At 33.8% G+C, this 56,056-nt stretch overlaps 5 protein-coding genes across 9 annotated transcripts; 3 read left to right on the forward strand and 2 right to left on the reverse strand.

The window, feature by feature from the left end:
* The first annotated feature begins 462 nt into the window (after window positions 1-462).
* On the forward strand, window positions 463-19,319 carry LOC123714847 (probable glutamate receptor). The gene is made up of 11 exons (XM_045669448.1): window positions 463-532; window positions 9,114-9,262; window positions 9,627-9,779; window positions 10,938-10,975; window positions 11,792-11,964; window positions 12,729-12,955; window positions 14,626-14,725; window positions 15,733-15,911; window positions 17,885-17,992; window positions 18,599-18,765; window positions 19,118-19,319. Exons 2-11 carry the CDS (start codon window positions 9,140-9,142, stop codon window positions 19,317-19,319), a joined length of 1,470 nt encoding a protein of 489 aa, XP_045525404.1. The 5' UTR covers window positions 463-532; window positions 9,114-9,139.
* A 2,693-nt stretch (window positions 19,320-22,012) lies between these two features.
* On the forward strand, window positions 22,013-27,048 carry LOC123714848 (glutamate receptor-like). Its single transcript, XM_045669450.1, has 10 exons — window positions 22,013-22,111; window positions 22,366-22,540; window positions 22,674-22,866; window positions 23,213-23,382; window positions 23,788-24,017; window positions 24,674-24,773; window positions 25,017-25,195; window positions 25,600-25,704; window positions 25,960-26,126; window positions 26,838-27,048. The coding sequence occupies exons 1-10, from the start codon at window positions 22,028-22,030 to the stop codon at window positions 27,046-27,048; spliced, it is 1,614 nt and encodes a 537-aa protein (XP_045525406.1). The 5' UTR covers window positions 22,013-22,027.
* Window positions 27,049-27,062: 14 nt separating this feature from the next.
* On the reverse strand, window positions 27,063-27,773 carry LOC123714850. Its single transcript, XM_045669454.1, has one exon. It carries the CDS (start codon window positions 27,635-27,637, stop codon window positions 27,128-27,130), a length of 510 nt encoding a protein of 169 aa, XP_045525410.1. The 5' UTR covers window positions 27,638-27,773; the 3' UTR covers window positions 27,063-27,127.
* Window positions 27,774-28,155: 382 nt separating this feature from the next.
* On the forward strand, window positions 28,156-37,168 carry LOC123714846 (threonine--tRNA ligase 1, cytoplasmic). 3 transcript variants are annotated; one of them, XM_045669446.1, is made up of 14 exons: window positions 28,156-28,230; window positions 28,684-28,928; window positions 29,672-29,843; window positions 30,061-30,138; window positions 30,411-30,668; window positions 31,034-31,180; window positions 31,454-31,563; window positions 31,971-32,126; window positions 33,068-33,245; window positions 34,097-34,219; window positions 34,556-34,734; window positions 35,454-35,628; window positions 36,233-36,347; window positions 36,700-37,168. In XM_045669446.1, exons 1-14 carry the CDS (start codon window positions 28,180-28,182, stop codon window positions 36,852-36,854), a joined length of 2,142 nt encoding a protein of 713 aa, XP_045525402.1. In that variant the 5' UTR covers window positions 28,156-28,179; the 3' UTR covers window positions 36,855-37,168. The 3 variants fall into 3 exon arrangements, with proteins under 3 accessions (XP_045525402.1, XP_045525401.1, XP_045525403.1); XM_045669445.1 differs by having other exon boundaries at window positions 28,225-28,365; XM_045669447.1 differs by lacking the exon at window positions 28,156-28,230 and adding an exon at window positions 28,470-28,559.
* Window positions 37,169-37,275: 107 nt separating this feature from the next.
* Window positions 37,276-40,085, reverse strand: LOC123714849 (phospholipid phosphatase homolog 1.2 homolog). Of its 3 annotated transcripts, none has more exons than XM_045669452.1 (6): window positions 39,709-40,006; window positions 39,465-39,598; window positions 39,131-39,321; window positions 38,631-38,745; window positions 38,293-38,466; window positions 37,276-37,921 (listed from the first exon to the last, which is right to left on the reverse strand). In XM_045669452.1, exons 1-6 carry the CDS (start codon window positions 39,773-39,775, stop codon window positions 37,826-37,828), a joined length of 777 nt encoding a protein of 258 aa, XP_045525408.1. In that variant the 5' UTR covers window positions 39,776-40,006; the 3' UTR covers window positions 37,276-37,825. The 3 variants fall into 3 exon arrangements, with proteins under 3 accessions (XP_045525408.1, XP_045525407.1, XP_045525409.1); XM_045669451.1 differs by having other exon boundaries at window positions 39,465-39,619; window positions 39,709-40,003; XM_045669453.1 differs by lacking the exon at window positions 38,293-38,466 and having other exon boundaries at window positions 39,465-39,619; window positions 39,709-40,085.
* Window positions 40,086-56,056: the final 15,971 nt, after the last annotated feature.

Raw genomic sequence — 56,056 nt, forward strand, 5'->3', positions numbered from 1 at the left:
CGTATTCTTACTAAAAAAATGTGAAATCATATTATTCACGTTATAACAATAATAATAAACATTTTTTTGCTTGGAAATCTTGTGTTCGCTATTTGGACCAAAAGAGACATTTACTAATATGATTTTTACGTAAATACGTCACGGAACTAAAACAAATTGGTTAGTTATTAATTTTTAATAGATAGGCAGTGGATTCACTGTATATTCTCTATATTAGAATGTCTGTTTTGTGGCGGATAAGGTATGTCGCGTATTTTTAAGATATTCTCTTAGCCAGGCCGAATATTAATGATCCATTCTAGATATGGTGTCTGCATAAGAAATATCTAGCTTGTAAGCCGTAATTTCTTATTTTACCGTCATACCAATATGTTTCGTCACTGATCGATGATTCAGCCTTTGAACATGCATTACATATCAATGGCATATATAGTGACCTGTTACCACAAGAATCCTTTAGCCCTGGTACCTGACACGAAGATAAATGTCAGCTAGTGAAGATGTAGTAAACTTTATTATTATTATGTAAATGGTAAGCTTACTATTGTTTAATGTTCCTTATTAACTGTTGCAGTTCATTATAATTTCATACCACCGCGAACGTTTCGCCTTAGTATTATATTGTTATGTAGCCTACCTTTTTAGTACATATGGAACATAATTCTTAATTTTTTTTCTATTATCGCAATTTTTATCAACTTTAAAATCTTACTGAGAGCTGTAGGAATAAATTAAAAACATTCGAATTAAACCAACCGTCTTTGAGTATTGCGCTTAGCAACATATTTCGGTTTAATTTTTATTTATATACATGTGTATAGATATTACAGCATGGGAAAGGGGCAGCCCTTTTAGTGAGTTATACGATTATGACTTTAAATATATCCGAATAGTTCAGCATTCACACATTGAACAGTAGGTCAAAGCAGAAATAATTATAAGACAGTAATCAAATGATGTCTATAAAGTTATAATTATCATTCATCAATCGGCTCTATGCATGCATAATGAATTAATTATCAAATAATTATAGTAATGCTTGTTTAAACGCGGATATTCCAGATATTCCGGAACGTGACAAAGATACTAAATTGAAATCAAATCTATTAAAGTCATATATTTTAATGATTTTTTTACATTAAATGAAGCATGAATGCTGATTTTATGAATTGTAATGGTGCTTTAATTAACATCGTTATGGCAATGATTTAGCTTTTCATAGATAATAATATAAATAATACAACACATACTTATATTTAGGATAATTGGATCCTGCATAAGTTTTCAGTTATATCATTTACTAACCAATAATAACGTGATAATACGTAATTAATACACTGCAATTATTTTTAATAAAGTAACATTTTTATGTTTTTTAAATCTGGTCACGCAGTGCTAAGTCGAGCAAAAAAGCATTTCCGTACCATCCTTTTAACGAAATAGTTCCGGCGATTTTCGACCCCCTATAACTTTGTTGTGCATAAAACTAGGATGAATTTAACGCTTAATTTACCAAAAAGTATAGTCAACACGGTATATTTCAAATTTCATTTAATTTGAACCATATAACATAACAAAGTTTATTAATTTTGTCACTCACTCACTGACCGATCAACAAAATTCTAAGGAATTTCAAGCTCTAAGCTTCAAATTTAAAATACAATTATGTTTAATGTACAAATAAATAAAAAAATAGTTTTCTAGATTACATAAAATGGAATGCTGATTTTTTGAGAAAGTAGAAGATACCGGAAAGAAACACAAGTTCTATTTAAGAAATGATGATATCAAAAACATATCTTGTAAAAAAATTGAGTGCGTACAAAGTGGACATGTCAGTGAAACTTCTTTGTAAATTAATTATTACTAAGGTAAAAGTCAAAATAGGTGATCATGTACCAGTATATGATCACTCCATGTATTTGTATATCTATATTCTCACTGTATACACACTGTATGCGTGCTAATAATAATATAAATAAATAAAAAATCTGCGTTTATTGCACAAGACGTTATGCGACAGAATTGCAATCTAAAGTTTTACTACTACTACTACTAAACGAATACATCAACCAATAGCGTGTAGTTTTTCTCGATCTCCCTTAATCTCTCTCTCTCTCTCTCTCGATCTTTCTCACATGCTTGTTCCCTACTCTCGCCCCATGGCTATTTGCTTCATACTACGTTCGCCCTTTCTCACTCTCTCTCAATCGGTCTCAATCGCCCTCTTCTTTTCGACAAAAACTTTCGCTAATATTAGTATTATTGGGTTTAAAATCCCTATTTTTGGGTTTCGTAAAATCCTTATGCTCCTAAAGAAGTTTAACTTTAAAAAAATCACAATTCCGTTCTTCTACCATGAGATCCATGTAATACCAAGTCCGTTAATTTATTCACGCCCCACTTAAATAACTTTCTGCCTCAACTTATTACGTAATAGAACTAAAAACATATTTTTAAAAAAATATTTTAAATAAATAGCTAGACGACTTGGCGACCGCATAGAAACACAATGTATCTCACAATTAAAACATAGTTGGTATATAAAATTAAAATGTTATAAAGTTATGTTTTTGATGAAAAAAATTACCTGTTAAAAACATTTATCAAAAAATTTACTACAATATATAAAAATTACGCGGTCATTTTGATAATTCTATTGTTAAAGTCTAGACAGTGTAAATGACTAATAATTTTAAAATCGTGACTCGTGAACGCGTTCATTTCTTAGACATTTAAAAGATAAAATTGCTCAATTTATGAATAACATAAGGAAACTGGCTTCGTAGTAGGAATTCGTAACCCTTTCGCAAGAATTAGATATTGTTTTCTTTCTTTTAGTAATGTAAAGCTTACGGCTAACTTAGAAAACGTGGCGTAGTTGGAGGTTGGATCTGAATCTTGGCGATTTTGCCGGAAATAGATGTACTTCATTTAGGCACTGGATACATCTTTTACTAAGGGTCATTAAGAACCTCTTATCATAAATGTAGTCTTGCTTCGGATGTAAAATATATTCAAAGGATGTTATTCATAATCCATACATTAAGTTTAAAAAAAAAAGCGAATCTTATAAGAGACCTTTCATCAATTACCAGTTTGTTGAATATTTTTATCGAACTCCAGTCCTTGTACCAATTAACAACGTGTTTCATAAAATTACGTAGCGATTTACGCGTCATTTCGAAGAAAACGATAATGTGACCTAAATTCACTTTCCTCATACACTTCCATTGAACAATGGTTCTTGTGATTTCATTAATGGTTGTAATTGCAAAATATAGTAACAAATGATTTAAATTTTCTATTAGTAGTGGAGGTACTACAAAAGAAATGATAACTATATTCTGTATTTAGTTAGCTGTGGGATCTTTGTTATTCTTATAACAATAAACTAAAAAAAGACTGGTAATCCGTGATTCTCTTTTGCATGTTTCTTTAGAGGGACGGAATCCTTAACAATGTAGCTGTAGGATACTAAAAGTGGTTCTGTTTTTGTTTATAGAATAGTGACTAACGGGCAGAAGGTACACCTGATCTTAAATGCCACCTATCACACATATTTATATATCATAAGCATATTTCCAACCTCGCGAGTTTATTGCCCTTTAAGGATTGGAACATAGTACAGATACCGGCAAACTTCTTGAGCATTAAACAAGGGAGTGAGGGAAAGTTCAACACAAACGTCAACTGATTTACTAATCAAGCGATTGACACGTCACTCTCCCGCCACCTGCCGACCCCCCACCCCCAGCGCAGGCAAGGACGTTTGTTCAAGATGTTTGCCGGTACCTGTAACGGTGCGCGTAAAAATTGTGAGAAAAATGCTCGTATTCTCTATGGTAACAATAAGATACCATTTTAGAATAATTTAATACTCATATTAGTTACCAACTCTTTTTTATTTGGAATGCGATTTTCTCAGGGTTAATAATTAAATTAATGTTTGCCAATTATTTATTCAAGCCTTCTGTGACCGACAAGATATTTTCGCGTTGTGCTTTACCACATTACATAAATAATAAACAATGTTTATTATCTGTAATACAACTTGACTTGATAGGCTAATTGTTCATGTCAAAGATAATTGTAGTGGTGATAAATATCGGTTCAATGATTAATAGATATGTATTGGGACCGTGATATATAACTTAATATATACATATCTCCTCCGCTTAGTTGCTCACGCGTTAAGTGTTATCGGAATAATTTCACCCATTTCTGTAATATTTTGTATTGTTTCTTTTGTTCTAATAGTTCAGTGTTCTTCATACGCTAATAGATGGGCTTGCTGAACCCTCCAATGAAAAATTACTTTGATGGAGGTAATAAATAACACAAGGGCTCAAGTTTTTGGTCATTTTTATAAAATATTAATAATAAATATTAAATAAAATAATGGGCAAAAGGACAATAATAACTTGCCGCGGACCACTCGATCTTAATGCTACAGTTACTATTTAGTATAGTGTCCAAATTTAAAGAAGTTAGGCTTCAAACGTGTCCCAATTACCGGTACCTTTCTACGGCAGGTTAATTTCATTACAGCCGTTTAGAATTCTAAATAACAATCCGTATTTGATTCGATATAATGATATATTGAATCAAATGATTTATATGAATAAAATGTTTATATAATAATAATATTTATTTTAATAAATAATGTGTAGGTCTTATGTAGTAGATTCTTATGTAGCCAAAAACTGCAGTCGTTACAAGGAACAATTCCCAGATTAATCGGTTTCTGTATATTTCATTTTTTTTCAATTAATCGTAATTTCATAAAATTTAAATTAATTGTCAGAGGTCCCTAGTTATTAGAGAACAAATCTGTAAAGTTTCATAATTATAAATTTAATAAAAAGTGTGAAACCAATAAAGATTTTTAAATTGGATTACCTAAAAATTTTGTTTTTCGAATTATGCCTCTCTAATCGAAATCGAAATGCCTTTAATTAACTAAGCCCTATTTATAAACTGGAAATATCGTTAAGAAAAAGTATTACAAATTAATTAACTGTTAAAATGTGTTAATATCAAAATGAATATTATCTATGACACATCGAAGTGCGAAATAATTTTTAAATTTTGTCAACTTGTGATTAGCATTTTTTAATTAATGTTACCACAGAGTCAATCCATGAATCATTTTTATTACAGAAGTCTTTTTATACACTAATACAATTAGATAAATAATGTTTTTCTCGTTATTATAACTAACGATGTGGCAATAAAAAAATGGGTGATTGAGACCTATATTTTTTTAAAGAATGAGGTAACACTGTCACAATGTAAAACAACACTATTTGGTGTATAACGGTATATTAAATAAATCTTTTCAGATATGATTGATATTTATTCATTTATTGACTTTAGTTTTATTTCTTAGTTATATCATAGGATCATACTAGTTTAAAAAACTGTGTTACGGTCTGAAGGCCTTTAGCTGTACAAATAAAACTAACATAAGTATGTGTTCCATACACATAATACGATTCACTTAATTCAATAAAATAAATCAATGTATCAACAACCTTTTTAGGTCTGGGCCTCAGATTTCTGTATATGTTTCATGATCATTTGTTAATCGAATAGACAATAAGATGATCAGCCTGCTGTGCCTGACGCACGCCCTCGACTTTTTAGGTCTAAGGAAAGCCGGTTTCTTCACGATGTTTTCCTTCACCATTCGAGCTAATGTTAAATGCGCACATAGAAAGAAAATCCTTTGGTGCACGGCCGGGGCTCGAACCTACGACCTCTGACGATATATTGATTTATTCACATGATAAAACATGCCACATAGATTATATTATTTTATTCACAGTAGCGTTTGTGAATAAAATTTAGATGAGCTTATGAGGTAAACAATAATGTTACACAGAAGGATAAAGACGCAAGAAAGAAGTAACTATTTGGTACCATATTCCTTCCTTGCATATTTGTGGCTTGTTACATGAACAAAAGTTCTTAAATTGTTACAGTAAAACTTAATTGTTATAAATTATATAAAGCAAATGATAACATTAATTTAACAAATGTTTGATGCTAAAACTATTAGGCAATGGCCTTATCGATAACAAGGCAAGCCTAGTATAGAAAATAATATAAGAATACCAACTGAGGGTACAAGAAGTGCTTAAATAAATTAACAAAAGCGACATAAAAGTAACACTAGAGTTATACAATTCTAAATTGAAAAAAAGTAATAATAAAAAACGAAATGATAATCTTAGGGTTAATGAATCAATTAATATATCATTAGCTTATTACGTAGAAGATATATATACTCAAAAAGAAGATTCTTAAATGAATTTAAACACTGACCTCATCTGATTTCAAGAGATATGGATTTCCAAAGCAGGATTGCACAGTATAGGAGGAGTGATAGAACTTAGTTTTAAGAATTATATTGTCAAGGGAACGCAAATCAAAACTACCTCCAGAAAGCAACATAAAATTTAGCTTTAAGTAATTAGGAGTTACTAAATATTGGCTATACGAATACAACACCGGTCTGTATATGGGCAAAGTGCCGCCATGACCCACAAAGATTCATAATTCTGAGAAGAGTTATGACATCCATGAGTGCAATATTCAATAATTTTTCACATTGGAATTCCTGTTAGGCCCTTTAATTAAAAGACAGATGTTTTTAACAGTTTGTTTGTTTTATTTTGAATTTTAAAACTTAGGTTACATGGTACGTATGAAATTGTAAAGCTGTGTCTTTTATTGAATAACATGGAATAATATTGAAGTAAAATGTATATGTATCTTTATATATAATTCTTATGTACGCGTGTACGCCTATGAACAAGTGTTTAGATGGAGTCTAGAATTTACATAGTTTTTTATTTAGATAACGTCTGTCGGATCCGCTAGTTTTTTTTATATAATTATTCTAAACTTATTGTCACGGATTAGTGCCGTATTATTACGGTGACGATATTATTTCATTACTCGTTTTGGAAATACAAATTTAACCAATTAATAGATAATACCACCGTACCCCTTCCTAACGTCACTGTCACTAATCCAGGTCATTTTTTATAGATTTTTAATGTCACTGCCCTTTAGCCTGCTGTTTGTACGAAGCGTATATCAACTGACCCATGGTAATTCCATGATGACGATGTTGCCACCAGTGATATAATAATAATACTTTCGCAGGCATAGGATACTAACTGATACCTTTACAGCTACGGGGTATGAGGGACTCGACTAACCACCAAGCATCTGGAGATCCGGGTATGCTATTCCCACATACACATGCCTTCGATGTATCTCATCCAACCGCTAATGGAGAATCCCGGGATCGCTTTCGCATTCCACCGGGGCACTGATTTAAATAAAATATTTAAAAGTATGTCTGCCATCATACCCTAATATTTTACTTATATGCGTTTTTTTTATTGTGTAATATGCTAACATAATATATGCTACGTTTCATTGTGTCATACAAATTATAGTAATATGTATATTTAAGGTAAACATCAAAGCCATGAACCGGGTATTTCTAAAATATTGTAAGTAATTTGTCTCAGTAAATCGTAATGACATGTTAAGTGCTCGTAATGCTTTGGACAACCCTATCATTAGGCTGCGCCCAAACGGAATGCTCTATGTTAAGTACAGTCGTATGCACAAATCATTTTTAAACTATTTATTCATTCATGTTAACATGGAAAAATATATTTAGATATTAAAATATGAATAATACTCCCAACAACAATTTTATCTATCTATTCTAAGGTTACACTACTATATCGTTATTATGAGATATAGATACAGATTCAACTTTATCTGTATTTTTTTATACTATAACAACATTTTCTTGAAGTATAGTTCTGTTTAAATAAATTGAGGTCCGTTAAATCGTATTGAGTAAATGTTAATTATTACACGCGATTCCGGGCTCCGAGGTCGTTGTATTGTTAACAATAAAAGACAATTAAAACGATAAACATGAAATATGATAGCGATGGGTTTGTAATTATATAAATTAGCATACATATGATTTTATACTGGTTATTCTCAAGACGTAAACAATAGATCGTAATCACGAACATCGAATTCATCGTCATTATGATTAATTATCATAATTTTGTAATTTCGCATTAAAGTGCGATAAACGTGTTTTAATACGTTGGTAGTAGTTTTGAAGGAGAAAAAGCTAGAGGTGAAAAAAACAAAAGAAACCAAATAAGTAACTGCTGAACTTCGTCAAGAAGGCCATATCACACTCTGGGTCGCGGCACCGTTGTTTGTTGAAGTGTTTAACAAAATACTTCTTCGAATTTTGTCAATATCAATGAAACGTTTTAAGTAGTTATAAGCTTTAAAATGAGATGACAGTATAAAAATAAAACAATTCACTTTGCCTCATAACTATACCTTCACAATGAAAAATGTATCAAGTTTTTACTCGACAATTTATGCAACAAACAAAAATTACCAACAGTATTTTTATTTCAAAATCAGTTCTAAGCGTTTGTCTCAAACATGAATTTAATGAATATTCTTTTCTTAACCGGGTTTAATTTTATTTATGGCCTAGACCGTAGTGTATTTGATATTATTGGCTCATTTGTGGTTACTGAAGAAAAACCAACATCTGTTCTGATTCCAAGATCGTGTTGGAAGAATTGTATGTTATATTTGTTTCGACGTAGTTAAATTTTAAAGGGAAGTTTTCGGGTTTACGTGGGCTATTATTTCGACTTTTGTATATAACAGGAGTTACAGCAGTGTGAAGAGCCATTGGCAGCCGATATATTATATAGGGCTAGCGAATGCTTGGGTGGACTTTAATAATTAATAATAAATAGCATACAAATTATTCCTTATAAAAGTCCAAGCGAATTAGGTGTTGAACACACTACCATGGGCTAATTATATATTATAAAAAATACATTTACATAAAGAACAACCTAAAAGTAGTCTATCTATATATAACCTGTACCCTACCTTGCTCACCCTACCCTAACTTTGATAACACAATAAACGAGAATTTCGTTACTATATACCGTATACACATAGATATACATACGTTTTACAATTTTTTATTATAATAATAATTCATTGAAAATAAACCGTCAATTTTTCAGCCGAAATCAAGGTGCTTAGTAAAATTATGTTCGAGGTTAACATCAACGTTGGCTATTCGTTACAACCAAATAGAAGCGAATATTTTGCACACAATATTCTAATATTAGTCGACCTATCGTGTCAGGAAACAAATTTGTTTTTAATAAAGGTATTTCATACTTAATTAAAAGCTGTGTAACAACTTATTAAATATCGATATTTAGATGTTTCTCTGAGTCTTTATTATTTAATAATTTTAGTTTTATTATTAATATTGTAAGTAGTTCTTTCCATCTTTGGTTTCGTTATTACCGTTGTTAAAAAGGATTCCTAATTCATTATATATGTATATATATAAATGTTTGTAATATTTCTGTTACAAAGGCACCCACTAATATCTAGTTTACATGTTCGAAATCGAACTCACATTCGTAAATTAACTAGTGTTAATAAACACGATATACGGTGATAGACTATTATAGTTACAAGTCATCTTTTAATAATAGACTTGTTTGAATATTTCTACTTAATAGGCCAGCGCACAAGGATACTTCAAATCACCATACAGATGGCTTCTTTTAAACACAGAAGGAAACAACTTTGATGTATTGGATCAGCTGGATATGCCACTCAACAGTGACGTAGTAATTGCTAATATTGGCTTTGATTCAACTGTTTTCATTGAAGGTACACATTATGATTAGTTTTCTTTAGCACAAGCGTTTTTCGTACCAAACAGCTTCTTTTTATAATTGAATTCCGAAAAAATAAACCTCCTTATTAAAGATTTAGAAAGGTTATTGAATATTGAACTAACTTACATTTATAAGCTAGTCTCTTAAATGTAATTATTCGTAAAAAGTTTAAATTAATCTAAGATTATAATTTATTTATTAACAATATAATTATAATTAATAAAATAATTATTCAATACAAAAATGATGTATATCAACTTAACACAAATGTCACTATGTCTATTGTTAGAAGTAGCTTAAATTATTCTACAAGGTGACGTGAACATATTAAGAATTTTATGTCACATACATTTTACTCAAAACTTCGCTGCAACTGCGCAGTTTTGCAATACTGGCATGCGCATAATTGTTTATCTATTCTCACCTGTATTATATATTTACACTTCGTTACTTTATACAAGAACATACATATAAAAAAGCAGGTAACATAAGTTATTAGGCAATGGGCAGACTTATCGCTAACATGCGACTTTTTCCAGGCAACCCTAGTAAGTAGTAGTACCCTAGTAGATGTAATACTAAGTGTAAATAATAATAATAACAAAAATGTAAAAGCTTATTCAAGGTTTAATGAGTCACAATTAATATAAGTAGCTAATTACGAGGCAGAAGATAAATTATTAAAAAGATTTTTTTTAAATAAATTAACAGATTGAGCTTGTCTGATATCAAGAGGTAAGGAGTTCCAAAGCAGGCTATCTTCCTTTGCTTCTATAATTTATGCCAAATATACAACAATGTATCATTTGGAATCAATCTAAATATACAAAATATCTCTACACCAGCGAAGTTTCGCATAAAAACTGTTTATTTCAGGAACTATAAATATTTATGATTTCAAACGTTACAGCTTACAAAATACGAGATAATTCGGAAGTAATTTTTTCTACTAGAGGCGAATGGCGGACTGCCAGAACAGAATTAAATTTTAATAAACCTTTAACTATTTACGAAAATGACAAAGATGAAAATAGAATACGGAAAGATTTGGCGTTTGGAATTATAAAAAATCATAGAGACTTTAAAATATTATCAAGAAGACGAAGTAATTTACGACGATACCCTCTTACAATGGCGAATGTTATTACCGACAGTAATAATACTAAACAGCATTTGGATGACAGACTGTAAGTAAAAAAAGTACGTTTTTTTTTTTTATAAAATAGGAGGCAAACGGGCAGGAGGCTCACCTGATGTTAAGTGATACCGCCGCCCATGGACACTCTCAATGCCAGAGGGCTCGCGAGTGCGTTGCCGGCCTTTTAAGAATTTGTACGCTCTTTACGATTGTTTATTAACAGTAATATCTCTGTTCTGCATTAAATAAACATAGTCCCATAATTCCTAAAAAAACACAATTACACATTTACATATATTATTTGGTTTCAATCGAGCTAGGCTACAAAGCCGGGAATTTCGTTGAGTCCATACCAGCTTGTAGCGTATTCATCAAAAATTACTAAACTAAAAAACATAGTTGCGGGGTAACAAACCCTCCGAGTTACAACTAACTGGAACACTAAATGGAAGTGATCTGAATATTATTATTACAAAAAATAAATACTTTCGTCCCGTTGGCGGAGTAGCTATAAAGCTGGCAGTTTTTCCTCGCTGTATGTAATACTTATTCGTTAAGCGCCGAACACGCCAGCTCTGATGTCACCGGTAACGGTAGACCAGAACTACCAGACTACTACTAGAACCAGGCGCTAAAAATCTGGCTTAAATCTTTAATAAAGCCTCTGCATTTGAACCCTACGGCCTAAGAATTTCTACTCCGAAAAGAACAGAAGCCAAAAAAAAAAAAACTAAAATAGTTTAAAAAAAAATTGGTTATGTAGTTATTTATTTGATTATTTATGTTAATTATAAAATACATCATATATAAAACTGCTCTCGTAGAATGCTTTCATTTGCTATAAATACATTTATTAATTCGGCAGATACTTACACCAAGATTCTATAACAAAAATGAGTTACATGGTGGTCAAGATTTGCTTTGAGATGCTGAATGCAACCGAACGCTTGCTATTCACACCCACCTGGGGATACAAGGATAAGAATGGAAACTGGCAAGGAATAGTAGATCACCTCCTTAAAAGGGAAGCAGATCTCGGTAACTTTTATGACTAAACTACTAACAATAAAAGCACGGAATACAACAATTTAACTTCTATGCGTTTTTAATAAAATGTTTGGACCTCTGTTAGTGCCGATGGATTTTCATATTAATGCATATGTCGCAGCCAACTAGTTTAATTATCCGTTCAATTAACAGCCTAGTCTCTTTAATAAACAGCCCCGTTAAACTAGCGGCCTTATTCAGCCAAAGGATATTCATCCATTTGATCAAACAGCTAGACTTGAATCAATGACATTACATTACTTGTCTATTCTGCAAAAACCCTTCATCTTTTAGTCGATACCAACTCCGGGGAAATAAATACAGATAATACAACTTTCTCTACAGCTGTGATACTTTATTCAACACCTTTTGTCTTCAGTCACCGTGACCACGCACGCTGTAAAGCACGCGAAACGTCGGAAAAATTTAAATTTAAAATTATGTAAATAATTATAAGTTTATAATAATACAAACAGCTTTAATCCGGTTAAAAAATTGTTTTCTTTATTTCAGATATTTATTTCTGTCATATGATCATACGAATGGCCTAAGCCAGTTAGTTTATTAAATGTTGTAACCAATGATTCGACTGAAAATAATTCAGGCCGCTTAAACGGCGCTGTTCAGCAAATTACAAAAGGTCAAATTCTTGGAAAGAAAACCAGTCTTTGTTCACTATTTTTAAGCCATTGATTCGCAGATTGATTGGACATATTCGACACTACTTCGAACGTCAATATGAATATGTTTTTTAGGTACATTAACAATATTTACTCAAGAGCGTATGAAAGTGGTTGACTACATCGCTATGGTGGGTTCAACGGCAGTTCGCTTCGTGTTTCGGGAACCTCCTCTATCATTACTTCAGAATATCTTTACACTTCCTTTCACGGGTGGTGTATGGATGGCAATAGTAGTATGTGTGCTGAGCTGTGCACTCTTCTTATATATAGCCTCGAAATGGGAGGCTACTGTGGCTATGGTAAGTTACTTCCTTTTACTTTTACTTAACTTTTCATCTGCATCACTTTGATGGCGGGAAGTCTTACACGGTCTGCTCCACAAGCTATTTTCATTTGCAAACTGTGAAATCGACTCCTGATGGCCGATACGAACTGTAATCGTTTTAACAAAGAGCATACTCCTCCCTCAAAGGCCGACAACGCATCCACTAAAATGGGTATCGATAAGCTCGTTGGTCATTGCTATTAAAAAATGTCTGGCTTCTTCTAATTCAATCGAAAAGGATTTTTGTTATGCATCTGACGTATCATTTTGCATAAGGCTTAATAAGAACCTGGCACCTGATAAGTGTAATACAAATCAAGAAACTAAATGCAATAACTATAATTAAAAACACTGAGGTACAAAGAAATTGTTCTTGAAAATGTATTTTAAAGGCTGGTGATTGTGATTTACGTCTTTTCTTATTTTTAGATAAAAAAAAAGAAAATGCTAAATCATTTATTCATATGGGTAACACAATGTACACTTATAAACGTCAAAAACAGAAATGTATATAAAATGCTTCTAATTTTAAATTTACTGCCAGTTCTCAAATCAACGGTAGAGGAGAGCTGGCAATAACCTCTCCGCCACTATTATTAATCACCAAATTTATTATTGCTTAGTATATTTTAATAAACTACAAGTACAGCAAACCTAAAAAATACCTCTTAAGAAGGTACTTTGCAATTTTCGGGTGTTAAATTATGATTTGAGGGTAAACAATTAACGAAGCGCGGAAGGTATATGAGGTTGTCTGTGATTATCATGATTTAATATGATATCTTTATATATAACTGTACGATCGGAGATCTCTAGCCATTGTTACTTTCTTATATATGTGCACAATTGCTAAATGGTCAAATACAGAGCAGAGATTTCTTACAGGACATCAACATTGTCGTCTCCAGGGTTTAAAATCAGCAGAATCTTCCAAATTCCGTCTGCAACAACCCAACCTAGAAGTTTAGGCACCTCTCTTTCTAATTCTTCGCAATTATAACAGATTAAAGAGTACTTATTCGGACCTGGATATATTCGGTAGTGGGCTGATCAATTGCAAATAAGCATTGTTAAGTTTCTATACCGTACCTAATCCGCTGTTTTGCTGGTAATTTTTTTATGTTTAACGAACATTTATGGCATTTTTATTTTATCTTGTATTTCTATTTTTTTATGTTTTGATCATTTATGTTTACCAAAATTGTATTTTTTTTAGATAATTCAGTTTGTAACATACCGTAGATATAGTATAACGTATGATTTGGTAAACTTGAATAAACGTACGAGACTGCTTCTCAGGGCAGAGTCGTAACAGTTTTTCTTGAGAAGCGTATATAGAAGTTGTTCATAGATTGCTGTTATTCCACAATGTTTAATAATCTTAGATATACTGACGAGTATAGGGAGATTGTATTACCATCAATTTGGTCTTGCTAGCGTTGATTACCAATCCATGGCACAATTAAATAAAGCATCAAAGGTAAGGGGATCTTGCAGATTTTTTGGCAAATAACAAGGCAAGTATTGTCGGGAAACTGGAAAGTAGGTCCTAATGTGTGTTAGAATATAAATATTGTATTAAATAAATTTACAATGTCTATACACATGTTATGACAACCAAAATTAACGTTACGATAATTACAGCATCCAATGCAGTTAAATGGATCCTGGGCTGATGTTCTGATATTAATCATTGGCGCTGTGCTGCAGCAAGGATGTACCCTTGAACCCAGATACGCTGCAGGTAAGTAAACTTATACATACACTTATAACTTAAATTTTCTTACTGATTCTAAGTTTTTGGTCATAACATAGGCCAATCTAATTTATTCTGGTATAAACGGTCAAATTAAAAGACATCAAATTCATAAACTTTTTTTTTTTTCATAGAACGAGGCAAACGGGCAGGAGGCTCACCTGATGTTAAGTGATACCGCCGCCCATGAACTCTCTCATATTAAACCAACATTTGGGTGTCAACGCAGTAGTAATCCTTTTTTAACGTATGTAATGCTAAACACTAACGATTTATCACGTTAATTAAACAATGGCTTATGGCTTAGATCGTTAAAAAACAGTTTTACGTTTAGGGTAGCTAGTAAGCAAAATTAATAACCTATGATTTGAAATCTTGGTGTACTGTATCATGTACCATCAAATAGAATAATAACGTCTGTAAGTACTGTGTACCTGGATAACAGCCAAAAGAACTCGGGATGCCGACGACGCTCATGCAAACCTGCAAACAGATGGAATTTGGAAAATTATAATGAATAAGGGACGACAATGTTGATGTCCTGTAAGAGATCACTGCTCTGTATTTGACCGTACAACGTTACAATTCAACCTATACAAAGACTATAAGCTACCTATAACTTCGGACAGTCTGCACAAATAATGTATACGAAGAACAGACAATCTCATATATTGTTTCGCGCTTTGTTAATTGTTTACCCTTAAACCTTAAAATATAACCCAAAATTGAAAGAGTATTTTTTGAGGTATTTTTCAGATAACCAGGGATGTAATTGCTTGGCTCCATAAAATTAACATGGATGTAATATTATGTATAAGGTATAAAAAGTATCTCCAAAATCTAAACATAACTTCAAGGAATCAATTGTTGTCATAATAAATGATCACTCTCGTCTATCCCTTAACACGTAATATGTATTATCCCTATATAGATAATTCTACAATAACAAACCATGACCTGCTCAAATTACAAAGAAACAAATGGTCTTGTTCCAGGCCGTTGTGTCACGTTACTTTTATTCATCGCATTAACAATTCTCTACTCAGCATACTGTGCCAATATAGTCGTGCTACTACGAGCTCCAAGTTCATCTGTCAGGAGTCTACCTGACCTCCTAAACTCGCCTTTGAAGCTGGGAGCAAGTGACTTCGAATATAATCGTTATTTCTTTAAGGTATGTGTTATTTTATGTTCGTTTAAATAAAGGAAATTCTCATAAAATATTGGAAATACTCCATGTTTCATTAGTTTGAATTGATATATAATAAAATATATAGCTTTATATAACCTGGTTCCTACGTTACGTTATAAGAAGGTTGTATATGTAAACCCCTCATTTATAATCTATATCTAATTCTACTAAATAATTAAACTAATTCTGCTTCACCAAAATACGCATTTATCTCTTTTAAGCCTGCAGTGATATAAATGTTTTATTTGTAACTTCTTAAACAACTTAAAGAAAATTGTATTTCGATAAAATAGTTCCACGTCAAACATAGTGATTAAATGCTGCTATGGAAGAGCTGGGAAAACTGACACAGACATAATTTATTTAAAATCCCAAAATCAATTGCTTGTATGAATAAAGACATTTTTATTTAAACTGATTTATATTTCGTTTCAGGTGTGCAAACTTTTGTTGCATGACACTACAAAATACAAATACAAATTGCGTTCTAGGCCAACCTATAAAGGCATATTTAAGACATAATATTAATTTTTAGAAGTCAATATATAACTATGATAATAATTTGAAAAATCTTTTCCACAATTATAACAGACTTATTTATAAAAGCGTAGTAACGTTTTAAGACAAACATCATTTGAATAAACATGTAATACGTGACATCGTTAAAACTACGATTCTTCGTGAATCAAGATGCTTAAAGATTATTTTCCTCATTATGAATAACCAACTTTAACTACAGAATATTGCACATTTCCCTATATCCCTTCTTATCTATACATATACTAGCGAACCCGATAGACGTTGTCCTGTCTTAACTATGAACATTGATTTCGAATTGGTATAATTAACTAAAAATGCTTTATGATTCACAAAATTCTTTGTTTGTTTATCTGGAGTATATAAATAGTTGTGTTGTAACACGGTAACACGCGGCATATAACTGACCATGTGAAAAACATGGATTTTCAAGAATAATGCCACAAACAATTAACGACTGTAATTATTTTATATGTATTTTATTAATATGAAAACTCCGATCGAAGCATTACTTTTAATGATAACTTAATATGGTGGTTAAGAATTCTTAAATTTTCTAATGTCCGCGCTATTTTTTATATTTTCACAACATCAAAAAATTACTGAAACCGGTCCAGCCGTTCACGCGTGATGCCGTAACCAAGGGAAATAGGGATATATATAGTTATATCCACGTAATTATGTTTTGCTAAATCAGTAATTTCTTCGCCGAAATGTAATAGTTTGTTAACACAAGTAATTCCTTTTTATAAATTTCCTTCCTTTTCTCAAAACACTATGTCTCACTATTAGTACGACAGTTGTCAAATTTATACACGTGTCTTTTATATATATTTATTTATATGTTCTACAACAATGTGTATGCCTAAAAAAATACAACACAATATGACATCACAAATTTACCACACATACACATCAATTATATTAGATTTTAGAACATAAGTAGTCTATCAAAGGAGAAAATTTAAACAATAACATAAAAAATTATAATAAATAAAACTAAAAAAAAAACAACAATAACCTAAACTAAATGAAAACATAAACCTCATTAAGAGCATGATAAACAAGGTTATGGTAACTTGACAGACTGTTGTAAAACACATCAATATTTTCATCGATGTTAGTAATCAAGTTGTAAGAGCGAGATAGCCTATTTGAATCTAACTAAAACTCATATTAATTTAATACTAGTAGCGCCAACTACGTAAACAGACCATCATATTTACTCCATGAAGGCTGCTACATTATGACTTTTAGTATTCGCAAATTGCATTCCAAAATGTTTAAGTAGGTCTCATTAGACTTGAATAAAATAATCAATTGTAAATGTCTTTCGTCGGGATAATTCTATTGCAAATTTTTCATAATGCAAACGTATTTGTTAATCAAAAGCAATACCAATAACTATTATTTCACAGAAACTGAACGATCCTATCAGAAAAGCAATCTACGACAAGAAAATCGCACCCAAGGGAAAGAAACCAAACTTTTACAGCATGAAAGATGGTGTAGAAAGAATACGGAAGGTTGGAAAATAATATTGATTAAAAATGGCCTTTATTACCTTCAGTTTAGAAATGATTGTGCCTGGTTATTTTAATAAAGAAGTTTTATATATTTTCGAATGTTATACAGAAGGTAGTCTAATTCAATAAAAGTTATTAATCTATTACTATTGCTTAAAGCGTACAGAATGTTTTTATTAGAAATGAAACTGTTTTTCTTCAATAGCACCTCTATTGAAGAAAAACAGTTTCATTTCCACCCACGTAACATCTGTTTAATTTTGTGTCTATACATTGGACTTATAAGGTAAATATTTGTTAATATTTTTCAGTAATTAGGAAGTTATTTTACTCTTCACATTAACACTCTCACATTTATTGAGCGGTTTCATTCTCTACTTTCAATTATTGCGTAAATAAACACCGTGACCCATCAGGCGCCTATGTGCCTCAAGGGTCACATTTCAGTTCATTGAATTCTCAAATCGAATAGAATTTCTATTTAAAAATAGAATGAACGACTGTCTCGAACTTCATGTTACGAAGACTGCAACCTGTGATGTTTCATACAATTTCTCGTAAATGTTTAGGTTCGAGTTAAAGAAAATTTTCTTTCTCTATTTTCAGGGTCTTTTTGCATTCCACATGGAGCTGAATCCTGGATATAGATTAATTCAAGAAACATATAAGGAGGACGAGAAATGTGATCTTGTTGAAATCGATTATATTAATGAAATCGATCCTTGGGTTCCCGGCCAGAAGCGATCGCCATACAAGGACTTGTTTAAAATCAAGTAAGTTCGAATTAATGTAATTAAAAAAAGCTACTGATCAGTGAAATATTATTAATTTACCCTTATAAAGAGCAGTGTTGGCCTAGGGGCTTGTGCGTGCGATTCAAATCCCTGAGGTCGTAGGTTCGATCCCCGGCTACGCACCAATGGACTTTCTATGTGCGCATTTAACAATCCCTTGAAGTATATAATATTCTGAGAAAGTACAGGCTCGAGATTAATCCTATTTCAAAGTACACTCGTCGACGGTGACAAAATAATATGGCGCTATGGCGGAAATAACACGGCTGAAACCTATTAACACAAAAACCAAGGGCCTCCTTTTCTATAAGAATAAAGTACAAATCTTTAGCTTCATCAAAATCCGAGAGACCGGTGTACAAGCTGCCATACACCATCGCCTGCATGTTGGAAAGCCACATTGTTCGGGGACCATTTCGGCATTTAGCAGCGTCGGCTTCAGTGACATGTATCCAGCTATTATAACCACACTATACGGAATGTTGCTGGCACCAGCTGTGCTCGTGCTGGAAATAATGTATAAGAGATTGTAAGTATTTGTTTATGTTTAACGCATGGGTTCTATGTTTGTCATCTGTACTAAGTTTTACTGAACCTAATATCAATGACAGGCAGTAGAGCTTTACTAAACTATTTCTCAACCGACTTAGGGTCCTTCAAGTAAAGAGCGTATAAATTCTTAAATGCCTGTTCTATACGAGCAACGAGCTGTTCTATAGAAAAAACTAAGATACGCATCGAATATATGCACAGGGAGATATAATTTATAAATAATTAACAGCCATGAGGTGTATATTATTGTGTAAATGAACGAACAAAATGACAACTGATAATATGATTAACAGAAAATTCGTGCATTATTTTTTAGACGTTTTTTAAAGAGTTTCCTAAAGGCCAAGTTAAAAAGGATGCATCCCGGAATGTATAAACAATTATCATTATTAAATATAACTCCAATATTATTAATATTCCATTATAAAAGTTTTGCGTAAAACCGCCTACCTATAATCATATGCATGAATTAAATATATAATAAAAATATAATAATTCCTAATCGTATGTCTAATACCAATCAATAGTTTTAGTTCACTAGGCTATTTTATAACCCACAATAAACTTTTTTCAGAATGGACGCTAGAAAACAAAGGGTAATAAAGCAAAAATAGTTAAACTCATTTAATATAAAAAGTGTGTTTAAGGTTATTATGCAAAACTATATTTTAATAATATTTTATCCTATTAATGTTTGGTTTTCAGAAATAAATTATAGGCTATTAATTTCATGTTTACAGAACGATTTCCTGGGTTTCGTGCTGTTTTATTATTCTGTAATTTCAATAAACCTATGTGTATAAGAAATAGAGGTAATATAAATACGTTTTGAATGATGAAGTTTCATTTTAAATCATTTCTCAGATCTGAATCTCCTTAGTCAAAGTAAAAAATCATTTATATGTATAGGTAACACAATGTACACATATGAACGTCAAAAAAAGAAATATACATTAAATGCTTCTAATTTTACATTTACTGCCAGTTCTCAAATCAAGGGCGTAGAACGGAAGAGAAGAACTGGCAATTACATCTCCACCACACTTTTTAATCGCCAAGTTGATTGTGTTACACAATGTTTGTAACGAGCTGCAAACATTACACCACATGTTCCACATGACTTCTTAAGTAATAAATAATAATAAAATAAATTAAAAACAAAGATTTGTCTCAGATTGTCAAAGATCCTCTATCAGCAGGACGCATGGTGTAATAGGAGCGCGCACTTACATTCTCGTGGGAACAACACTCAAATACGTAGTCGAAATAACTAACATCACCGCATACACGAACTCAAGTCACCACAAGTAGCACCCGTTCACGAGTATCAAGCATAGCCATATCCATTAAGATTAACATAATTCTTATTAAAACAGAAGAAATCAAATTTTACAAAAAATAATATAGATGAAAAATAGATTTCACCACATTAATTTTGTACTCTATTGTGGGTTTTCATTATTCTTGATTAATAAAAGAGTTTTGTAACACAAGAGAAATTTTCGTAGGAAGCAAATCAAGAATAAAGGGAGTATTCAATTAATAAGAAAATAAAAACTAAAACTACAATTTCGTATTTGTTTGTGCTGCAGTATAATAAATTTATTTTACATGTCATTGCAATCCTTTGCGTAGACAATGAATGAACGATGATGATGAATGTTTATCTTATAAAGAGTATTTTAAGCATTTTAACACCATTATAAAACATCCTTATATTCCATAGAGTCATCAATTAATGAAACCTTTGCACACAGAACTTTAGTATAATTCGGTTTAATGAAGGACCTACGATATAATTAAGTTTGCTAACTTGACTCATTTCTGTGAGTTTGGAATAGCCACTATGATGAATTGTAGGTTTGTCATATCTTTTATATTATTACAAAATTCCATTGTTTATGGCAAGGATACAAATACAATTGATATGATTCGAAGCTACGTTGCTAACGAGTGGACACCGACGATTGTCCACTGTAATTTATGTTGGGCGAAAGGTAATACGTACTTAAAATCGTGTACTAATTTTAATAAATGGTCTAAATGATGGGTTATGACCAGCTACGCCTCAGAAGAGAGCTTGCGTTGTCATTGTATTTATGTAGGATACCTACAGGTCGGGTTCATAATCTAGATATAATGGAGTGACTGGTTCTACGAGTACCAAGCAAAAACCTAAGGCGGAAATCAACTTGACCGCGCGCACACTACAACTTAGCAAGCAAAGCGCCACGCCAGTTCTTGGGTTGCTTGTTATGATTGAGTATATTATTAGTTACAACTTTTAAGGCTTTTTTATTGTAATTATCGGTGTGAATATTATTATGTAGGTCTATTGCCTTAGTAGTAACTGTTAGATAAAACATTAATAATCCTACAATCAAATGAACTAAAATAAAAGTAAAATTATTGGATGTTCTTTCACTCTCTTGTTACTGAAAATAACTATGCAAACAAAACGGCCGTAAAATATTTTATTTAGTCTTCTTCTTTTTAATTTATTCAATATATATAGTTTATATTAAATAAGGTAGAAGCCTAATAGTGCCTAGACCTTGCATAATTATATGTATGCGTATTTGAAATAAAAATTGTATTATGTAAAAATCTATATATATACTTGTCTACAGCGGCACAAATTCGTTTACATAAAGAGCTTGGTAACGTGGGTTGTCGAGTTTCTTCAACAATGGAACCGTGTAGTACACGTCAAGACCATAATTTGCTGTTTTTAAATGATTTGAACTGTCCTGATGCAGAACAGGCGTTTCAAGTAAGATGACTTTCATGTATTTTAATACTTATAAACAAATAGCAAATACATTTTGCATATGTTTAAATTATTACGCAGAAGTTAAATAATAATTTTCCTAGTTTCGAATTGTTCAGTAGGTTTATTCCTTAAAAAATAACAATAATATTGCCACTGTCTATAGAGATTCATTTAGTGGTGGGTTGTAATAGTTCATAGTTCAAAGACACACAGGTACTTTAGTACAAATAAAATTATCACTATTTAACATATAGATAACCAGTCTTCTAAGATTTCCGTACCGGTGGTTTGTCCTTTATGATGATATGAATAATAGGACAAACGAAAATAGAGAATCGATCAAGAAGCGTCTTCTAGATTTGCCGCTACTAGCTGATAGTGACTTTGTATTGGCCGAAAGAAAAGGAAATATATTTTTGCTTACTGAATGTAAGTATACGTTTATTACTATAGACCCTATTTGAATTCCTGTCCGAGGCGGTTTGACACATATGAAATTATTATTTTTTAAACACCCTACTTGCTAACCTAACCAAACATTTATAATATGGATTTAAAATAGGGCACAAGCCATCCCCGAATGGATCTACATACTCCCATCCTCGTGGTTTTTACAACGGCAGTCTGCAGGACTTAAGACCTCGAAGAGAGTTGTATTGGAGAAGAAAGGATATAATGGGTCATCCTTTGACGATGTCAAATGTAATACAGGATAGCAACACTACTATTTATCATTTGCCAAGAGAGGATAGATTGTAAGTTTTAATACTTTTGACGACCAAATTTGGAATCCTCTTAAATGTATAAATTAAAATACCTTTTTAGTTTTATAGAAATTTGATAAACACATAATTAATATAATGTGATTATCCGATCTTATTATTTACGAGTATATTTTTAATATTTAATCATTATGCACATGCATAGGAGTCAATTTCAATATCACAAACATTACGTAGACGACAACATAAAAATAAAAGTGTGTGGTAAAAGAGTTAAAATTGATGTAAAGTTCTATAGAAAAACTCTCATTCCAAGAAAAAAATGACCAATCATTGCTGTTACTATTGTTACACTTTATAGTTAATATTTATTTTTTAGGCTCCTTCACTATGACCCTTTTGCAAAATTATGTTGGAGCCACGTTCGAATGGCATTTGAAATGTTAAATGCGACGCCTCGGTACATCTTCAGCTACAGATGGGGCTATATCAAAGACGGTCAATGGTCAGGAATGATCAATGATCTTCGGATTGGCAGAGCTGATTTAGGTACATCTCTGAATAGGGACCAGTTGAATCTTATTCATTATTATTATCCTTAACTATTTCATTTTCTATCATTGGTTTGTATAAGTAATACTGCCAAGATTCTGCGGTCATCGGTAGAAACCCATCGACCGGAAGTGAACTAAAAATGATAGTAAAGATTTTGTATAAAGTTTCTTGAATGCAGATTGGCTTTACATGGTGGCAATGCCAATTTGATTTATTTATTAATACTTCGTTGCATTACATTATAAACTGGCAGCTTTATCGCTTTCGAGTGATCTCTTCCAGGCAACCACTGTGAGAAGAGAAAACAAAATGTATTAAATTTGATATGGTAGGTTTTAGGTAATTTTAGGTTAAGTTAGAATAGATTAGTCATTAACATTATTATAATATTGGTTGCAGGTACCAATTGCGTCGCTAACTCCAAACGCTTGGAAGTCGTAGTTTTCACAGATTCAATTGGGCAGTTCAAAGTGAAATTTATATTCCGTCAGCCCCCACTCTCGTATCTAGCTAATGTCTTCGCCTTACCATTTTCGATGACGGTTTGGGTGGCTATAGCACTTTCCACGGTATTGGCTACAGTTTCTGTGTATTTCGCTAGTAAATGGGAGGTGAAGAGGATCGCTTTGGTATGTTTTTACTAGAGAAAATTACATCATTCTTTCAAACGTACTTAAAAGTTTCGAACAAGGTATTTGAAAGTCATTCGAGCTAAAAGGATAATTATGAGAAAGTATTTCACGCTACATAGGCAAATCTATTCTAATAATTTAAAGTACCTTATTTGGTTGAGTGCGGCAAGCTCTGAAACAACTGGTTCGAATTGAAAAAGATTTTTGTTTTAGTACTTTTATCGAGGAAACTTTAGGCTATATAATATAGTATTTATAAAATATAATCCAAGTACAAATAAATTAAAACTAAGTTATAAATAAAACAACTTTACTTGGTAATACTAAATATATTGTTATAGTATTTTTTTTTCAGTGGAAATATTTTATGCATATTTAATAGGACCTATAAATAAATGAAGTTTTACAACTAACTAGCGGAGACACCTGCCCGTTTGCTTCTTTTCTTGAAAAGTCCTATATTTCTTTCCTAACACTTGAATAAATAACATATCAAAATTTATACAACGTCTTTAGTGAATTGAAAATGGTTGAAGAACACAAAATAAATTCAAGAAGACATAAAATGTTTACATAGTTTAAATGAAGTTAATAATTAGATTTTGTTATTAATTGTTTAAGAGACTCTTTAAGAGGATATTTATTACTTACAGAATTCAAATCAACTTGATGGCAGTGTGGGTGATGCGTTACTCTTAACAATGAGTGCTTTAAGCCAACAAGGATGCTCAAAGGAACCAAAAGGTTTATCAGGTATATATACTCGTTAGACAAGATACATTTTTGTTCCTTGCTAACATCAACGTAACGGTGTACCGCGACTACACTCGCGATCATTCGGCCGAATGCCGATAAATAAAAATATTTTTACATTGAATATGTAAAACTATTTTTATTTGGATAAGTAGTTATCGAGTTAAAAAGTGTTTACAGAATAACTTTATAATGTATAATTAAGTTTTATTTTTATTGTTAATGTTGACTTTATATTTCCAGGTCGCATAATGCTATGGGTAATTTTCACCGCCCTCATGGCGTTATACGCTGCGTATTGCGCAAACATCGTAGTACTTTTACAGGCACCTTCCACTGGCATTAGAACTGTGGAACAGCTGGCACAGTCCGGCATAACTCTTGGTGCTATCGACACAGACTACAACCGATTTGTCTTTAGAGTGAGCTTTTTTCTTGTTACGTGATCATAAGAATAAAAAATTGAACTCATTAAGGAAACATTTTTTTTAATTCAGTCATCATACAAAAAAAAATGTTTTATCTTAAATCAATCATAATTTTGTAAGCCGGCGGGGGGTACCTACAAAACTATTCGCTGTTACAAAACGTACCCTCAGCGAAAATCACCTCTCGAAAGGGTCATACATGACACAATGAATAATTAAGGAACTGCATAGATTAACAGACTCTTTCAATTGTCACTCATGCATTGTTTTTTTATGTGATATAAATAAATAGTTGCTTGCCATTTTGGAGTAATCTGTAAAGTTATTTTGTTAAAAAATAAATATTTTAAGAACTTTTAATTTCATTATAAATTAATACTTTTTCGATTTAATTTCAGATGTTCAACGACCCTGTAAGAGCATCCTTTTTACAAAAAATTGAGCCCCCAAAAGGTAATCCGCATTACTATGACCTATATGAAGGCGTTGCGAAAATAAGACAAGTAATTATATTCACTATTGTTCTATTTTATTTTTCAACACTATTAAGTATGAGCAACATGCAACAGGCTTTATAATTATTATAAATGGAGCCGCATACTCGAAAATTGTGATTGACTCCTGATAAAACAATGATTTTAAGTTTTTGCCAAAAAAAGAAATTCATAACGTTAATTATTGCTTATTAAACATACATTTTACTCCAAGGGAATATGATAATTTTAGATGCTGATGTAGCGTCCTTAATTTTTTTTCAGGGTTTCTTCGCCTTCCACTCCACAGTAGATTCAATCTACAGACGCGCTGAGGAAACATTTCTTGAGATGGAAAAATGCGACCTTAAGGAAGTTGACTTTATGAATGCACGATATCCTTTGGTCCCAATAAACAAACATTCTCCATATTTGGAACTGCTTAGAGTAGCGTTAGTCATTCGTTAAACTTATTTTTGCACAATATTCTTAATGATAGATAGCCCATATTTTTCGTTAATTTCTTTAAGAAACTCTCCCCCGTACGCGACAAGATATTTACAATTGTTCCTCGTACGAACACGAACTATCTGCGTAATTCGTTAATGTTTCGGATTTTAGTTAACTATAGTATATAACACAAATATTAAAGATGTTGACATTTGCCACCTTACTAAAGAGGATGTGGTAAGGAAATATTTTAAGAAGCGGGACGTCTTGGACTGTAGTTAGCAGTAGCTATATTAATGTACTTATGTTTTCTGCTTCATATATATTGTTTATCAATGTACCTAATCCGTTTTGGCTTTTTTAATTGTTTAAGTGCTTTTATAATATGGATATGGGTACCTGTAAGATTACTTATAAATAAATAAAAAACAATTCAAGCCCATTATCACTCGTAACTTAGGTTTAAATTAAAGGCGCAAAAGAGGTCCACTTCCTAAAACAAATGTACCTACAGGTTTATCCGAAAGCGTACCTAAAAACATGTTTAATTTCAATGACACACCAGGGTACAAACAATTAAATTTTAACTGTTTTAAAAACCGGATTGTGTGGTATCTATTTAACAGACAGAACTCAGAGAGTAAACTTAAACAAAAAGTGTTCATCAGATAAAGTGTAAATATAACCTTTACAAGCTTCCATATTTTTTTCAGAATGAAACGCATTCGTGAATCTGGGATTCAGTCTGCACTCCACGGCCGCATAATTATTCCAAAGCCCAAATGTACCCATAGAATGACAGCGTTTTCGAGTGTTGGCCTCCTAAATATGCGACCAGTATTGTATTTTATTTTGTATGGTATCATAGTGTCAGTTTTTATACTCTTGCTTGAAATAATTGTGAATAAAATTATAAATAAATGATGAATGAAAACGTTTTTGCAAAATAAGTTATTATATTTCATATTAGTTACAGCACTTTCTTTTTCTGATTATAAAAAAATTACATCAAAACACGTGGTGGTAACTTGCTGCGCTTGTGGACAATTTCCTTCTGACCTCGCAAAGTAGTGGTTTTGCGTGGAGAATCGCCTTTTCTTTGCCTTGATGGTCTTTTTCCGGTTTTAGGACTAGACGGCAATTTATTTATAAAAGGCACATCTTTAGAAGCTTTCGATCCATACTTCGGTCCGTGGTAACTTTTGGTTTGAATTTTGGAAACAAATGGTTGTAGAGCATTCTTTCTTTTGGTTTTTAATAACTTATCACTGTTTATAATATCTGGCTGGACGGCAGTTGTTTTGACTGCAGAATGTTTAGTGTTTTCCGTTGGCTTACCTTCGCCGTTTAATAGGCCGCCGGAAAGATTTGCAACCATGACACGAAGTTCAGTTAATGTATGACCTTGAAAATTTACATCATCTTGTAGTTTATCCAATTTCTTTTCGAAATGCTTGAATGACGACATAATTCTTTGAAGAGTGTCCATTGGACGAGATCTTTGAAGTGACATGATATCCTACATTATTTTTTAACATTTAATTTGAACAATAATATGGTAATCTATCTATGTAAAATATTCACATTTTATATTGTTTGCAGATTGTAAAAAATTGACGTACTTTTTACTTTTAATTTTTTATATTCAAACTTCAAAGGTTATTATAAGTACCTACACCTTAAATTTATTTGACAGGACGTGTTTTTCTGGTATATTTACAGTGTTTTAAGCAAGTATTATCAGGAACGCATACACCACAGTACTTTTAATCAAATCGTATACTAAATATAAATCTCACTAAAATTGCAAGGTTTGATTTTTGCTGTATACGTTTACAAAACTAAACAAATATAAATGTATAATAATATTTTCAAAATTTTGATTTATGATTAAAGTTTTAAGTTACTGAGTAAGTAATTCTAGCAGGAGATCTTTAATATTTGTTTTTATAAAGTATTCAATGACAATGTCTAGCTTCAAAGAATCAAGTAAGCAAGTGTCAACGCCAGTAGTAGACAGTACGAATCCGTCACTGTCAGTTAACAACGAACAATATGGGTGATGCGGTAGTTGCTGGTGTAGAAAATATAAATCTAAAGGAAAAGGCAGGAATTTAATATAATATTTTAATGTATTTAGAGTGATAAATGTACTACACAAAAGTGTGAATTGTGATGCTTAAGTTGGTCAATATACGTAAGGCTTGCGTGGTGCGCTTCAAAGAGAGCTACGCCACATGGGTCTGTAATCCTATAAACTCCAAAAATTAAAGAAAGCTGAACGAAATGTTGAGAGAAAATATATTAATTACCTACAACGTACCTAACACAATTATTTATTTAAATATATTATTTCTTACTTTAACTTCTCATTTCATTACTTGATGACGACATGACTCGTCATCTTAGAGAAATAACCAATAACGTGCAATAAGGTATCGCTGCTATATTTCCGACCGTGCCATGTAAAATATTTGAAACAATTTAGAAAATTTGATCTTATTGCTGTTATTTTTATGCTTAATAAATGTATGAAATAAGCATAATCCTTTTTTTTAGTCTAAAGCAAAAGCCATGAAAGAAAAGAAAAAGAAAGAAGAAACGCCAGGCGGAGTTTCTGAAATGAATCCATGGCCAGAGTACATACAGAAGCGGCTAGATTTATGGGACAAATTTAAAGCTGACTATGAACAAAATCTTGCTTCAAAGCCGGATTTGAGTGTTGTGGTTACTCTACCTGATGGTAAAACTGTGGAAGCAAAGGCTTGGAAGACAACACCTTATGATGTAGCTAAAGGGATCAGGTAAGTGTTTTATGATTTAGAGAATGTAAGTAGATCAGAATAACATAATATTTTCTTTAATTTATTTATTATTTAGTTGTGTTGATAGTGGATTAAACAGAACAAGAACTGAAGTAGTTTTATAAACTTCAATAAAAATAAATTAAAAATCATTCTTTATTTTAAGAAATAATCTTTGCTAACATATTCTTATTATTTTACATACTCTTACCACACTCTAAATTTAATATCTAAGCTTCATAAGAATGCTGTTGTGGTGGCTGTTGATATTCTATTAAAAATAACATATTTTATTTTTTCATTATTAAAATGTAAACATGACCTATACTTATTGCATATGCATGTTATGCTTTTTATTTGCTATAAAAGTTGATAGCAACTGATGAAATTGCTATTTTGCTTTACACAATAATATTGTAACCATTGGCAACTTAAATAATTTTTCACCTTGTTTGCTCACAAAGCGAGTTTTGGAATAAATAGTAAGTATTTATGATATGCATCAGTGTGAGTAACCAGAAAATTTATAAACATTCAATCAATTTGATTAAAGTGTTAGCTCTACTAGGGCCTCATAATATTTCTGGTGTTCTTAAGTATTTGACTTGAAGCAGTCTTAAAATCTAAAAATGATCATATTTGTAAATAATAAAAATTAAAGCTGTATGCCAGGATAAGTTCTGGGTGTTTCAACAACACACTCAATAAAAATAATAATTTTAATAAACACATAATTTTTTCAGCCAAGGACTAGCAGATTCCACAATAATAGCCAGAGTGAATGGTGTGTTATGGGACTTAGATAGACCTCTAGAAGGTGACTGCAAACTAGAGCTCCTTAGATGGGATAACACTGATGCCCAGGCTGTCTTCTGGCATTCATCAGCACATATGCTTGGTGAAGCCATGGAAAGGGTATGTATAGTAACTATAACATAAAGCTAGAGAATCCTTGCTTCTCCTGACTGTAACAATAATATTTTACATTTTAAGGTATTTTAAAATGCAAATTTAACTTTATAGTGAATAAATATTTTTTTCTTTTACATAATCATAATCATTGGTTTGAGTTCATTACAAGAATTTACAAATTAATTATGTTTACTCACTCACATTCCTCTTACTTTTTTAGATATATGGAGGTTGCCTATGCTATGGACCACCAATTGAAGAAGGATTTTATTATGATATGTTCTATCCAGAGAAAGGGGTAAGTTTTTCAACTGAAAACAATGTATGCCCTAGAATAGGATACATATAGCATAAGGTATTAGAACACTCTCACTCAAAACTCATAATCGTAAAGGTTTGTTTAATATCTTCCATGCAAAAATGGTTCATATATACATAGAAGAAAGAAAGAAACAATGTTATGGTTTTCTTAACTCCCATTCCAATAGAAATTTAACAGTTTTGATTTTTATTATTAAGTTATTTAGTCTTTATATGGGGGTATTATGACCACATTTTATTATATTCCAGATATCCTCTACTGACTATCAATGTGTAGAAGGCCTCGTAAAAAAGATAGCAAAGGAAAAGCAGCCTTTTGAACGATTAGAACTAACAAAGGATCAATTACTGGAGATGTTTGACTATAATCCTTTCAAAGTTAGAATTTTAAAAGAAAAAGTGAATACTCCAACAACTACTGTGTACAGATGTGGCCCACTTATTGATCTGTGCAGAGGACCTCATGTTCGACACACTGGAAAAGTTAAAGCCTTTAAAGTTACTAAGGTATGTATTATTGGTGAATGAAGAACCGTAAGTCCCTGTTGTAGGACATATGCATATTTGCAATGCAAACCTGTTTCTGTATTATTTTTGTTGGCCTACAGTACATGACCCACGTCATTAATTCTTTGACAAAAATTAAAGTATTTTCCGATCGAGTTTGATAGTCCAAGCACAACTTTGATTAGTTAGATAAATTTTTTTCGAAATCACATTCTTTGTATTTTGCAATAAACAGCTGTGCAAATAAAGCAAGACTTCCCGAGCCACTTGATGTTTTATTGTTCTCAAATACTTTTAAATTAATTTTAAAATTTACAGTGAAGCAGTCTTATTGGTATTTAAATAATGATACTGAACTTTGACAGAACTCATCAACCTACTGGGAGGGTAAATCAGATGCAGAATCACTTCAGCGAATGTATGGAGTTTCCTTCCCAGAGCCAAAACAGCTTAAGGAATGGGAAGTCATACAGGAGGAAGCTGCTAAGAGGGACCACCGTAAAATTGGGAGGGTGAGCATTTTGAGTAGAATTCAAGCCAGAAACTTTTACAATTATCTTCAACGTACCTTAATGCCATAAGAAAATATAATTTGCATTTTTATATAATATGTAGCATGTAATGAAGTGATAAACCCTGTGTGATTTGGTGTCCGTTTATTTTTAGGAAATAATCAACTAAATAAATAAAATTAATATTAGATGAATATTATACTTTACTTACTTTTAAGATTTAAATGTTAGCAAAGTTGAGGTTGAAATATTTAATTTAATTGTATTTTTCAGGAACAAGAATTGTACTTCTTCCATGAGCTGTCTCCAGGCTCCTGTTTCTTCCAACCGCGTGGAGCTCACATTTATAACATTCTGGTTAACTTTATAAGAGAACAATATAGGTATTTTCTTATTTAAATTATTTTAATACCGGCAAACTTCTAGAGCATTAAACCAGGGAGTGGGGGAAACTTTGCGCATCATAAACAGCGCGGGACACAAACTTCAGCTGATTTACCAATCACACGATCGACACGTCACTATTGTGATGTGAGGGTAGATCATTTTTGTAAATAAAATGTTACACTTAATAATTATTTATAATTTTAATGTAAAAAAAATTTAAAAAGCGTCTTAATTTATTCATAAAAATTGCATTTACTGACTTTTCTTAGCTATAATAACTATCAATTTAAATTTCGCGCCTTTTTAATGTCACTCTCACTTATAATTATATTCGTATTGTATTTTTCGTTTTTTCGTGTACATTTCGTATATGTACACACTGATTGGATTTAATTGTTTTTAGGGTACGCGGTTTCCAAGAAGTGGTAACCCCGAATATGTACAATGCCAAATTGTGGCAGACTTCTGGTCATTGGGCCCATTACGCCGAGAACATGTTTTCATTTGATGTTGAAAAGGAAACATTTGCACTGAAACCCATGAACTGTCCAGGACATTGGTATGTTGTAAAAATAATTATATCTAGATTTAAATATTTAATACTGTATTACATAAATAATATTGTTTTTTTTTATGAAACTGGTTCTAATTTGTTCTGTGCACTTTTTCTCTATGTAATAATGTTCCTTGGAGTTCCTCTTTGAGTTTTGTGTTTAATTTTAATTTTTATATATATTTCTTTGAGGTGTTTATATCAAAACAAAATGAATACAGAACAGGTCTAAATAATATAAAAATTTACATATAATAGTTGATTTAGCTACTAGAAATACATCAGATTTTTTTTATTACCTAGAGTCTATGCGAAACGTGTACCATAGCGAGATTTGAGGTTTCCACAGTGCTAAAATTTCTTTGATTAGGTGACAACATGGTTACGTCATTTAAGTTAGAGAGTCTTAATACTTATCTGAATACAATTTAAAGAATTTAACTTTAGTGAGTAAATTAACAGGGGGCAAACAGGGAAGAGGTTCACCTGATGTTAAATAAAATCACCGCCCATAGACACTTACTTTGCCAGAGGGCTCGGCCTTTTATGAATTGATACGTCTTGAAGGATCCGAAGTCGAATTGGTTTGGAAATATTTCAGTGGACAGCTGGTGGTGTCATAGTGGTGGTGCACGGCAAAAACTGCCTTAGCTCGAATTATTACAACGACTGTTCTCTTTTGTCACAGACAAAGTTATATAAATAGATTATAATAATACTATAAAAGTCTGCGATTCTGATATAAAACCGGCGATGAAAAATAAATTTTGCTTGATTTTCGATGTCTACGTGAAATAATGAGATTTAGGTTTAATCTATGGTTTACATATTTCTTCAACTTGATTAGAAATTTTCATTTAGGAATCTAATTAAAAATACGGAAAACGTCTAGTTGTGTAAATTATCCTATAAATAGTGTTATCTAAAGAAATATTATTAATTTACAGTCTTATATTCGACAACCGGGTCCGTTCCTGGCGTGAACTGCCATTGCGGCTCGCAGACTTTGGCGTGCTTCACAGAAATGAGCTCAGTGGCGCCCTCACGGGGCTGACTCGAGTCAGACGTTTCCAACAAGACGATGCTCATATATTCTGTACTTCACAGCATATCGAACAAGAGATGGTAAGTGATGCCCCGACGGGGATTGGGGATGATATAATCTGCCAATATTGTAAGTTCCAACTTAGCAGCAATAGATTCGGCTTATTAGTGTCTCGTTAAATTTTTCATATAGGTCTTTGATAGCATCTCTATAGCTGTATATATTTTCAACTTTGTGGAAGTTTCTTTCCTCTACGACTACTCAAAATATCGAGTTAAATAATGTTACGAATTCGCGATTATATCCGTTAATGAATTTTTACTGTCTTTATTGATGATGTAAGGCTCATTCTATGCACTTTTTGCCAATTCAAACCCAGGTCTCCGTGTTATTCGCTGCGCCGTACCACGAAAATACTGCAAGTATAAGGATATTAAAAAAATAGTTAAAAATTCGTTTAACAATGCATAGTAGGTACTCGACATGAACGTACGTAACGAATTTGGGGGGGGGGAGGGGTATTAATTACGCGTTATTGTTAATATTATTTTCCACGTTCCAGTACTTTACACCACATAATGGTAAGTTTTAAGTATAAAGAGTCACTGGGGTTGGTCACGTAACGTTTTACTATTGGATACAGAAACGTTACGGCGCGTTTCATGGGGGAGGTGGTCAAGAATCTCCAAAAATTGCGTGACGTAATACTTGAACACTCCCTAAGAACGTTGTTTTTTAATTGATAACCTCACTTTCAAATTTATCAAGCTCTGAATAATTATCGTTTGTTCTGTTGTATTCGTGAAGAATTCGAATGAAAGGTGCCTGAAAAAGGTTGTAACGGATTTTGAACCTTGGTAATGTATAAGGGACGACAATGTATTAGAAATAGATGTGTTTGTTATAATGCGGAGATTATGTTATTTTTCAGATGGGATGTCTAAATTTCTTGGAGCATGTTTACACTAACTTTGGTTTTACATTCCAATTGAAACTATCAACTAGACCTGAGAAGTATTTGGGAGATCTTGAGGCCTGGAACCAAGCTGAAAAGGTATGTACCCGAGGTTTCTGAAACACGCGTTGGCTGTGTGTTATAAGTTCGCTAGCTTGACTTATATATAAAATATAATAGACCAAATAACTTAATATAAGTGTACAATGTGTACTTTTAAATTTCGAAATTATCTAATTTAAAACTGATACAAAGGTAATAATGACAGATAACTGTAAACTATATAATAGTAATAAATCATAATTCTTACCAAAATCTATCTTAAAACATTGCAACACTGCAGTTTTATTTATATGTAAATTTCTTCCCAGGTAGTATTTTAACTAAAACAATGTATGTTAATGTATATGTATTGTTTCTAATCTTCCTTTCCAGGCTCTAGAGGATTCTTTGAACAAATTCGGCAAGCCCTGGCAATTAAACCCGGGAGATGGCGCGTTTTACGGTCCCAAAATTGATATAACAATACAAGATGCACTAAGACGGTCACACCAATGCGCTACCATACAACTTGACTTCCAACTACCAGAGAGATTCAACTTGACATATGTCAGGTATGTTAATACTGCATATATTTTTTTGTGTTTACTTTTACCAGACTTAAACGTATTTATTTATATTTTTATTTAAATAATATATCATCATTATCATTATAAATTAAAATAAATAACTTAATTAATACTTTTATTCCTTGAAAGAAAACACTTTTTTACTGGATTGAAGCTATGTATTATTATAAACTTACTAGCTGACCCGGCAAACGTCGTTTGACATGTACCTACCTACATTATTTCCAGGAAACATTTTTATAGTTCAATAAAAATAACCGTTCTACCATAATAAAAATTTAAGTTGATCGTTGAGCGGTGACAATTAATGGTTGTATGTTGTATAATAAAAAAAATTGTCTTATTGTATGAAAAATACTTTATTTTGTTTGGTGTGGACACCTCTCTTAGGGGTTTGAAAAATAGATAGTAGCCGATACTCAGACTTACTGAAAATGCATTAAAAAAATCATAAACATCGGTCGAGCCGTTTCGGAGGAGTATGGGAACGAACATTGTGACACGAGAATTTTATATATATATAGAGATAATTACTTTACATAATTTTAAATGGATATTATGTAAGTTTATAATAATACATAGCTTCAATCCGTTAAAAAAGTGTTTTCTTTAAATGTGTACAAGCTATGTTAACAAAAGACAATACTTTTATTCCTGTTATATTACAAATTTAAACAAAATTGTATTTTTTCATTTATTTATAGTGAAACTGGTGAAAAGAAGCGACCGGTAATAATCCATCGAGCCATTCTCGGCTCTGTCGAGAGAATGATAGCGATCCTGAGCGAGTCGTACGCTGGCAAGTGGCCCTTCTGGCTCAGTCCTAGACAAGTGTGTGTCGTGCCGATCGGTCCTGCGTACGATGATTATGCGATACAGGTGATACTTATTTTTATAATAATAAATACTTATTTTGTATGAACTTTAGAAAAAAAATTTTAATGTCTTGTAACAATGTATTTTTTATTTTATTAATGCTTATTTTAACTCTATATTAACCACTCGCGTATAACATATCAGCGATATAATGACGTGCTAATTGCTATGTACCGAATGAATGCAATTTTGACAGTCAAAGACAGTGCCTACGGCTGGCTATGCTCTCGGTGTGTAACTCCTATGATTTAGGAAATCGTCACGCTTATAAGTGATGGAAATGTACAGCTCGTACAATTATTATGCTATTAATAGACAAAATTATCACCCAATATAAGGTGAAAATTATTTACCCGAATTAATGAATAATTTTATTAATTCCACATACAATATAGATAGGCATATAAATAAGTTTATATTTTTTTAATAGTCCATAAAAATACTGAGTTACCTGAACACAAAATAACGCATTTAGTCTATAACTCAGTCTCCAATGTGCCGAGTTTGATTCATGATTTTTTTTCTAATCATGTAGAGAAAAATGTTAAATGTTTAAAAAAATACAGTTTAGTGTTTTTTGAATCTAATAAAATTTTATTATTTGCAGGTGAAAGACAAATTATTCGCAGCTGGATTCATGTCTGAAGCAGATATTGATCACGGTGATACACTCAACAAGAAAGTTAGGAATGCACAGTTGGCCCAGTTTAACTATATATTGGGTAAGAATTATATTAACGTAACAAAATAAATTAACGCAATAAATGGGTATGTAGTTTCATAGGTTGATTGATCTATATGACTGCAACTGCATACGAAAGCTATTTTTGATATAGGCTTGGCTTGGCTTAGCGACAAGGCTGTCCGTGGCATCCCTAATAATTTATCTTAATGTAAAGTGTAACTAAATAAAAAATATATTTTATATAGTTTTCAGAGGCATTTTTTTGTCTATCACTTAATTTTTGGTAACAATAGGGTTATTTGGGATCATTTTTTACAATTGTATTTTTTTTATATGGTTAAACACAACTGCAGTAGTAGTGGTGGTCTAAAATTAATATATTTTTTTAGTGGTGGGTGAACGCGAAAAGTCGTCTGGTACGGTTAACGTGCGCACACGTGACAATAAAGTGCACGGAGAAATGTCTGTGGAAGACCTTATCCAACACTTCAACAAACTTGTGGATGACAAAACGCTGTCTGAAGATACTCAGCCCTTAAAATAATTTTTATTTAAAATTCCTATGTTTAGGTTCTTCTCTTCTATCCGTTTTGGGTGTTAATTAAGATTGTATTCAAAAAGTTGATTTTGTACACCATATTCATTGATAAACTGATAACTATGGTAAGTCCATGTTTTGTAATAAGTTTGTCTAGCAGACATTTGACAGAATAATCTTGGCCTATACAATATTAAACATTATCAGTAATAGTAATACTTCTACCGTAAAGTTGTTAAAATCTATATTTTTTTTAATCTAAGCATATTTGTCACCCTAGAATTAAAATATATTTTAAGGGCGATAATTGTTCAATTTGTATATTTGTCCCATTTAAACTAAGGCATTAATTTTATTTATTTTTTCACTTGCATTTAAGTATTTACTTAATTTGAACTTATGTTGAGAAGGAAAATAAAAGTTTTTATTGGTAAGTGTGATTTAATGTGTATAAAAATACATAATCCTTATATTCTAATTATAGCTGACACGGAATGGACATGTCTATAATTTCTCATTATATGTATTTTCTAGAAAGACCTATAACCACATAATGTTTGTAGCTTCATCTAGCTCAATATCAAATAGCTAATCACAATAAGTTTATGTAAAAACCAATGAAATTATGTAAGGCTGATTCCTATTTGTAACTGCCATTGTAGCACTTTAAATTATTATTTTTTTAATTTGTTTCTTGACTCCAAATATAAAATTATTGGAATTAGCTAATATGTAGATATAATCTAGTATAAATTCTACCTAGGTGCATATTCCTGTATACATGTATATTTTAGTAATATTAATGACAAGAGTAAGAACTAAGATTAAAAAAAAAACTTGAGAAGTAGTAAATAAATAAAGGGACATAAAAAATTAACGATAGTCACAGCTCAGAGTAAATACATTTCACTTATATCCTACTAAAATCAAGCTAAGGATTTTGGGTTTTATACTAAAATTAAATAATATGTTCTATATTATGTATCCGTTTCATTCTTTACAGGCATGTCCTGTTCCTTATTTACTTGACTCTTTGGACTTGAACAGTAAAAGTCATTGCACAGCGTAGATATCTGAAAAAGGAATTAAAATTGTATGGTTTGTAACAATTACTTGTTTACAAGGTAATGTGGGACTTGAATACCAACGGTTCTATTTTTAAAACTATGGTATGGCTGTTTTTTCTTTATTAAAATAATATTTCTTAGAGTTTAATTTAAAACAATTTTTCATAGTAAATAAATATTAATTACTATTTTCAGACAACACTTCTATTTGAATCTTTTATTTGGTGACTAGGTATTTTCAGTCTTGGTACTTGGAGTACCATGAAAATATGAATGAGGTTGCCATTTACTTAATTTTACAGCATGGTCATACTTACACCTACATACACAAAAAAAAACTGCAAGCTTAGTAAGTTTTAGAAAAGTATAAGACTCACAGTATACACAAGTAAGAGCAATGCTATCACTGCACCAGCTATTACATCCCACCAATGGTGACGTCTGTCCCAAATACGGGAGAAACTACATAGTACTGCACTACTCAAGCTAACTATCTGCACCGTGGAAACCATCTTTGAGTTCAAGGTTCTCCCTCTTCGATACAAGTAATACTGGATGGAAAAATTAATTAAATGTATACAGAACTTGTATTTTTATTGACCAAGGTGAGAGTTTCAATAAAATATAAGGTTATGTTGTGCAACTATAAACTCAAAAGGGTTAGTTATTAAATAAACTCATCAAGGGAACAGAATACTCTTAATTTAGAAGATACCGTAATGAACACAGCAGCATAGACTGCTAGGGATGTGTGACCGGAAGGGAAGCTCTTGTTTGACTGTTGTAACCAATGTGCTGTAGTACATGTATAACTGGATACATATTCTGACCTGAAAACATTAATAAATTTGTGATAAATTTGTAAAAAGACAAATTCCATAAAATGAGCTAAGCAAGAACTTTTTGACTAAACCCTGCAAATGGTGTCTAAATAATAAAGTAACACTAGTCAGTTAAGTACATACAAACTTAAACCTTCAATCTCAAACTATTGAGAGGGTACAACACAATACTTTTAAAGTGCAATAAGTAAATAGACAACTTTCAAGAATGGTACAAAATGTTAAATGTAGCTGGTAGGAGCCATAAGCTTTTTTTAAGGCAATGCACCTTTTCTGAATCGGCTAAGTTTTAGGTACATATTTTATACTGTAACAGTTATTTTAACACAGGCACTATTAAGTTATTACTAATATATTCCAAGTGAATACTTACTCTTTACATGTCAGAGCTTCATTGGGTTCACAAGTTTCAAAAAAATGTGGTCTAGGGGAACCAACAATTAGCTTTATTGCCTGAACAATAGTCAAGTTTAATAGAAAGCCATATAAATACTCTTTACACCAACAAAATGCTTGCTTCTTGGCTATTTCATGGTTGTATTGCTGCCTTTCTGTGATGAGTAACTGGAATAAAATATAGAAAATCAATATATACATGTCCATGCTATCTTTAGGCTAATGGTTTAAATCTCTATATAAATTATAGACATGAGATTAGAGCATTTAATCAAATGTAGGTATTTTATCTGCTTAAAATTAAAACTCACCACAACCAAAGGTAAAAGTATAGTTATACCAATCAGCCATTTCCAATTAACTGTGTCTCCTGTGTAGGGATGGGATAAAGCAGGATCATTACACTGAAATCCTACTTGACCTCCAGGTACTAAGTTTAACTGTGCTACGACAAATATAAAGAACGCTAAAATTGAGAAAACATGTTTTAAGAAAATCAAATTGAAATGCAATAAATATAATATTTTACGAGATGAAAACTCGCTCGAAACTAACCTCGATACCACCGGTTTATTTTGGACAATAATTTCGATATTGTAAATACTTTCTTGTAGATATCCATCTTCTATCACAAGTAGATACAGACTGAATACCTATTACTCTTAATAGTTGGACAACTAGTAAGAATGTCGTACAAATCGTGATTCATTACAAATACCATTCATCTAATACGAATTACAATTACTATTTTTTCTCAGTTTATGGGAGTTTTTGTTAAGATTTTATATGTAACAACAATTATTATAAATGATTGTTAACAACTTTTAATAAAGAATAATCTTTTTATATGATTAATGAAAAATGTATTCCATAAATGATTGCCTATTAATAATTTAAACCTAATAATTGATTTGTGTAAATAATTAGAAAGTCATAACCCGTAATTTGCCGAGTACCAACGACTATTATAAAGTATAACTCTAAGTACTTCAAACATTTATTTGACAGTTTGACACTGTCACAAACACAGATTGCATAGCGAATTATCGTTTATTTTATCGGTCAGGTTCACTTTGGCAGATTTAACTAGTAAATTTACTAATAAAATTATTCAAATTTACTCGTCCAAATAGGTTTTGTTTAGACGTGTATTAGTTATATCCGGACAAGTGACAAGTAAAAAGAATAATTTTGTTTGATAGAATGTATTACTTTAATCTATTTATATCAAAAATTGATTCATTAAATAATAAACATTGCCTAGTCTAGGTTTATGAATTATTTACCTGATTTCTTTAACATTTGTATATAATACCTTATATTTTATTAATAAGTAGTATAATTCTATATTATCTTCTTTGGGGACGGCGTGGTAAAGTTACCATCACTTAAACACTAAACAATACCTTACATGTATTGTGTAAAGTTAGAAATAAGGTCTCTTACAGTTTACATAATATCCAATTTACTGCGCAGACATTTGAAACCCTTTCAAACAAAGGTATTTGTTTCATTTCCGCAAGTCGTTGCATTTATCAAACTTAGCGCCAAACAATTATTTGAAACCATTAAGTTTCATAATAGACTCAGGTTTAATTTGCACACGTTACGTAATTATATACCGTTATGTTATGGTTGTTTTTGTAAACATTTTTATATAAGATTGAGAATTGATAAACTTCCTACTGTATTCCAATTAATTGTTGTAATGGGTGCTTTTTATTGGGTTTTATTTATGGGTGGCAACATTATATATAATCCTACGACATTACGGCCTCAACTTACGCAATATTAGGAAAATCATAACGCCATTTTCAACCTTTTTATTTTTGGAGACGAAACGTTTTAAACGTACTAGCTAACACCGTGTGTGGCCATCGTAAAATGCCGTGTAAACCGACCTTCGTGGGTAATTTATTCGAAAATAGATAATAAACTCCTTAGAAATCTGGATTAACGAAGCGCGCAGGAAAAGCTAGCGATAAGGATTTTATGACCTTGATTATGTGCAGGTCAGCAAGTTTGTTTAAGCTTTATTTCGTTACGATAAACTAATGGTTTAGTAATGATTAAAAATCCATTACCATAACTCCTATACAGTGACTATACTTAAATAGATATTTTTAATACTAGTCTAAGTAACGCAAAGCGCCAACTATTTTATTTTTGCATATGTTTGGCGATTTCCATATATTTTATTTTAGCTTCAACTTAGTTCCATTCTTAGCTTGTAGGTATGAGTTTGTTCATATTTAATAGCATTTACATTTGCAAAGTTACAAGTGTAACAGGTACGGGTATTACCTATGTTATAATGCTACAAATAGCTACATATAATAACTGTTGGCGACTCGTAAATATAAATAGAGATAGATTATACGTTAATTTTAGCGACTCTATAATTATAAGATAAATAAGAATATTTTTGGCAGCTCATAAGTAGAAATTAACTATGTTATGTTATGTAGTTATGTTTGATGAGAATATTGTTGATAGCTCATAAGTAAAAATTAAGTATGAGTTATAAGTTCTATAATTAAAATATGTAAATAATTTAAGTATGAAAAATGGTTAATAAATAAATGAATAAAATGCTTCGCCGAACAAAAGGGTCGCATAGCTCTCGTCGCGGTATACCGACGCAGATGTTTGTAAGCGCAGCTCTCGTCGCGGTATACTGTTCGAGTACTTAAGCTCGGCGAGATCTACGCAAAATCCTCTTTCCTCTCTCCTACTGACTACGAACTGGGACCCACGAATAATCGGCGAAGCAAGAAACAAGATCAAGGCGCAGTTTCATTTCAAGACAACGTCAAACAATTACGCACTAGCAGGGGTGCGTGGGTTAAGGCGGTGCCAGCACTACGTCAAACCGTCTTGACAAAACGTACGAAGTCAATCCCCACCGGTATACAAAACCGCGCCGAGGAACTTTGGTTACTGCACGGGCGTATTCAAACGACATAAACGTAACGACGACTTAAACGTAATATCCCGTGCAGGCCCGAGTACCTGAGGTGTCGTAGGGATTGGCAACAATAGCGGTACGTACGAAGTCAATCCCCACCGGTATTCAAAGCCGCGCCGAGGAACTTTGGTTACTGCACGGGTGTTTTCAAACGAACACATAAAAGTATTATGCCGTGCAGGCTTGAGTCTCTGAGGTGTCGTGGAGGTTGGCATTCAACAAGTGGTCCTTCGAGCCGGATCCTGCAACGATTGTCATCAAGAAGTGAATATTGCGAAAAGAAAATGCCAGTCACAAGGTCACAGAACGGGATGCAGCGTTAACTGCTACCTCCGCTACTACGTCCGAAGCCACTCGGATTACAAGCGGAGAGATAACGATAGAGCAGTCCACGTCGACGAGCGCAGCCAGCCAGCCAGATCAAGAATTGACTCTGGCACCAGCGGGTTCCAACCGGCGGGCCGCATCGAGAGCCGTATCCAAAGCCAGCTCAAGAAGACAAGCCGAGGCCAGAGAAGAGCTGGCTCGCTGCGAACTGCGGGAAGCGCAGGCAGCAGCACGCCTGGCCAGAATACGGTTAGAAGCAGCAACGGAAGAGGAAGACTCCGTTATAGAAGATGTCAGTGATAACCATAATGAAAAGGTCGAAAACTGGATGTGCACATCGGCACAAAGGCCAGAAGAATTAGAAACAAAAACCGACATTCAAGCAATAGCTGACGCAATAAAGGAAGCCATGACGACACATGTAGCGCCGCAACCGAAGTACATTCAAGAGCTGCCAATATTTGAAGGGGACAGCTCCGAATGGACGGCGTTCCGGGTCGTATACGAAGACACTTCTCCGATGTTCACTAGCATTCAGAATATGCCGCGGCTACGTAAAGCGATTAAAGGCAAAGCGAGAGAAAGCATTAAGAGCCTGTACTCAGAGGCAATGCCAGAAGAAGTAATTAACGCTTTACGCCGAAGATTTGGTAGACCGGACGAGCTGGTGTTAGCTGAACTGGAGAAATTAAAGGCGCTTCCTAGAACGACGGAAAATCCCAGGGACATATGCGTATTCGCTAGCCAAATTAACAATAGCGTGGCCGCCATAAAGGGATTGAAGAGACCGCAATACCTCTACTCACCCGAAATCGTGAAAGTTATAATAGAGAAGATGCCTCCAATACTTAGATTCAGGTGGTACGATTTCACGGCTGCGAGGGAAGAGGAATCATTCTCTGATATCCAAACAATAACCAACTTCCTCAATTCAGAAGCGGACAAATGCGGCGCATTCGCGGTACTCGAAGACAACAAAAGTGTACGACCGAGCGCAGTGATAAGAAGGCCAGTGAAGCAAGCTACTTATAATGTCGCTGAAAGGAGTAGACCAGAAGAAATCAAGTGCCCAGACTGTGAAGGCACCCATAAACTCAAAGACTGTGAAAGATTCCTGAAGGCGGCAGTCAACGAGAGATGGGAAACAGTTAAGAGGCTTAAGGTCTGCTTCAAGTGCCTCACTGGGAAGCACCGAAAGGAAACATGCCGAAGACCACCGTGCAAGATTTGTCGAAGATGGCACCATAGCCTATTACACGTGACGTCGGAAAGCGAACGATGTCACGATGAGGCAGCGCCCGAGACAGCGACGGTCAACACAATAAGCACACCGAAAGCTATTCTAAAGATGCTTAAGGTGGAGATATATGGACCGGCTGGGAGCAAACTAGTACTGGCGCTGCTAGATGAAGGCTCAACGGTTACACTGCTTGACGAAAACGTGGCTTCGAGCATCGGCATCCAAGGCCCTCGCGAAATCCTTAACATAGAAACTATCGGCGGAGGGCAAATGCAAAATCATAACTCCATGATTTTAGATATCGAAGTGAAAGGGATCAAGCAAAGCGAGAAGTGCATACTCAAACGGGCAAGAACTATCAAGGAGCCCATATTAACCCCACAACTCGTAGATAAAACCCGACTAAAGAAGTATCATCACTTGCGGGGTTTACTACAAGACGTGTGCTATGAAGCTGAGGCGCCGAAGCTGCTCATTGGCCAAGACAATTGGGAATACATTGTCTCGTTACAAATACGACGTGGGAAGCCAGGGCAGCCGGTGGCGTCACGATCAAAGTTAGGATGGGTTCTTCACGGTTCCGACAGCAGCGGCGTGTCACCGATCAATTATGTGAACACATGTGCACACGCAAGCGTTGTCGATAAAACAGATCAGCTGGTGAGGGAACATTTTAGTATTGAGTCCTTGGGGGTTCAGCCGAAGAAGCCTTCAACGGATATAGAACAGCGAGCGCTTGAAATATTAGAAAGAACCAGTCGACAATTGAAAGATGGCAGATACGAGGTCGGATTATTGTGGAAAACGGAAGACATACAACTTCCAAACAATTACGCAGCAGCTTTCAACAGATTTCAAGGAATAGAATAAAAGCTGCGTAAGGACGCTAAATTAAAAAAATGAATATAGCGCGCAGATAGAGAATATGTTGAAAAGTAACTATGCTGAAGAAGCACCAGCTGACTGCACATCCAACAAAAAGTGGTACCTGCCTCATTTTCCAGTGGTTCACCCCCTTAAAAAGAAGCTGAGAATTGTCTTCGACGCTGCGGCTAAATACAATGGAGTCAGCCTCAACGACGTTCTGCTGTCCGGTCCGGACTTACTGCAGTCAATATTTGGAGTGCTACTTCGCTTCCGTCAAGGTCCCGTAGCGGTAGCGGTCGATATAAAAGAAATATTTCTGCAGGTGAAAATATCTGCAGAAGATAGAGACAGTCTCAGGTTCCTATGGCGGAAAGACAAGGAAGCGCCAGTCAAGGAATATAGAATGTCATCGGTGATTTTTGGAGCTGCGTCGTCGCCTTGTACCGCGATTTATATAAAAAACAAGAATGCAAAGGCCTTCATACATAAATATCCGGAAGCGGCGCAAGCAATAGAGCGGAATCACTATATGGATGACTATTTGCAAAGTTTCCATAGTATTGACGATTGTAAACGAGTAATGCAGCAAGTCGACTGCATTCACAAGAAGGCGCACTTCGAGCTACGAGGATGGGCGTCGAATAAAAAATAAATCGTAGATGCCGGCGGCGAACAGGAAGTGCACCTAGGTGAAAACAAAGAAAAGACCCTGTGACTGAGATGGCTGACGTCAGAGGATTGTCTTGGATTTAGAAGCCAATTTAGAAGAATCCCTGACGAGGTGGCACGAGGCATGCAGACTCCAACAAAACGAGAAGTCACGGGAGCTGTGATGTCTACCTTCGATCCACTCGGACTGCTGTCACCCATTCTCATCCAAGGGAAGAAGCTCATCCAAAAGATATGGCGCAGTGGTGTCGGATGGGATGACCAAATAACTGAAGACGATACCGAGGTTTGGAAAAGCTACCTAGAGCATATCAGTAGAATACAAGACATCCGGCTGCCGCGATGCATGTCACCATTGTGCACTGAGGGGGAGCTGCATACTTTCACTGACGCGAGCGAGACAGCGTATGCAGCCGCAGTGTACTGGCGAACCGGAGATAAAGGAAAATACTTAATAAACCTCGTCGCAGCCAAGTCGCGAGTAACGCCTTTAAAACCAGTCTCTATGCCGAGACTTGAACTACAGGCAGCTCTGTTAGGTAGTAGACTAGCAGATTCAGTGGCAAGAGAGCTCGACCTACAAGTTACAAAGAAAACCTTTTGGTCGGATTCAAGTGTGGTCCTGTCCTGGATAAAGGCAGATCCCAGAACATTTAAGACCTTCGTAGCGCATCGAATTGCGGAGATAGAGGATCTGACGAATGCATAGGACTGGAGGTGGGTGCCAACAGCGGATAATCCTGCCGACGATGCAACCAGAAGTCCACCCGAAGAGTTTAATGCGGAACATCGATGGTTCAAGGGTCCAGATTTCCTGTCGAAAGGCGAATCAGAATGGCCAGCTCCACGAAGCTTTAAAAAGGAAAAATGGGAGGAAGACTGAACGACGGTACAGGTCAATACAATTCACCACAGCGAAGCAACACCGGTTCCTGAAAACTGTTCATCGTGGACGAAATTGTGGAGATCCACTGCCAGGGTACTACAATTCATCAATCTGTCTAAAGAAAAGAGGCCGTCGAACCACGAACGCTGCAATAAAACTGCAAAAATGAGGCGACACTTCCTTCCATTAGATGAAACGCATCTACTGAGAGCGGAGGAGGTTCTAATCGCCCAGTGTCAGAAACGCAGTTTCGACCAAGATATCAAAAACCTTAAACAAGGGCGCAAGACAGATAATAGAAGCCAATTGAACAGGCTAGATGTCACTATGAAAGACCAATTCATAAGACTTCAAGGCAGAGTAAGGAACGTAGCTGGCGTTGACAACAACTATTTAACGCCCATAGTACTGGATGGCAGGAGCGCTATCGGGCGATTGATTATCAAACACTATCATGAAAAGTTCAACCATGGTAATCAAGCCACGGTAATGAACGAAATCCGCACAAAAATACTGGATGTTGGGTTTGAGATCAGTACTGCGCAGTATACAGCAAAACTGCCAACATTGTAAGCTAAAGAAAGGTAAACCAGCGGAGTATCCGGCGGGCGACCTACCTCAAGAAAGACTCCGACATGGTGAGCCCCCCTTCACGTGTACAGGTGTGGACTACTTCGGTCCAATGCTCGTGGCGATTGGCAGACGAAGAGAGAAGAGATGGGGAGCCTTGTTTACCTGCCTGACCACGAGGGCAGTACACATCGAAATAGCGCCCAGCCTGACGACGGACTCTACAATAATGGCGTTAAGCAGATTCGCCTCACGAAGAGGAATGCCAAAAGTAATTTATTCCGATAATGGAACTAATTTCGTTAAGGCTAATAAAGAACTCCAAACCGCCATTGAAGGGCTTAAAAGAGAGGAAATCGTCACGGAAGCGGAGAAGGTTGGCATACAGTGGAAATTTATTCCTCCCGGCGCGCCGAATATGGGAGGAGCTTGGGAACGATTGGTGCGCTCCATTAAGGTTGCACTGGACGCTACATTAAAGGAGCGCGTTCCACGAGAGGAGGTCCTGCATACGTTGCTGTTGGAAGCAGAACATATGGTCAACTCCAGACCAATAACTAACCTCGCTGACAATTTAGAAGAGGAGGCGCTAACCCCAAATCACTTCCTCATTGGACGATCCAGTGGAGCTGCGCGCGTAGGGCATTTTCCTGATGCGAAGCTAGTGGGCAGAGAAGATTGGAAGACCGTCCAACGACTCTCTGATCACTTTTGGAGGAGATGGCTGCGAGAGTACTTGCCCACGCTACTGCCCAGGAAAATGACAGGACGACGGGAAGGTGAGCAGCTACAACCAGGCGACGTGGTTCTTATCGTGGACCGCACGCTACCACGATGCACGTGGCCGAGGGGCATTATCAAAACTACGTACCCCGGGCCCGACGGAAGAACCAGGATCGTGGACGTCACAACCAAAGGTGGAGTGCTACGAAGACCATCGTCGAGGATAGTGATCTTGGTGTCTGCGAAGTCGCCGTGCAGGAACGACGGTGCTGCGCACGAGGGGGAGAATGTTGGCGACTCGTAAATATAAATAGAGATAGATTATACGTTAATTTTAGCGACTCTATAATTATAATATAAATAAGAATATTTTTGGCAGCTCATAAGTAGAAATTAACTATGTTATGTTATGTAGTTATGTTTGATGAGAATATTGTTGATAGCTCATAAGTAAAAATTAAGTATGAGTTATAAGTTCTATAATTAAATATATGTAAATAATTTAAGTATGAAAAATGGTTAATAAATAAATGAATAAAATGCTTCGCCGAACAAAAGGGTCGCATAGCTCTCGTCGCGGTATACCGACGCAGATGTTTGTAAGCGCAGCTCTCGTCGCGGTATACCGACGCAGATGTTTGTAAGCGCAGCTCTCGTCGCGGTATACTGTTCGAGTACTTAAGCTCGGCGAGATCTACGCAAAATCCTCTTTCCTCTCTCCTACTGACTACGAACTGGGACCCACGAATAATCGGCGAAGCAAGAAACAAGATCAAGGCGCAGTTTCATTTCAAGACAACGTCAAACAATTACGCACTAGCAGGGGTGCGTGGGTTAAGGCGGTGCCAGCACTACGTCAAACCGTCTTGACAAAACGTACGAAGTCAATCCCCACCGGTATACAAAACCGCGCCGAGGAACTTTGGTTACTGCACGGGCGTATTCAAACGACATAAACGTAACGACGACTTAAACGTAATATCCCGTGCAGGCCCGAGTACCTGAGGTGTCGTAGGGATTGGCAACAATAGCGGTACGTACGAAGTCAATCCCCACCGGTATTCAAAGCCGCGCCGAGGAACTTTGGTTACTGCACGGGTGTTTTCAAACAAACACATAAACGTATTATCCCGTGCAGGCTTGAGTCTCTGAGGTGTCGTGGAGGTTGGCATTCAACAATAACAGAGTTGTATAGCTGAAACTATACAAAAGTTACCGACAGCATATGTCATACTTTTAAATTATATAGTATAAATTTAAAGTTTTAAATAGTATATAAAAACAAGTAGGTACTCCGCCTATTTGTCGATGAACTTAAAAACGACTTAATTGCGGTTGTCATGAATATCTAAAATAATGTACGAAGAAAAGATTTAGGTATACAATCTTTCCAGATTTATGGGACATGGGGCCTGTGCCAAGCCAGGTAGATGTTAATAAAACGAAGTTATTCTCGTTAACATTGCGCAACAATCATTATCATAATTTTTAATCTCATCGCAAAATATTGATTCTTCCATTGCGTGTTATTTGTTAGTAGGCTTTCGTAAGAGTTGACACAAGACACTGTTTGTCCAAACAAATTACCAGTTATAAGGTATAAAACTTCCAGTTTTATTGTTTACACTTCCGAGTTCCGTGCGTTAAATTGTTTACAAACTTTGTACTTAGTTCAAAGATACCTATTTCTACCACTTTCTTTTGAATTAATTTATTCAAATAAAGACTGTATTTTAGTTTTAATAAGTTAATTAATAGTCTTATTTACAAAATGAGTGAGTGAGAGTTTTTTTATTGAACAGGTTGGTACAGTATATGTAACGGGGCTCACCTAATGTTAAGGGGTAGTCCGCAGCCCATGGACACTGTCAATGCCAGAGAGCTCCACGTTTCTGGCCTTTGAAGAATTGGTACGCTCTTTTCTTGAAGGATCCTAAATCGTATTGGTTCAGATATACCTCGACCGGCAGCTGGTTTCAACTTTCAACATAGTGGTCTTGCGCGACAAAAAATGCCTTAAAGGGATTCAATTGTGGAACGAAAGACGACGTGATGATGATGATGATAAGGATGAAATCTACAGGAAAGGATCCACCTTTTGTGTTTCCCACATAGGTGTTTCCTCTAATCCATAATGTACGCACGCTCTCACGCTGAAGACATTGGGAAAATTTGGCAGATTTGACCTCCCCTTTTTTATAAATCATTGCGTAATTTATTAGTTACTGAATATAAAGTTTCCACCTGCTTTATATATTTATTACAGAAATGTTAAAAAAAAAACCTTTCAAAATATATACAAGGTAAAATAAAAATACCTGACATTTTTGTAAAGCAGGAAAACAGCGCATTAGATTCGAGATAGGTACTTAATGCTTTATTTAAAACCGAACCTGCTTTACATAACTCATACTTTTAGTATCTTCTGTATCTCCTTCTACTGTCTCTGCTTACCCTTGACATTTTGCTGAGACACCCTTATACTGAGGACTTATCTTGTCGATACGCCCTCGAGATGCTTCGTCGACATTTACAAAATGTTAAATCCTCTAATGGCGGACTTTGACATTTAACTTCGTTGTTCGTAACTCAAATTTCTATTGAGGTACTAGTACGTGCGACTTACCTCTATTAGTAACACACAGTAAAATGCTAAAGATTATCGATAGTAACATTAGTATAAAGCTATCAATCTTTATTAAGTCCTGAATTACTGCCCGTATTTTGCAAATTATTAAAGAACTATTTGCACACAAACTCCTTATTAGTAATATAATATTTATTATTTAAACCTAGTAGAAGTATTCATGTCCAGTAGAATGTTTAAGACAAAATAACTGCTATAAATAATTTTGGTCATAATTTATGGAACATCTCTTAGATATTGAATAAGATTTGAATTATGTATGCAGTATGAAGTATATTCGATAAATTTTACTTAAATTGAATATAAATTGATATTTCTTAACGGTTCTATCTGATATGGACTTTCAATTACTTTAGTTAAGTAACGAAATTTCAATGCATTAACGCCATCTCGGTACAGTTGTCCACAAAAGCGTTACTTTGCAACGTTATTCGAATAAAACGTATGTTACTTAATATTTTCAAATAAAATTTTAAGGATTACATTTAACGCAAGTATTGTAAGTTATTTACTTTGATTTTACATTTTGAAGTATGTGTCAGTTAAGCAAAGAAAGAATGGATAAAAAAATGATAATTAAACATTTAAAACAGCGTATCAAATTCTAAGTGGTATTTTTGCTAACGATTTTTGTAATCTACTACTACTATGTTTTTAGGACACACCATATCAATAAGCAATGTATACAACATATTATGTTCAATGCTAGTTGTTGTTGGCTACAAAGTAATGAATAACAATCACAGCTTTAATTTTTGCTCGGGACTGTACGCTGATAATAAGTTACGACTAGTGCAACATCAGACGCATCTTATTTACATATAACAATTACATAACTAAGGTATATCTAATATTACCAAAAAAACATTCATAGAAATTTTTATTCATCAATTTCATTGTGTCATAACAGTTTAAGCATTTTTAACACATTGTAGGTAATATCATCACAACATCTATAATCTCTTCGAATTATAATCTTCAAAACGAGATACAAATAACACATAAAATGGTTTTTACATTATTAGACAGGAGAGGCAAGTCTTAGCCGCCGGGGTTTTCATGCAGCGATATATGCTATAAATCCATTTAATATATTGATAAAATTGAATATTTGGTAAGTTCACTATTTATAGATAGAAATAAATAGAATGATATCAGGAATCCTTAACATAAATCTAAGGCGCGTGCTCACAATTCGTAACTGTGTCGAAACGATCACTTTTCGATATCGCGACATCGCCAACCATATTTACGCTTTCGTATGTTGAGATTGGACTTAGTTTGAAACATTCAAACATAAGGGTGAAAAAAAAATTATGATAATGATTGTTGTGCAATGTTAACGAGAAAAATCTTCCTTTTATTTACATCTTTCTGGCTTGACACAGGCCCCATGTCCCATAAATCTAGAAAGATTGTAGTATACCTAAATCTTTTCTTCGTACATTATTTTAGATATGAAATAAAACCGCAATTAAGTCGTTTTTGAATTCATCGACAAATAGGCGGAGTACCTACTTGTTTTTATGTACTATTTAAAACTTTAAATTTATACTATATAATTTAGAAGTATGATATACGCTGTCGGTAACTTTTGTATAGTTTCAGCTATGCAACTCTGTTATATATGTAGCTATTTAAATAAAAATAAAAATATGACGATTCTCAACACGGTTTAAGTCAACTCAAACATATCATAGGTACAAACGGACTAAGAACTGGCGTGGCGTGGGGATACCGGCGTCTCGACCCAAACATTATAAATTAATATGTGGCAGGCAAAGATTACTGTATTCTTGTTTGTAAAGAAATTTATTAAAGCAAAATGCAAACTGACGGTTATAGAGCTATTTATTATTATACCGGTTTCTATTATAATTATTTTTTCATGTATTTCGTAAAACTTATTACAATAATTATCATTATTGTAATCAAAGACAATAAAAGATATTAAATAAGGCGATTTATTTAGGTTGAAATAAGACACACATGTCTGACAAGAAGACCTAAAGATCATTAAACCTAATCCTGCAAATTGGGGTCATTCAACAATACCACGTGGGGTAACAAATGTTTGTCCTAATTTCAAACTTGCGTCTAGATTAACACATAAAATTTGCATTTGTGTTAAAAATCTTATAACCATTTTTTTTATAAAGATGAGATTATTTGTATCAGTGATATGAAAAGACAACCGCTGTAGGACGCATTGTTAAATGGAACATATTATCTGTGATTTACATTAAAAATGTGCAAAAATTTATAATTTTTATTGTACATATGTTATTATTGCTACAGATAATTAATCTAATTGATTTTATTCTAGGTCGGTTTTTTCACAATTAATCCTCGAAATTTTACTTATAAGCGAGAACTTACTTAAGATACGAAGCCAAAGTAAGTCTTGGCCTCTGATGAGATAACATCACCTTGTTATTATGGCAACAGGCTGATCATAAAATTGTCTATGCCTATAAAAAATCGTTATTAAATTTATTTATGTAACATTATCAGTGTTCTATTTATAAACTTATTCTGTAATATATAATTTAGTAAGACGAAATTTATTAATTGAAAAATTTGAAACATTTTGTAACTACTATATGATTACTTCAAATTCCTAAACGTCAAAAGTAACAACATAAATACTAAACATTGTTAGTCCACTTAATGCTTAAATAATCGTAAACTTTAATATTGGGTCAAATTAATTAAATACGCCGACCACACGGAAAGAATATTTTATAGGTAACATTTATTACACGTCCGTTAAAACACGGAAAATTATTCGAGTACTTACGTTGATTCAAATGATTTTGTGTTGGCTATTTAAAAGAGTTGTTCTGATAATTTAAACGATGTGGTCTTTTAAATTATGCAACATATCATATCGACACGTAGTAAAATATCCTTGTTTTGCGGTTAAGCTGTGACCATTTTGGCTTTGGTAAAAGATAATCCTGCGGAGCAGTGTCGGCCTGGCGGCTTGCGACTCTCATCTCTCAGATCGTAGGTTCGATCCCCTGTTGTGTACTAATGGACTTTTTTTCTATGTACGCATTTAACATTTGCTCGAACAGTGAAGGAAAACATCGTAAAGATACCGACTTACTTTAAACCCAAAAAGTCGACGACGTGTGACAGGCACAGGAGCCTACTACTTGGCTATTAGATTGACAAATAATCATGAAATAGATACATAAATCTAACGCCCAGAACTAAAAAGTATTTTTTATTGATTATTATAAATAGATAATTCAATTATCATTGTTCAAGTAATTAAATAAAGTCGAAACTAATATTACGAAGCTTATCCGATTCAAAGTCAAGACTCAGCGCTTAAATTCAACTCTAGTTGGTCAAAAATTTATCCAAATCATTTTACGGTTCTTCTACTAACAAGTTTTGGTCCTTGAAGATAAATCTGAGGATAAAAACCGAGTCCCTATGTTATTTTTACTACTTTATTATTACGTATAAATTCAAAAATAGGATATCTTAAACTATAAATATCTAAACACAATGATATATTAAAATTGTCTTCATACACAAAAGCATTTCTCAACAACGGCTAATATTGCATAGACGCAACGGGAGTCAAAATAAATAACGCCTATAACGACCGTGATCCAATAAACGTTACGATTTAGTGCAAACCAACGGTTTCTATCGCATACATTCTCAAGAAAGGAGTTCTGTGAACTGGAAAACATGCACTGCATCCAATCATAAAGAGTATTTACGTTGTAGTTCTAATTTGCTGTATATAAATGACAGATATACATTCATTTGTTTTTTTTAAAGCTTAATGTGTACTGAATCTACGAAACTGAAGGGGATTCCGACAGAGTTTTTCACATTTCACTGTCACATTTTTAGGAACAATTAATCTTATAAAGGACGTCAGTATAGGTAATCGGTAACTGTGGCGATACCGACATTAATACCAATAAGTATTTGTACCGCCCGAGCCCAACTTAAGCGCTATGGATATTAAGAAAACTATGTATATCCAAATCGCTTATAAAAACATCGGGATCGGTGACACTATTGGAATTTACAGAGTACGGGCGCTGTTATCATCTCGTTAAGTTATCACACACCATTCCGCCTATTAAATTGCATTCTTGTTTGAACCAACTACAAATGTCTTTTCCCTGAACACACTACAACCAACTGCTATTAATGATTGATTGTCGGTTTTATTGGTATTTCAAATAAACTACATCTTGTCTCGAATTGGTAAATGTATTCAATGTTTCAGAAAATTTTCCCATCCAAATACAATCAAGATAGTGTATTACTGTATTATGCCAGTCGATATTACCTTACAGCATCTCAGTAAGGGGTAGAGCCGTATCGTCTTCAATGCTGAAAATCATATAACCTAAATGAGAACTTTTCGCTACTCAAATTTTAAAATTGTACAATCAAACCAAACTTCTAGCGGTTTACCACTTAATGGCAATTTGCAAACTTTTTTCGAAACAAACACCGACCACACCACATCACACAACGCAAACATATAAGCTACGCAAAAAAACCCACTTTCGTCGCCCAACGCTTTTTCTTTTTCATCTTTAACCACTGTCTTAAAAACAAAGCTTGCACTATCGAAAGCCTTATTTAGTCAGTAATTATCGAAGTAAACAGTAAAGTATTGCATCTAAACTTTTCTTTTAACTATACGATTTAAAAACAGAAAACAAAATCATTTTGTATAATAAAGATTTTTTTTTCTTTTACATTCAGTTCAATACAATTTATTTACTAACATTAAACTATCTTGCAAACATACCAAAACAGGCCATATACACAGAAAACCCTGCACAACAGTTCATCTTTATCGAATTGATCGCTAATTCGTACAAGCCACGCTAAATAGGAAACCTGCAATAAATTCATGTAAACATCCATTTTCGTTCCCATGAAGAATTTCACAAGATGCAATATAAGACGCTAATCGAATCAAACTCCGCCTAATTGATATTAATTACTTTCCCTATATGAAGTGTTAATGCATGGTAGCACTTGATAGTCCATTGTTACGAGCGGAGCTTTTAATGTGTACAGGAAAGTTTCTATAATAAGTTTTTTTTAGATTATATACTATTTGTTTAAGATCTCTTTGGTAAGCAAACTCACCAACATGGCCTTCTTTACCACGTGAATAAAGCCGGTTCATTTGACACCTAGGCTAGCTCCTTGCTTGGACTCAAAAGGACCAAGCCGTTTAAGCTAGAATAGTTAGCATTGATAAAAAATTAAAGGCTTAAGTGCTATTGATCTCTGTGAACATTCGTTTATAATATAGTTCTTTAAAGACATTATTCTCCTTCGTAGTCTTACTGAAGGTCGTGCCTGCCTTAAAAATCCCTAACCAATACGACCACTAGCTGTCTCCATACTACTCTCTTAGCTTGTCTCTTGACTCTTGTCTCGCCAGCTTGGGATGTTGAGACCCATAATTGTCTTTATTTGGTCAGACCAATGGGTAGGCCATCGACCCCGACTTATCCTGCTACCCTCCTCCTTAAAATTACTAACTTGACGAGACTAGTTGTCGGCTTGCTGTCTCCACACCACTGTAGTCTAGCTTACCTCAGTGCATTAGGGATGTTGAGACCCATAATTGTCTTTATTTGGTCAGACCAATGGGTAGGCCATCGACCCCGACTTATCCTGCTATCCTCCTCCTTAAAATTACTAACTTGACGAGACTAGTTGTCGACTTGCTGTCTCCACACCACTCTATTCTAACTTACCTCAGTGCATTAGGGATGTTGAGATCCATAATTGTCTTTATTTGGTCAGACCAATGGGTAGGCCTTCGACCCCGACTTATCCTGCTATCCTCCTCCTTAAAATTACTAACTTGACGAGACTAGTTGTCGACTTGCTGTCTCCACACCACTCTATTCTAGCTTACCTCAGTGCATTAGGGATGTTGAGATCCATAATTGTCTTTATTTGGTTAGAGCAACGGGTAGGCGATAGAAGCCGACT

This window comes from Pieris brassicae, chromosome 10, assembly GCF_905147105.1.
Source record: "Pieris brassicae chromosome 10, ilPieBrab1.1, whole genome shotgun sequence".
NCBI lineage: Eukaryota > Metazoa > Arthropoda > Insecta > Lepidoptera > Pieridae > Pieris > Pieris brassicae.

What these genes read in the sequence shown, in the direction of transcription:
- LOC123714850 (XM_045669454.1), bottom strand. Translation starts at nt 27,637, where the DNA reads ATGTCACTTCAAAGATCTCGTCCAATGGACACTCTTCAAAGAATTATG.
- LOC123714849 (XM_045669451.1), bottom strand. Translation starts at nt 39,775, where the DNA reads ATGGATATCTACAAGAAAGTATTTACAATATCGAAATTATTGTCCAAA. An exon ending in AATAAACCGGTGGTATCGAG is followed by an intron (nt 39,620 to 39,708) that starts GTTAGTTTCGAG and finishes TCTCAATTTTAG; the next exon opens with CGTTCTTTATATTTGTCGTA. An exon ending in GAAGCTCTGACATGTAAAGA is followed by an intron (nt 38,746 to 39,130) that starts GTAAGTATTCAC and finishes TAATGTTTTCAG; the next exon opens with GTCAGAATATGTATCCAGTT.
- LOC123714846 (XM_045669445.1), top strand. Translation starts at nt 28,300, where the DNA reads ATGCTTAAGTTGGTCAATATACGTAAGGCTTGCGTGGTGCGCTTCAAA. An exon ending in TTGGTGAAGCCATGGAAAGG is followed by an intron (nt 29,844 to 30,060) that starts GTATGTATAGTA and finishes TTACTTTTTTAG; the next exon opens with ATATATGGAGGTTGCCTATG. An exon ending in AAGCCTTTAAAGTTACTAAG is followed by an intron (nt 30,669 to 31,033) that starts GTATGTATTATT and finishes GAACTTTGACAG; the next exon opens with AACTCATCAACCTACTGGGA.
- LOC123714847 (XM_045669448.1), top strand. Translation starts at nt 9,140, where the DNA reads ATGTTCGAGGTTAACATCAACGTTGGCTATTCGTTACAACCAAATAGA. An exon ending in CAAATTTGTTTTTAATAAAG is followed by an intron (nt 9,263 to 9,626) that starts GTATTTCATACT and finishes TCTACTTAATAG; the next exon opens with GCCAGCGCACAAGGATACTT. An exon ending in GTGTAGAAAGAATACGGAAG is followed by an intron (nt 17,993 to 18,598) that starts GTTGGAAAATAA and finishes CTCTATTTTCAG; the next exon opens with GGTCTTTTTGCATTCCACAT.
- LOC123714848 (XM_045669450.1), top strand. Translation starts at nt 22,028, where the DNA reads ATGGAACCGTGTAGTACACGTCAAGACCATAATTTGCTGTTTTTAAAT. An exon ending in TATATTTTTGCTTACTGAAT is followed by an intron (nt 22,541 to 22,673) that starts GTAAGTATACGT and finishes GATTTAAAATAG; the next exon opens with GGCACAAGCCATCCCCGAAT. An exon ending in AGGTGAAGAGGATCGCTTTG is followed by an intron (nt 24,018 to 24,673) that starts GTATGTTTTTAC and finishes TATTACTTACAG; the next exon opens with AATTCAAATCAACTTGATGG.